Source organism: Lepus europaeus, chromosome 10, assembly GCF_033115175.1.
Source record: "Lepus europaeus isolate LE1 chromosome 10, mLepTim1.pri, whole genome shotgun sequence".
Classification (NCBI taxonomy): domain Eukaryota; kingdom Metazoa; phylum Chordata; class Mammalia; order Lagomorpha; family Leporidae; genus Lepus; species Lepus europaeus.
In genome coordinates this window covers 111885773-111946720 of record NC_084836.1, presented here as the reverse complement: position 1 = coordinate 111946720, position 60948 = coordinate 111885773, and the positions used below count along the sequence as shown (strand labels likewise).

At 54.4% G+C, this 60948-nt stretch overlaps 2 protein-coding genes and 1 pseudogene across 2 annotated transcripts; 1 reads left to right on the top strand and 2 right to left on the bottom strand.

Annotated features, from left to right (window-relative positions):
* The first annotated feature begins 1542 nt into the window (after positions 1 to 1542).
* LOC133768192 (WAP four-disulfide core domain protein 8-like) lies at positions 1543 to 25454 on the top strand. The gene is made up of 8 exons (XM_062202565.1): positions 1543 to 1633; positions 3422 to 3553; positions 5819 to 5986; positions 9754 to 9885; positions 11831 to 11998; positions 24136 to 24273; positions 25113 to 25139; positions 25399 to 25454. The coding sequence occupies exons 1-8, from the start codon at positions 1543 to 1545 to the stop codon at positions 25452 to 25454; spliced, it is 912 nt and encodes a 303-aa protein (XP_062058549.1).
* Positions 23982 to 29291, bottom strand: WFDC2 (WAP four-disulfide core domain 2). The gene is made up of 4 exons (XM_062202380.1): positions 29197 to 29291; positions 28522 to 28665; positions 26053 to 26199; positions 23982 to 24152 (listed from the first exon to the last, which is right to left on the bottom strand). Exons 1-3 carry the CDS (start codon positions 29276 to 29278, stop codon positions 26054 to 26056), a joined length of 372 nt encoding a protein of 123 aa, XP_062058364.1. The 5' UTR covers positions 29279 to 29291; the 3' UTR covers positions 23982 to 24152; position 26053.
* Positions 29292 to 59714: 30423 nt separating this feature from the next.
* Positions 59715 to 60948, bottom strand: part of LOC133768191 (ras-related protein Rab-9A-like) — a 12114-nt pseudogene continuing 10880 nt past the window's right edge.

Below are 60948 nucleotides of genomic sequence, written 5' to 3'. Positions count from 1 at the left end.
AAATTCGATTTCCTAGGGCCTTAGTGGGAGCTCCTTTCAATGAGTCTGTGAAGTCAGTGGGATGGGGTTCTCAAGGGGGCCCTGTGTGTAATCCTAAGTGTTTGACCATGCGGTCATTCATTAATAAAAAGGCCGTCATGTAATGAATGAACATGTGGATAACAGAACTCTACACCGAACTAGAGAAGAAAATGTGAACCCTTCAGACAACATTTACTCTTTGTATTTATTTATTTATGTATTTATGTATTTATTTATCTGAGAAGCAGAGTTACAGAACAGAGATAGGAAGAGACAGAGAGAGAGGTCTTCCATCCTCTGGTTCACTCCCCAATCGGCCACCATGGCCAGAGCTGGGCTGATCCAAAGCCAGGGGCCAGGGGCTTCTTCATGGTCTCCCATGTGATTGGAGAGGCCCAAAGACCTGGGCCAACTTCTGCTGCTTTCCCAGGCCATAGGAAGAGAGCTGGATCGGAACAGGAGCAGCCGGGACAGGAACTGGCGCCCATATGGGATGCCGGTGGTGCAGGTGGAGGCTTAGCCCACAATGCCACAGCACCGGCCCCAACATTCACTCTGAAGAGCATCTCTCCTGGTGCCAGGACTGATGGAGCGGCTGGTGGTGAGGAAGCTCCCCGTGGTCTCCAGGGCGCTACTTCCTGTGGCCTCTCCAGCAGTCCTGCTAGAATCCAGCGGTGTTACTGTGGACTAATAAAGCCGGGGTACTGAGCTGTATTTAATCGGAGCCCCTCAGCAGGTGCCTTCCTTTCCGAGTTTCCAAGGCCCGGAGGAGTCAGCATCAGCCGGTGGACGCCCCCTGCGAGCTGTTGCCTTCTCTCCCGTTCTCAAAGTCACACGACCTTGGCAAAGACTCTCCAGAGTCTGCTATCAGCCTGATTCTTCCTCCGCGTTCCTCTGTGGCAACACCGTTGCCTTAGTGGCTTGGCCTTAGTGGAAGGGCATAACTGCACCCAAGGGAAGATACAAGGAAGAAAGAGGGGAGGAAACTGTGGGAGAGGAGGCAAGAAATCCAGAGACCACGGGAGGCCCACAGGGAGAAGGACAAGGTCAGACACAGCAGAGAGAGGCACGGGGGAGAGAGAGAGACAGAACCACAGTGTCAGACACACCACCGGTGTGTTAGCTGCTGCGCATGGAAACTTGAGAGCTCTCCAAGTTGTCAACGCAAAGACCTGAGATGGTGCCTTCTCCTCCTCAAGTAGCCTGGAAAGTGAGAGGCAAGGTTGGCACACACACACCCCCCCCCCCCCCGGTGGACCAGAGGGCCGGGGCCATGCAGCCAAGGGGTTAAAGATCAGGAGCCGTCCGCTTGGAGGTCCTTGCCCCAGAGCTGTGGGCTGTGAACGTCCATTCATCCCATTTGTGACCTCGGGAACTTGGCGTTCCAGGGAAGAAGGGGGTGGCTGGCTTGTCTCCAGGTCTCATATCCAAAGTATTGGCTGCTGAAGAGATAGGCCCGGGCCAAGGCGAGCAGGCAACTCCAGGTTTTGGAACCAGCAGACGGGACAGCCCCTCTTCAGGATGAACGCTCCCGGACTGCTGGGCACCCTGCTGCTCTTCTTCCTCTTGGTGACTGTCCAGGGACCACGGCTGAGCGACTGGTTCTTTCCCAGTAAGTACTGGGGCTCCCCCTTACCCTGGACAGTGGGAAGCTTGCTGGGAGGAAGGAACAAGAAATAATTCCCCAGATCTCGGTTGTGTGCTGCCATAGTAGCCTGAGCCCTGGGCTGGGAGAAGCGGGAGGCAGTGGGTGAGTCCTCTGTGGGAGATCCTTTCTGGGAACGCAGGAATCCAGAGCTAGGAATTCTCTGATCTCATCGCCTTTGAAGTGGGGAATCTTAGGTGCTGGGGTGGGAGGGGAGTCACAGCATCTAAAATTTTTTTTTAAGATTTTTTAATTTATTTGAAAGTCAGAAATACACAGAGAAAGAGAGGCAGAAAGAGAGAGAGAGAGGTCTTCCATCCACTGGTTCACTCCCCAACTGACCGCAACAGCCAGAGCTACACCGATCCGAAGCCAGGAGCCAGGAGCTTCTTCTGGGTCTTCCACGTGGGTGCAGGGGCCCAAGGACTTGGGCCATCTTCTGCTGCTGTCCCAGGCCACAGCAGAGAGCTGGATTGGACATGGATCAGCTGGATCTTGAACCGGAGCCCATATGGGATGCCGGTGCTTCAGGCCAGGGCATTAACCCGCTATGCCACCAGCGCTGGCCACAGGATCTAAAATTTAAGAGTTATAGAAAAAAATAGTTACAGAAATCTGGGAAGCCTAAAAGAACGTGTATCCCACAAGAAAACAGATTCCATTCCTGAGCCCTCATCTCCATCGTCTCCTGGATTTTCCAGATATATAAAGTGTTCCTTGACTTTGGGATAAAAGACAGTGTCTAAAGTCCCTTTCAACGTAAGACAATAACACTTCATGACTACATGGTGACAATAATGGTAATGATTAATAAAAAATTATCTAAATACTCAGGAAATAGGAATTTCTGTGACCAGATCTCCTAAAATTTAAAAAACAAAACAAAACAAAACAAAAAAAAAAAACAACAAAACTGCAGAAAGGGACCTGGATTCAGAATTAGTGGGTTCGAATCCTGATAACCATGTAACCTCAGGCAAGTTGCTTAAACTCCATGTGCTTGTTTTCTTATTAGATATTATTAGAATTGGCCTCCAAGGGCTGTTTGGGGGATTAAATGAGATAATACATTTAAAATGCCGAGTCACCAGTGTGTAGCAAATGTTAGTTCCTATTACTTAACTCATAGTGCATCAGTTACTACGATTACAGCTTTACACACTTGGTCTCTTCTCTGCCTCACAACTCCGTAAGGTCAAAACAGTTTTACAAATGAAGACATCAAGGGTTCGGGGAGGACAGATGGCAGACCAAGAGCTGTGGGACATCGCCCCCTAGAGGGCTTTCCCAAACGCTGACTCTTCAGCAAAGCCGAAACAGATCAACTGAAACCCAGGGCTCCGGGTAGGGTGGGGACATTGGCGATGGCTGGAGACGTCTCTGCTTGTTAGGACTGGGCAGTGCGGTGGTATCTAATGGGTACAGGGCAAGAATGCTACTAAGGACAGCACCCACGCCCCCAAAAAGAGTCATGCTGCCCAAATGTCACTAGGGGTTGAGAAATTCTGCCCAAGGTGGCTGGCTCTGGGGAGGGACGAAGGACCAGGCTAGGGAGGTAGAGAATGTAGACTGGTCAGGAGGGAGGGTGGTGTGGGCAGGGCTGGGACTACTTGAAGACGCACCCTGGAGAGAAGGCACCCTGGGAATAAGCGCAGAGAGGGCAAACGTTCCTGAGCCCCCAGAATTGCCGTGGGTCTGGAGAAGGGTGGGCATCGTACCCTCCCCGGCTCGTGGCTAAGACTTCTCCTTCCCTAGGTAAATGCCCCCGTGTCAGAGAGAACTGCGAATTCCGAGAGAGGGACCTGTGTACGAAGGTCAAACCATGCCCGAGCAACAAGAAGTGTTGTGTCTTCAGCTGTGGGAAAAAATGCATAGACCCTCAACAAGGTAACAGTCAAGCTCCGCCTTCTTTTTTTTTTTTTTTAAGATTTATTTATTTATTTGCAAGTTAGAGTTACACAGAGAGAGAAGGAGAGGCAGCGACAGAGAGAGGTCTTCCTTCCTCTGGTTCACTCCCCAGTTGGCCATAACAGCTAGAGCTGCGCTGATCCGAAGCCAGGAGCCTCCTCCAGGTCTCCCACGTGGGTGCAGGGGCCCAAGGACTGGGGCCATCTTCCACTGCTTTCCCAGCCATAGTAGAGAGCTGGATTGGAAATGGAGCAACCGGGACTTGAACCGGCGCCCACATGGGATGTGGGCACTGAAGGCAGCAGCCTTACCTGCTATGCCACAGCGCTGGTCCCCAAAGCCTCACCTTCTGTCCCCCTGGGCTGGCATGGTCCCCTGGCTCACTGAGGACTGGTCTTGGCCAAGACTGCTGGACTTGGGAGTTTCGTTTCATCATTGACCCTCACGTGCTATGTGTCACCAGTCATGTCCTTATCCTATCAGCAACGTCTGGGCTCAGTCTACCCAAGCCAATGATGGGTGCAAGAGAGGGATGGAATCAGATTGCTTTTTGCTTGCTTGATTTCTTCGACGCTTAGATTTTCTGGATGATGCTGCCCATTGCTATCCTAGCATCTACATCTACCAACATTGTTTCTGCAAGTGATGTCATGCAATTTTTTTAGCTTTTTTTTAGTTTTTTTTTAAGCTTTTTGCTCCAAACTCACTGCCTTTCTAACTGTGCAGATCTGACTTTGCACCAGGAATCCTCACTTGGCCCCTATCAGCCAGCAGGGTTTCCTTGTCTGCTACAATCTTCAACCCATCCTCATGTCCTTGGCCGCCCCTCCCCCAAAAAAACCCATCAACGACTCCCCTGGCCATCCATTTAACACAGACTTCCTGAGTGCCTGTGAGACCCACAATAGGGTTGGATCTGCTCACTGTAGTCAGGAGATTGGAAAAACCCTTCTCCAAGGAAGCAAGCCTGGAGCCCCCGAGTGATGGTCACGTTTTAGGCAAAAAGTAGGTGGACGCTCTCCAGGCACAGGGAGTACCGGGCCCAAAGGCTCGGTGATGGGGCCAAGGGAGGTCAGCCAGGAGATGGGGTGGGTGAGCATGGGTGTGGAGGAGGAAGATCCCAGTAGGTAAGGAACCAACAATCTAGATCCAGACTTCTGGGTTCCAGTCTTAACTTCAGGACAACGCTTCTGTCGGGAAGGTGAGTAACTTTCCCTCCTGGTGCCTCCGTTTCTCCAGATGAAGCCGTCGGTGTTCATGGTTATTTTGCAGGTCAAACCCAGTGACACACATGAAGTTCTTAGAGCAACATGACAGCGTGTGGCGGCTCCCTGACACGTATCAGCTGCAATCACTTGTCATTCTTTACTGGGAGGTGCTGCATAGCAGAGAATAGGCCTTTTCTTTGTCCCTTAAGTGTTCGGCGCATAGCAGGTGCTCCAAGAAGGATTATCAGCTCAGGCCAATATGGACTTCAGTGTACCCTCAACACTCTGTGTTATGCTGTACCGCATCCAGCCTCCTGCTGGGAATTGGAACATCAAGACGAAATTCTACGCAATATCTGCTCACTAGGAACTCACCAGCTCGGGCTCGAGACGATGGGAACAACTGACCCGTGTGCACCCAGGGTTCAGAAGCAAGGTAGAGACGTGCAGGACTAACACAGGCTCCTGTGGTGCTCCAGGTGGCTGAAGAGGGCCAGGAGAAACATCACAGAGGAGGCGATACCCGAGAAGGGTTTTGAAGGATGAATAGGAGTGTTCCTAAGGAGTAGCAAGCGGTAGGCAGCAAAGGTGTGGAGTTGGGGGATAGCACAGGGAATCGGCTGTTGCTGGGACGTGGTACTCCCAGGAGGTCCGGGGTGGGGGAGGAGGTCAAAGCCACTGGTGAGGAAGGCCTTGTGGGGACTTGGTCAGGAAGTCCGGGACTTCTCTCGGGAGCAAAGAGATCAGCCTGGTTTCAGATCCATCACGTCCTGCTCTTTGGGAGGTAGCACTAAGCGTCACTAGCAGGGCGCAGACCACAGGCGGGGGGCTCATTCTGGCCTCATCTCAGCAGCCCGGGCTTCAGTGAAAGCAGCCGGCGTCTCCTTGCAAAGTGCGCCGGAGCTTAGCTCCCCGGGCGCGGTAAGGGAGAAGGACTCTGCTTCGTGTTCACCAATGGCGGCCACCAGGGGGAGACAACAGCAGCTACTGGTTTCTTGTTGAGGGGGGCACTCTGAGGTCTCAACTCTCTCTGCAGACATATGCAAACTCCCAAAAGATTCCGGCCCCTGCATGGCTTACTTTATTCGGTGGTGGTACAGTAAGGAAAACAACACCTGCTACAGCTTCGTCTATGGAGGCTGCCTGGGGAACAACAACAACTTCCAGACCCAGGCCATCTGCCAGAACGCCTGCCAGAAATCCCGTGAGTCTCGGGGCCCAGTGTCGCACCCCCGGCTGGGCCATGTGGGGAGGGCTGCGCGCTGGCTCACCTGCTTTGTCCTTGGCAAACCTGGGGCTGCAGATCCAGCTCCAGGCGGGAGGTAAGAAAGCGCCTTGCCGAGGGGTAGACGGGGTGGCTTTCTGGTGAGTGAGGATGGGCAGGAAGGTGGAGGTGGAGCAAAGCTGGCCAGGGGCAGTGGCAGGGGGGCAGGGTCGAGGCGGTGGAATCTCAGAGAACACCTGCAGAAGGGGCTCAGCCGACCCTGGACACACTGACCCGCCAATGGGTCCCAGCCGTCCGTGCCCTCAACACAGCCCTTTGCCAGTGACCCCCTCCCATTCTCTTGAAGAGAGACCCATAGCTCCCGGGAGCAAGCCCGCTTTTAATCTCCTCCCAGGAGAGCATGCGTGAATGTACCTCCCAGCTGTGAAGAGAGGCTGGTAAGAGAAAGATGCTCGGCGACATCTTGACCACAGCATTGTCCACAGGCTCCTAACTCCTGCACGGACACGGATACGTGGGAGCAGCCACCAGGATCTGACCCACGCACCAGGCTCTGCTGTGAAACTGACCGATGCAACAGGTTGACTTCCTGGGCTCCACTCTCCGCGGTCCAAGGCCTTCGCTCTTCCCAAAACCAAACCCCAGGCTCCTCCTCCCTCTGCCATAGCTGCCTCTTTTCACCCACAATGCCCTTCCAGTCGGATTCCATGCACTTCATCCCCTTATCTCCTGAACCCCGCCCACTGTCTCTCTGTATAGCCCAATTTCCCCCAATAAAGTTCTCCGCTTAGTCCTACGCCTCGGGGGCTGAGTGATTCTCGGCTGGTTGGCCTGAATTACACTTCCTGGAGAGTAAAGTGTCATTGAGGCCTCTGGTGACCCCATTCAGGGGAGGAAGGACAAAGCTGGAGAGGCGCGTGCTCCAGGGATGGTGGCTTCCTCCTTTGTCTCTGCAAAAATGGGCAAGACCCTTGAAAGGCAAGGCCATAGCCTCAGTGTGAAACCCCCCCCCCCCCCCCACACACACACAGAAGCTGGCCCGGGGACAAGGGCCTGGGAACAGGCAGTTTTTTGGGAGATGTCCCAGGAAGCCCGAGGTAGGGAGGGAGCGCGTAAGTCAGGAAAGAGAGGAATCCTTATGAGTGGTTACCACCATGGGAGATGGCAGCTCCGTCCCACTGGGGGCTTCTAAGGAAGGAATACAACACACATCCAAACTTTCTTCAGTGATGCGAAAGCTGAGGTCTTCGTCCACTGATTCCTGTACCCCGTGGGACACCTGTCTCTTCCAGGCTGATCTGCGTGCAAACTGAGCGCGCCCTCAGAGAGCCCAGGGGAACCCACCTACAGAGGTCAGCCCCACCTTGTACCCTAGGGACCAGACTAAAACATGGCGCTAAGGGAAAGAAGCCAGAGTGAAAGGTTCCAGGCCGTAGGGTTCCACCTGCAGCCAACAACAGAAGCCGGTCATCTGCAGAGGTGGAGAACGGTCGTCAGGGCTCGGAGTCGGTTGGGGGAAAGTGGTGGCTGCTAATGGTACAGGGCTTCCATCTGGAGCAATAAACGTGTTCTGGAACTATCAGAGGTAGTGGTCGCACAAATTTGTGGACCCGCTTAAAAAGGTACTGAATTGTTCGCCTTCAAACTACGATTTTATAGGCTGTGACTTCTGTCTTATTTTTAAAAGTAGATGACTACAAAACTGTCCAATGGAACTGGATCTTGCAGCGGCAGGGGCCGTAGGAGGTGGGCTGAGAATATACGGGGAGGGGCATCGGCAACCCGTACTTTCCACTGCCCGTGGCCCACATGGAGTTCACTTTCCCATACAGAGGCTTCCAGACCTGAACTGGTGAGCTCTTGAGGTGCCATGGCTGGAGCTGGTTTATCATTTCGGTCCTGCGTCACCCGTTCTAAATTGTGCCTGATGACAGAACCTCTCTCTCCGCTTTAATGTTCGCCCCTGCTCACAAAGCCCTGTTACCCTACGGGCAGTCTCTGGAATTGGAGTGTGGAGGGAGAAAGAGATTCAGAAAGAGAGGACTCGATTAGGAGTCCCTTGCACCTGACTCTCAGCAGCGTCTTCTCTCTCTGGCAGCGCCTATAGAAAAGGAGTGAAGTGAGGAGAACAGACGGGAAAGAAACAGGCCCAGAAACTCACTAGAAAAAAAAAATATGAGCACAGGGTGACCGACGTACAAGACTGGACTGGAGCATCCTCTTCTGCCGAGTCTGCGAAGCCCCAGACAAGACGGGGCCCTTCTTCCTGGTAGACCAGAGAGCCGGAGAGCCTCAGATTGGAGCTTTAGGAGCTGCCCACCACTGGGGTGGGTGCTGCAGGTGCCACCGATGGGCCTCAGGGCCTGGGTGTTCCCCACAGAGCGAGAGTGGCTGGCTGGTCTCCAGGGCTGTGTCCTGGAGTGTTAGGTTGCATCAGGGCATCCGACGCTCAGAGGCAGGAGCTACTGAGTGACAATTCCTAGTTTCGGGGACACCAGCAAGGCCGGCACCTCCTAAAATGCGACTTTCCGGACTGCTGCCAATCCTGCTACCACTCCTCCTCCTGGGAGGCATCCAGGAGGCTGGACTGGCTGAGGGATTCTTTATCAGTAAGTAGCAGGCTCGGCCCTTGCGATGGAGAAGGGGGACTTGCTGGGGAGGAAGGGACCAAGAACAATGTCAGAGGTGCTTCCCCCAATGCGGCCAGGAAAGAGGGGAGGTATTTAGTCATTCCTTCAGCCTCCTTCCTCCTGTAAGATGCGCTTGGCAAATGCAGGAGCCTTTGTCTGAACCACCACCAGCCCAAGGAGCTCTTCCTGGAGCTGCCTAGGCTTAGTGATCATGAAATGGACTCTGTGGGAAAAGGGGAGCCTAGGGGACTTCCCCCGAAGGAGGACGGTTCGCCTGCCCCCGCACCACCCTTGTTCACTCCAACCCTTCCTGTTGGGGGCCGCACAGGTTTCCCCCCAGCTGCTCCCGCTCCCAGAGGGTCCTCGCCTTTGGGGGCAGAGTGGTCCCCAGAAGTCTCTGGGGTGCTGATCTACGAAGAGCCCAGGACGAGGAGCCCAAATACGCTGGGCACTCTGATAGCAGTGTGGAAAGTGGGTCTCGGGAGCTGGGAGCTGCACACTCAGAGCCAAACCTGGCTCCCTCCTCAGCAGCCGTGGGACCCTGGGCAAAGGCACGTGGCCGCCCTCTGTTCAGGTTCAGAGTCCTTTGCTTACAATTGTGACGAGCGATGGGACTCATCCATAGCGTCACACTGAGGACTGAGGATAAATGGCCCAGTGTATAGCAAGTGTTTCATCAATGCTAGTCATTATTTTGTCCCAACAACTTGACCGTGACTTTCAAACTTTGCTGCTTAGAGTTAAAAGTAGCGTTATGTGCAAATGAAGAAAACCAAGTTCAGAGAGGGCGCCTGCTGTACCTAGGGTTGCACAGAATTTAAAAACTCAGCTATCTGCCACCAGGGGTGGAGATCTTAATCACAGAGTGTTACAGCGCCTCCCAGGGGAACACCCAAGCACAGTAAGGCCACGTGACCTGGCTTCTCCCTGGAATCCCTGGAATCCTGGAATCTTATTGGTGGTGGTGGTGGTGGTGGAGGGTGGTGGTTAGGAATGAGAAGGGGATGAGTGGGAGGTGAAAGTAAGCCCCTCTGACTCTGCGGCGGGGCCCTGGTCCGGGAGGGAGAGCACTAACGCTCTCGAGGCCTCAAGGGAGTGTGTCATCCCCTTCCTTAGAGACGTGTCCCAAAATCAGAGTGAAATGTGAAGTGGAAGAAAGGAGCGAATGCACGAGGCACAGGCATTGCCCGGACAAGATGAAGTGCTGCTTGTTCAACTGCGGGAAGAAATGCTTAGACCTCAGGAAAGGTACCGCAGGTGCCCCGAGCTGTGCGACGGCCTCACCTCCTGCCCCAACCTGCGCCGATCCCCTCCCCTTGCTCTCTGCCCTAGAGTCTCCCTGCATTTTCCACCTGACACAAATCCAATCCGTGCTGGGCTTTGAGAGATGTGGCTTTTATTTGACTTACTGACTCCTGTCCTTGTGCGATACGTGTGTGATGTAGTTCCCCTTTTCTGAGCCATTGTCTCTTTTTCCATGACATAGATGTGAAACCCATGAGCTCTTGGCTAGTCGCCAGTGACCCTCCGAGACCCCGAGTAGCCACCGAAGTTCTGTGAGATGTCGACGTCACGTCGGGTCCTAGGAGAGCAGGGAGACAGGCACAGGCTCTGTTCTTCCTGCCTTGTTCCTCTAGGTCTCTGTATAAATGCAGGATCCTTTCCCCGATCGCCTGCCACCTGCTACGCTCTTCCCCCCTCTGTCCGTATCACTAGGCTCTAATTAAGACCGTCAAGGACTACACATACGGCAAACTTTATGGTGCCCCTGACATGCATGGGAGCTTCCGCTTACTGACCTTTCCCAGGATGTCAGAGAAGGTGTTACAGGCTAAGGGACCCGTGACCCAGCACGTGAAAGATGGGGAGAACCCAGGCAAAAGCAGCAGGGAATGGCTTTCCAGGCACAGGTTAACCTTATGTGGAAGGGGCCTGTGGGAGGAGGCAGCAGGCTCAGGCCTAAAGAGGCCAGGAGCAGAGGTGAGAGAGCCAGAGCTGGAGTAGTTCGTGTGTGTCTCTGTGTGTGTGAGTGTGTTAAGGAGTCCGCCCTGAACCCTCAGAGCAGTGGGTCATCTGTGTTCAGCTCCCTTAGCATCTATGCGACCTCAGGAAACTGACTTTGCCTTCCAAGCCTCGGTTTCTTCCCCAGAGTCGTGAGAACTGGCACACGTGGTGACGTGTTAACATGCGTCGCGCACTAAGAACAGGGCCCGGCACCCAGAGAAATGCGCTCGGGGTTGCTTTGTTGGGCCGCAGATGAGAAGGTTCTGAAGAACCCCGCTGGCCCCTCATAGCGCAGCGAGCCAAACATTTGCTTAGTTAATGCCTCCTTAGTTCAGGGTGCATTCGGCTTTTCTTTAAAACTGTGAACAGTCCTGAAGCACCCTCCCTGTGCCAAGTTCCCTGCCAGGAACAGCTGTACCAAGATGCCCTAAGACACAATGTCCACCCTCAAATCCCCACATTCCCCTGGGGGGGTCCAAAATTCGGAACAAATAATTATACAGAAGTGATCAATGCGTGTGCAAGATCAAGGAGCAAGAAAGAACAGCAGAGGAGTAAAGAGTGGATCCAGGAAAGACATCCTAGGAGAGCTGGGTTCTGGGAGGGCTGTGCAGGGTGAACAGGCCTGCACCTGCTTAGCAAGCCAAGGGTGAGCACTCCAGGCACGAGCAAAGGCACGGAAGCAAAAACGTGGCATTGTTAGAGCATGCGGCAGGAGACCAGGAGCAGGAAGTGGATTCTAAAGTCCTTCTGGGTTCTGGTAGGAGCTCGGTGGATCATCCTGGAACCAGCGTGGAGCAGACTGGAGAAGTGTTGGAGCTCAGTCGGTAGCCTTCCATGACATCCTGGCTAAAGATAAAGATACTGGAATCCTGGGAGTGGCAGGGAGGACATGAAGGAGAGCTATCTAAGAGGCAAACTTAGCAGGAGTTAGCTGTCCAGACTTGGGGTGGGGGACGCAGTTAGGGCATTGCTGTGCCATCTGGAGTAGGCAGGGTGCAATGTTACACTCTTATCGTATAGGTGGGGAGAGCCAGGGAGCACAGGGTCAGAGTGGTCACAGACACCATTGCACTGGGAGCAGAGCCCCCCATCCAGGGTGCCTGTCGGTGGAGTCCAGAAGAGCAGGGGCCAGAGGAAGGGGAGGTGACGGGCACCCAAGCAGGTCTGCCCTGTGGCCTCCCCGCAGACGTGTGCAGTATGCCAAAGGAAACCGGCCCCTGCCTGGCCTTCATTCCCCGCTGGTGGTACGATAAAGAGAGAGAGATCTGCACCGAATTCATCTACGGCGGCTGCAACGGGAACAATAACAACTTCCAGACGGAAGCCATCTGCCTGGTCATCTGTCAGGACCGGGGTGAGTCCGAGGGGCCGCGGTCCCCCAGGCCCACAGCGACCACACAGAGACAGGCGTCTTGGTGTTGGCTTGTCGCTTCCTAACCTCGCTGGGACTGGGGCTGACAAGACCAGCTCCCATGAGGGGGTGAGAGTGAACTTGCAGAGGTGTAACTGGGGGAAGAGGGGTGAGAAGGCCGGCCAAGGGAAACTGCAAATAAGGGGTGAGCAGCGGCTGCAGGGAGGAGATGGACGTGATGAACAGCCCCACGTGCTGTGGGAAGGAGGCCCCGGGACCCCAGCCCGGGGCTAGGCACCGCCCACCAGCCGTCCATCACAGGCCCTTCCCTCTCCCAGAACCTGTCACCACTCCACTTCACTTTTAAAGGGCAACACAGTACTTTATCGGCCAAGTCAAGACATTTTGAGAGTGGAGGGGGGGGGTGCCATTAATTGCTGTCCTGTGACAACAGCACAACCCGCAGCTCCACTGGACAGAGCAGGACACGTGATCGCGCCGTGAGCCCCTCACTCCCCTCGCCTCTGTTTTTTTCTTCTTTCCAAAGGACGCAAAAGCAATCTCACCGTCCCCCATTAACTGCAAGACTTTGTTCCTAAGGTGACCTGGGGCCGTGCATCTCACGCTTTGTCCTGCTGTCTCCTAGAGTCGTCTCAATGGATAGGATAAGGAGGAGCTGCAGCAGCCCCCAGGACGCGGCTCACCACCAGGGCTTTCTCCAAGTGTGTCTGACGGATGCCACCATGCAGGCTGCCACTGGCCAAATTCCAGCCCCCAAGCCGTTGGCTGCTCCAAAACGGAGCTCCAGGATCTGCCTGTGCCCCTTCCTCCAGCCCAGCCCGTGTTCCCTTCGAACACAACGCCCTTCACCCCTTCCCTGTGAAGCCCTCTCCCTCCATCTCTCAGGGCTCTCACCGACTCCTCTCCAGACACCAGTTCTCTGTAATAAAGCGCTCCGTGAGTCTGACGCCCGACTGAGAGACGCCCGTCTGTGACAGGAGAGAGCCACGCGCACTCACTCCCCATTTGTAGCTTTCAGAGGACAAGAAGCGGCAGAGAGAGAGGGAGAATGAGACTATGACAGTCCTGAACATGGACGCCCTGGGGACGCTGTCACTCTGTGACATTGTCACAAGACGCTTAGAATGAAGTCAGAGCATACGCAGGTCCTGTGTGATCCGGTAAGTCAGAGGCTGATAAATTAGGGGCTCCTTTAAAAAGTGAATATCAGTAAAACACAAAAGAGAATATTATCTCCAATGAGAAACCACATTGCAACCAATGGCAGATTCTAGAAAACTAACAAATAGCACAAACTGCACTACGTTGCCCAGCGCATGGAGGGACAATGGTTCACAGGACACACTACACATTTTACGAAGAGCCAGAGAGGAGCTTGAAGGCTTAAATATAAAGAAACACCAGGAGGCTGACGCTGTGGCATAGCGGGTAAAGATGCTGCCTGTGGTGCCAGTATGGGCATCGGTTCGAGACCCAGCTGTTCCACTTCTGATCCAGCTCTCTGCTGTGGCCCAGGATAGCAGTGGAGGATGGCCCAGGTCCTTGGGCTCCTGCACCTCCATGGGAGACCCAGAGGAAGCTCTTGGCTCCTAGCTTTGGATTGGTTCAGCTTCAGCCATTGCGGCCAATTAGGGAGTGAACCAACAGATGGAAGACCTCTCTCTCTGCCTCTCCTCTCTCTGTGTGACTCTGACTTTCAAATAGATAAATAAATCTTAAAAAAAAAAAAAAAAGAAAGATACAATAAGAAAATGCAAATACTGGTTACCTTGATTTGATCAGTATATGTTACATATATGTGTTGAAATATCACACTGTACCCGGTAAATATTCATAGCTATTGTATGTTAATAAAAATTTTAAAATAAAAAAATTATTAATTAAGGACAAGCATTTGGTACAGCAATTAAAACTCCGCTTACTACGTACCCGTCCAATATTGGAGTCCCTGGGTTTGAGTCCCAGCTCTGCTTCTGGTCCCGTTTCCTGCTAACGCGCCCTAAGAGACAGCAGATGATAGCTCTCAAGTGCTTGGGTCCCTGTCTCCCACAAGAGAGACATGGATTGAGTTCCCGACTCCTGGCTTCAGGCCGGCCCAACTCTGGCTATTGAGGGCTGCTTTGACCAAGAGAATGGAGCAAGACCCGTCCCCTGTGACTTCTGGCGTGAGGCTGTAAGAAGCGAAGCTCCCACTTGGTCCTCTTGTTCAGGGGTCAGGGAGCAGACACCATGTTAGGGTCCAAGCAGAGCCGTGCTGGAGGGACAATGTGAGTTCTCTGATCAACACCCCAGAGCCAGCTTCAACTTCCAGCCATACTGAGTGAGCTGTGGTCCACAGATACTCAGACGACCAGAGCCCCTAGCAGACTCTGACTGCAGCCTGTGAAAGACACCGTGCGACAACCACCAAGCTGATTCCCTTCTGAATTCCTGACCCACAAACCCATGAGCAAAGAATAATGGTTGCAGTAAGCTGCCGGGTGTGGAGGAAATGTGTTCACAGTGATGGGCGACCCAAGACAGGAAGGCAGTGGAAGGAAGGGATGAGGGAAGCAGGGGACGGGGGAGGCGTGGCGCAGGCCGTGGGGCAGGTGAAGGGATGCCCGAGAGATGAGGAGGACGCCAGGGTCAGGAAGGGAGGCCGGTGAGTGTAGCACACCCACATTTGACACGTCAGTTCACAGTGGAGTAGGACTCCAGTCGGAGGCCGAGAGACTGGGGTCCACTTGCTCTTACTATCCCTCGATTTCTCTCTCTTTATAAAAGCCTTGCTTAAACTGATCACTGTCTGTAAGGCTCTTGGCAAATACCTGTTATCCTAGCGTCTCCTGGGAAGAGGGAATGTGTTTAAAAGTTGGGTTCTCCAGGTCTAGTAAACAGCATTCTACGGATCCAGACCCGTAGCCAACAAGGCATCCACGTGTCTTCATCCTGTGGGAAGGGCACCCATCTAGGCATAGAGACCCAAATCTGCCTCTGGATTTTAGCCCTTGGGAAGCGGGCCCTGGCTGGGACAGGCTAGGATGGAGGGAGGCTCCTCGCGGGGTCTATTTCCCACACGCAAGCTGCAGATGACAGACTCATGACCCCGAAGAGCTCTCCTAACCCTGAGAACGTCAGGCAGCTCAGGAACCTGCGCGATCTGATGGGTGCTTGCTCGTCTCGTTGGTGTGTCTCAGCTCTCGACTGGGTTTGACATACTCCAGTGACTGGAACAGAATCATTGTGTCCTGAGGGCCCCAGGGACAAACAGGCTCTTGAAAATGGACACCATGTACCCTGCAGCTGACAGTGTCTGCTCACCTGTTCTGCTCAGGAGTGAATCAGTGACCTTGGGGCTCAACACAAGGATCCCTTGCCTTGAAGGACCTCCGTGGAGCTGGAGGGTGCTGGGTCTCTTTATCCCTGACTCTTTCCTTGTTACTCAGCCCATTAGATCTCTTCTCGGTGCTGCCCTGGGGGGCTTGGATGGTTTGGAAACTCAGGGAATGTCTGAGCTGAGGGACCTAGAGAAGTGCCCCAGCCCCAAGCCCTCTCCTTTCGAAATACTACGTGCACACACAGGGAAGCTCTCAACAGGAACTAGTCTTGTTCAAGACCTCCCAGCAAGCTAGTAGCAAAAACAGAGCTAAACTCCAGGTCTGAAGAGTGACAAGGGGCAATTGGAGAAGAGCAAAGACAAGGTCTTCCTCACATACTCACCTGTGGCCCTTCCTTGCCTCTCATACCCCCACCCCAACGACGTTCATAAGATAGAGTGGCGGCGGCCATGGGAACTGGGGGGAAGTGTCCTGGGCAGAAAGATAGGAGACCCCGGTGGGACACACTGTGGACCACACACCTCTCAGGAAGACCTGGAGCTCCAAGCCCTTGCCCACATCTGACCCTGGTCAGGCCAGCTACAGAAAAGGAGCGCCAAGCCCATGCCTGCGCAACTCACTGGGACCTGGACTTTGTGTTTGGAGGGAAGTTTCCATTCTCATTCATGAGATGTACATTTCGGAGTCAAGTGCTGCTGTACGAGCTGTTCTAATATACAACTCGGAGACAGGGTACAGTGTCAGCAGATTTGTGAAGATGGACATCCACTTCAGTACTTGTAAAACCTGTTGTCTAGGGTTGGCATACCAAGGATGCTTTCTTAAAGACTGATTTATTTATTTGAAAGAGTGATAGGAAGAGGGAGAAAGGGAGTGAGAGAGGAAGAAAGAGAGAGAGAGACTTCCATCTGCTGGTTCACTCAGGGCCAGGCCAAAGCCAGGAGCCTGGAGCTTCATCCAGGTCTCCCATGTGGATGGCAGAGATCCAGGCACTTGGGGCATCTGCTGCTACTTTCCCAGGTGCATGAGCAGGGAGCTGGATCAGAAATGGAGCAGCCGAGACTTGAACCAACACTCTGCTCTGGGATGCTGGTGCCGCAGGCAACTTACTCTGCTGGACCACAATGCTGTAGCCCACCAAGGCCAAATCTTGTAAGGCAGTGGCTCACCAACATTAGCATAACAAGAACTCAGGGAGTCTAGAGTCTTCAAAGAACTGAAATAAATACAAATAAATAAATAAAGCCCCCAAGGTAATTCTGATGCATTGTAAGTTTGGGAATGGTTGATCTAATTCTCTTCTGATTTGCTATCACATTCCTATGAAACGCTATCAAAAGTTTGTGCCACCTTCGGGACTGTGGTGGGTTGTAAGCTTGGATAATGGTGATGGTCATGAGAATTCAAAGGAAAGAATGAGAATTTAAGGAAGAAGTACTTCACTTTATCAACATTTTTGGAGGTTCACCGAAAGAGAGAAGTCTCGGTTGCTGGTGAGCGTTTTCCTTCCCCTTCCTTCTTCCCTGATTCTTGCTCACAGGTGAAACTCGGGGTTCAAACACCCAAGCGCTTTCAGGTCACCGAGACTGGATTCTGAGAGCTGCTGTGTTGGAAAAGTCGCTTAAGCAGAAAGACAAATATAAGCCCAGGAAACTGTCCCAGAGGCCATGGGGGCCAGATGGTTACACCGGCCCTGGAGGGAACCATCCCGATATAGCCTTGAGGTGTCATTAAATTTCTCAATCTTGCTAAAGGAGAATCTTCCAAATTCCCCCAGAGGTAGTAGCAAGTCCTTTAAATTGTTTTTCTGGAAAGAATGAAGCAAATACCCGGGATATTTAGAGAATGAGTTAGAATCATCCATTAATCAGATGTGTAGCCTGCTTTCACCGGTGAACCGCCTTAGGTGGAGATTCTCCTACATCATTAAACACGCTAGTTTTCCTTGTATGGGTAGCTCGTCATTTAAACACGCTTCTGCGGTTACATCCCAAGGTTGCTTACATTTTCTCAATATAATAAGGTTGTGAAGATGATACATCACTGTGGTTATTTCTGGTGTTTACATGTGATAGATTGTATGAAGTGATTTCTGGGTCAGGGTGGACATGCATTTTAAAAGCTTCTGATACTTAATACTCCCCTGTAAAACCTTAATAACTACCCCTTGGGAACACATGGTATGTCAGGTGCTTGACCCACATTATCTCCTTTGATATTCCCAACAGCCTAGAGAGCAAGAGTATCAATATCTGGATCCTACAGATGAGGAAGTTTAAGGTCAAAAAGATAAATTACTTTCCCAAAATACCAAATTTTCAAGGAACAAAGCTAGTGTTTGAATAAAAGTTTAATTCTAGGCTCCCTGCTCTTAACTGGTGTGCTGGCATGAAAGTCCAGCTCTTCTAGGAGCAGCCCGGTTCCTGTTTTTACCTCTCCACCCCAGAGAGCTCCCGGACTTCTCCATGGGGAATGCAGAGGCATTCCCGGCCTGTCTGCTTTGACGCTGCAGGTTTATTCTTTGGGGTCCTGGGGAGCAGTTGCTTTGCCTTGCACATTTCTCCTCTACCTTGAGCCAAGCAAAATGACATCCACAGAATAAATATTCAACAAACACTTGCTGATTCATGTCATGGGTGTTAGACTACGAAAGAAGGGACCTGGGATTTATTTGCTAGAGTTCAGGTGTTAATCTCTGAGCCCGAGCCATGATGCTTGTCATCTCTGAATTACGGAATGAGGAAAGGAAGGAAAGAGGGAGAGAAGAGAGGAAAGATGGGTGGAAATGGGAAGGCTAAGGGGAGCCCTTCTCGCAGGTAAGATACCCCGGTAACTAGGCGGGGTACCACCCGGCATAAGACATCTAATCAAATTTCAGATGAGAGTCCAGAACCCACAGCCTCCCCTGCTGCATCCACAGAGAGAACACAACACACAACCCTTACACTGTAGCTAAGGAGGGCAAGCCAAAAAAAGGGGTCAAGGTCAGAATGAGAGAATCATCATTTAACTGTCATTAAAACACCATTTGGGACCGGCGCTGTGGTGTAGTGGGTAAAGCCGCTGCCTGTAGTGCCAGCATCCCATACAGGCGCCGGTTCGAGTCCCGGCTGCTCCACTTCTGATCCAGCTCTCTGCTATGGCCTGGGAAAGCAGTGGAAGACGGCCCAAGTCCTTGGGCCCCTGCACCCGTGTGGAGACCCAGAAGAAGCTCCTGGCTCCTGGCTTCTGATCAGCATAGCTCCGGCCGTTGTGGCCAACTGGGGAGTGAACCATCGGATGAAAGACCTCCCTCTCTCTCTCTGCTTCTCCTTCTCTCACTGTGTAACTCTGACTTTCAAATAAATAAATAAATCTTTAAAAAAAACACCATTGATGCAGGCAAGAATCATGGGTAGTTTCTAAAACCAGCAAGTAACATTTTGAGGATTTTTATGTAGTCCTAAGTATCTTCCCACAGATACTAATTCATTACAAAGGGGGAATGGAGGAATTCTGTAATGGGGACGCGGGCAGACACCAGTGCTCAGGTTCTCAAGTGATCAAAGGTAACATCGCTAGTTACAAAATACATCAACGCCACATGCCACTTGGTGTGACCTACCCCAAAGAGCACAATGTCTTCCCTGGGGTGTTTCTGCCCAAAATGCATAACATGAATTTAATTACAAGGAAATAGCAGATAAGTGCAATTGAGTGACACTCTATAAATAAGTAGCCTATATAAAATGTCAGTGTTGTAAAAGACCAAAGATTTCCAGATGAAAGAGGATGGAAGAGTTGTGGCCGTTGAATGCAATGCAAGATCAGAGTTCCTTTTGCTACAAAGAACATCCACAGTTGGTGGCATCTGAATAAGATCGGAGACAGTCTTCACAGCTTGCAGCCAAGTCACACAGGGCCGTGCTCTCAGGAAGACTCCGCGCCCAGGGTGTGAATCTCCGTGGTCATTGTCTTAAACTTCACAATTACTTGAAATGGTGTTGTGTGTGATGATTGATGGAACAGTGTGGCACATTCTGGGGGCCAGGGGCCTTGGCTCCAGAGCAAGCCCAGTGTTGCTGCCCCTCTGGGATGGGTTCTCGTGCAGCCTACTTTCGGCCACCTGGCACTCTGGCTCTGCCCAGCCTGCCCCTTGCCACATTCAACCCCTGACTGCTACCACTGGGTGGCAGTCAAGTTGCAGCATTAGGGAGGAGGCGGTCCTTGTTCCATTGTCAACCACACCTGGTGGGGGCTTGCCTGTGGGAGCAGGAAGGGTCAGAGCTGGGCATGCACACCTCGTGGCGTCTCATGGAAGGCCGTGGCCACCAGTGTTCCTGTCCTGGGCCTGCAGTGACAAGGTGCATTCTGAAGGTGACCCTGCCCCAGGCCCCAGCATTTCTGCACAGAGGTTCCAGTCTCTCGGGGTTCTTCATCCGTGGTTTGCAGCGACGGGCCTGCGGAAAGGGAAGATTGGCTTCCCTCCCCCTGCTGGGAAACACAGTTTCCTTCTGGAAGCTGGCGGGAGGAGGGACCAAGAGCAGACCTCACCACCAAGTAGCAGACGGGGACTCCAGGGGCTGTGGAGGCCCTGCACTGCTTCACAAGTCTTCCCACACCTGGGGGACAATGGCACTGAACAGCCAATAAACAGCACCGCGGCAGGTCTAGAGACTTTTTTTTTTTTTTTTTACGGGCAGAGTTAGACAGTGAGAGAGAGAGACAGAGAGAAAGGTCTTCCTTTTCCATTGGTTCACCCCCAAAATGGCCACTAAGGCCGGCACTGCGCTGATCCGAAGCCAGGAGCCAGGTGCTTCCTCCTGGTCTCCCATGTGAGTGCAGGGCCCAAGCACTTGGGCCATCCTCCACTGTACCCCCAGGGCCACAGCAGAGAGCTGGACTGGAAGAGGAGCAACCGGGACAGAATCTGGTGCCCTGACCGGGACTAGAACCCGGGGCACCGGCGCCGCAGGCAGAGGATTAGCCTAGTGAGCCTCGGCGCCAGCCTAGAGAAAGAGAGGGGAACGCACTGTACGTGAGCACCTGGGATGGCACATGTTCCCTGCTGCCTGAACAAGGGGCTCCACATTTCCAATTCATTTCATATAGCTGATCTCGTCCATAGATTACAGTACTGGATCAATGTTAATGGTTATTGTACTGTGGTTATTTTTTAAAGATTTATTTTGGGGGCCAGCACTGTGGTGAAGCGGTTTAAAGCCCTGGCCTGAAGTGCTGGCATCCCATATGGGCACCGGTTCTAGTCCCAGTTGCTCCTCTTCTGATCCAGCTCTCTGCTAGGCCTGGGATAGCAACAGCAGATGGCCCAAATGCTTGGGCCCCTGCACCCACATGGGAGACCTGGAAGAAGCTTCTGCCTCATGGCTTCAGATCAGCGCAACTTCGGCTGTTGCGGCCATCTGGGGAGTAGAGCAGCGGATGGAAGACCTCTCTCTCTGTCTCCACCTCTCTTATAACTCTTTCAAATAAATCAAATAAATCTTTTTAAAAAAGGATTTATTTGATTTATTTGAAAGACTTACAGAGCCAGAGAGAGAGAGAGAGAGAGAGAGAGATCTTCTGTCCAATGGTCCACTGCCCAAGTGGCCACAAAGGCCAGAGCTGGGTCAGGTCAAAACCAGGAGCCTGGAACTCCATAAGGGGCTCCCATGTGGGCGGCAGGAGTCCAAGTACTTGGGCCATCCTCTGTTGCTTGTTCTCCCCCAGGCACATTAGCAGGGGCCTGGATCAGAAGAGGAGCAGCTGGGACATGAACCAGAGCTATTATGGGATGCCAGCATCGCAGGACACAGATTAACCTGCTACACCACAATGTTGCCCCCTGTACTATGGTTACTTAAAAGAATTTCTTATTTTAGGAAGTTCACTGAAGTATTTAAGATATCTGCAACTTACTCCTACATATTAGAGAAAAGCATAATATAGGGTGTGTGTGTGCATGTGTGTGTGCACATGTGGAGACAGAATTAAAGGACATGTGATAAAATATTAGCATTTGAGAGATGTGGATGAAGAGTATACAGGACATTTCGACACTATTGTTGCAACTTTTCTTTATGTCTGAAATTGCATTAAAAATAAAAAAATTGAATGAAAAAAGACAATAAAAAAAAAAGTGTAGGTGAAATCACCCCCACCCATAGCAGAGCTGCTAGCAGGGTGCTATATAGTGTTCTATGGAGCCATAGCAAAAGTGCACAAAGACAGGGCCCCTGGCCTGCGCCATGGCTCAATAAGTTAATCCTCCTCCTGCGGCACTGGCACCCCAGGTTCTAGTCCCAGTTGGGGTGCCAGATTCTGTCCGGTTGCTCCTCTTCCAGTCCAGCTCTCTGCTATGGCCTGGGAGTACAGTGGAGGATGGCCCAAGTGCTTGGGCCCTGCACCCGCATAGGAGGCCAGAGGAGGTACCTGGCTCCTGGCTTTGGATCAGCGCGGTGCGCCGGCCGCAGCGTGCTCCTGTAGTGGCCATTTTAGGGGTGAACCAACGGCAAAGGAAGACCTTTCTCTCTGTCTCTCTCTCTCACTGCCCACTCTGCCTGTCAAAAAAAAAAAAAAAAGACAGGGCCCCCTGCCAATGTCCCATTGTGAGTGGAGTCCCCAAGACAGATGGAGAACTGGAACTCATATATTTAGATGCTGAGAGGTGCTTTACTGCCAACGGGGCAGGTGCCAGTGTCACAAGCGGCATTAACCCGCCTCAGCATGGTGGCAGCCCCACAGCTGGGCTTTCAGGAGTGCAGGGCTGGGCTGATGGTGGGGCACCGCCCAGCAGGAGATCAGACTTCGGTGGGTAGGCCTGCATCTTTCAGGACGCCGTCTGCACGTGCTCCAGACCAGTGAGCAGCATTTGAAACCTCATTATTAAACATAATGACCGGCCAATGAATACTGGCCCATTGTCTTAACACCTTCCCATAGCCACGCTCCGGGACTCGGAATTCCTTCTACTACAGTGTCTTTCTCCTCCTTTCTTAGGGCTTGGCACAGAGACTTGTTCTAGCCAAAGATCCGTTAACCGAAATGATGAAAGCAGAGGCTTGGAATGTGTTCGTCCTCTGTCACCACAATGAGAACACACTTCAGGCAGCCTGCTGGTGCAGGAGGTGAGCCCACCCCCACCGCCGAACCCTACAGAGGTGGCAGTGGGAACAGAGGATTCGTGCTTTAGCTGCTGAATTATTTAAGATTTATTTTTGTTTATGTGAAACGCAGAGTGACAGAGAGAGAGAGGGAGAAGTGGAGATTTTCCATCCGCTGGTTCACTCCCCAAAGGGCTGCAAAAGCCAGGGTGGGCCAGGCTGAAGCTGGGGGCCCAGAACTCCATCCTGGTCTCCCACGTGGGTGGCAGGGGCCCAAGCTGCCTTCCCAGGCACATTAGCAGGGAGCTGGCTCTGAAGTGGAGCAGCTGGGACTGGAACCAATGCTCCAACATGGGAGGCTGGTGTCTCAAGTGGCTGCGACAGAGAGCCAGCCCCTGGCCTCTGGACTCCAAGCTGGCTGGTTAACACAGTATAACCAACACAGAGACCTTCTCACACGCGTGTGCTGCTCACTCAGGGTCTTGGGGCTCTACAAGATTAGGGTTTTAAAGGAAGCCAGGAATTCCACTTGGCAGTTCGGGGGCCAGCCCTCTTTTTCCTGCTGGGTTTCAATACCCCCACTGCTCTTTGGTTCTGCATCAACCAAGCAGCCAGAAGTATCCTTTTGAACCCTAAGTTGGGGCAGGCCATCCCTCTGCTCCCGATCCATTCAGAATGAAAGGCAAAGTCCACGCAGGAGCCCACAGGGCTACCTCCTCTCGGGCCCCCCACCCCGCCCCTTCACTCCAGCCACATTTGAGCGCCCACACACACTCTGACCTCAGGCCCTTTGTCCTGAAGTTGTCTGTCTGGGTTGCTCTCCCCATGGACCGGCCCCTGCCCCTACCCTTCTCCACTCAGTTCTCTCCCTGAGTGACGCCCCAACTTCCCTCTATGAAAACCACCCCTCCTTTCCCATGCTCTGGAGCGCCATCCCTTACCCAACTTCATATTTCTCTACGCCTTATCCACCAGGCATTTGACATGTTACATACGTGTGGGATCGCTCATCCATTGACTATTCCCCTGCCCCCCCCACACCACCTCCTTCATGTGAAATCTCCAACACACTGACTGAGCGAGCGAGGGCTCCCGGTGATGCTGTTCCTTTGGCAACGCTATCCCCTCCCTGACTGGCCCATCGGTAGAACTCGGTGGTCTAAGTTCCGGCTGGCTCACATAACTCCTTCCCCTTCCCCTTCCCCTAATGCAAACCTGCACTTCCCTGCGAGCAGGTGCCTGTTTCCCCGTGGGCCCTTTGCACTGCAGGTGGGCATCAGAGGCGCCAGCAGTGAGGCAGGCGAGTGCAGCGAGCAGCCCTGCCCTGAGTTCCGGCGGGGCAGCGGGGCGAGGGCTCTGGGCACAGAGGGTCCTGGGGTGCCGGTCACGGGCTGATGTGGGGCCTGGAAGGGCAGACACACGTGAGCCCTGAGCGCACGCCCGCTGTTTCAGAACTGATGCCTCTGCGGGCTCTGGATGACCTGGTCGCTCCCACCCCCCACCCACCTCCACCCAGCTCAGGGGAGACCAGGAAGAATGAGAAGAACAGGTGCTGCGGTCACCCCAGTGCTGAAAGCAGTGTTTTATTCATTGGAGAGGGGAGAAGCTGTGGTCAGCCCCGGAGGGGATGCGGAGTCCAGAAAGGGGGTGGGGGGGCGCTGTGCTGGAGCCAGACCCGGGGCCAGGCAGAAACTGCTGTCTGCTCCCCATTCCTCAGGCTGGCGATGGCTGGGGCTGGAGGAAGAGAATCGTAGTAAGACCACCGACGTACTAGACGCCTGGACCCCGCCCCCCACCCCACCCCAGTCCCACACACAGCAGCGCCTCGTCTCCGTGCGGCTCTGCTTGTTCCACTGTGGGCTCGAGAGTCCTCACTTCTGCTGCAAACTGTCCCCAGGACACGCTTGGGAATCTCAGGGACCCAACTGGCCAGCGTGCCCTCCCGAGGAGCAGCCACAGTCACTTGTCTCCTTACAGATCCCCCTCCCATCAGGCCTTCCTGTGCACAGCCCCCTTGTGGCCTGCACTCCTGGAGGCATCACTGGAGACCCTGGCCACGCCCCCTCTTCAGGCATCACTTGTCTCCTCCGGGCACCGTGGCTTCAGGGTCCTTTGCTGAGGTCTTGTTCAGGGCAGCACGTGACCACCTCCAGGCTCTCGCCCGTTCTGGTCCCCTCTCCGAAACAGCTGCCCACTGCCCTTGGCCACCTGCCTCCTTTTCTCATCTTTTAGGACTGGCTCAGGCTCAGCCCCCGGGACACCTGCCCCATCCTCCCCCACCTCCGTGTGGGTGACGTCTGCTCCTGTTTCCCACAGTCCTGGCTGCTTGAGTGTTGTCCATCCACACCCCTTGGTCATCACACCAGAGCCCTGGGCAGGGCGGGGGTCACCCACATGTCCCAGCACCTGGCTCAGAGCCGGCAGCTCGGTGCCACATCACCCAGTGGGCTGACCAAGCATTTGCTTCATTTGTCTTTTCCTTGACTCCCTTGTATTTGCTTTGTGACTAAGCCCTGTATTATTTTTAAATGTGCGTATAGGAGGAAGGGAGGCTTCGCAATCCTCTCCTCTGAGGGCCAGAGCCACCAGAAGTGGCAGAAGTTGGCCCTGGTCCTGGTCCATCACAAAGCAAGTGCCCCACGCCCTCAAACACGCAGCTGACGGACTCCACTGACATCACCTTGTCCTGTACAGCCAAGGAGTTCTCTGGCGAAAGCAAAGGTGAGCTCTTCTGCCGCCTAGTGGCCGTGAGCAAACTCCTCCCGGCTCCCAGCCCTCCAGCCCCAGGACACAGCTGCTTGCGGTGTTTGCCGCACAGCCCAGCCCAGCTGCTCAGCACACACTGCCCCAACCGCCCTCTTCACACCCAGGCCCAGCCACTGCTCTCCCCGCTCCCTCCTGGCCCAGCTCAGCTCGCACCTGGCCGGTCGCAGGCACCTCGCCTGCTCCGCTCTGCCCTGGTCCGTCTGTTCCCACGCAGCAGGTGGAGCGGAGCAGTCAGAGCGCGTCCCTTTGGGAGGGCCCATCTCCGGGTGAGCCCAAGGCCCTTCCTACGGCCCCCAAGGCCCTGAAGGAAGGGCCCCTCCCCCCCCAACTCGTGCTCCCTCTTCCTGAGACTCCCCCCTGCCACTCACCTCAGCCTCTGGCTCTCCCTGCTTCATACCTGCTGCTCCCACGGCCCACACCCCTCCCTGGATGGCCCCGCAGTGCGGTCCCGAGTTCCCCAGCTCCCCAGCTCCGTGCTGCGGCCTGTGCTGGCTTTCCCCAGTAAGCACGCACCAACGCTCCCTGTCCCCTGCACTCTTTCGATCCCTCCTGCCTTCTTTGGCTCGTAACACCTGCCGCCCCGTGACCGGCTACAGAATCTGCTGGCTGCTGCACTTGGCTTGTCGCCCACTGGACCATAAACCCCATGAGAGAGGCCTCTGTGTCCGCTCCCTCCATCCACGGAGCATCTCCAGCTCCTAGAGTGGTGCACACTGGGTGCTCGGTGAACATCTGTAGAGCGAATGCATGGGGATAAACGGACAGGTGCACAGCAACGTGTTCACCGGGTCACCCTGCTCAGGGCGCCTTGCCGCAGGCACCGCCGCACAGGGCACCAAGCCCCTCTACCCCTCCCCAGCCCACCTACCTCAGAAGTTGGGCGTGACGCAGGACACCTTCCCGCAGCCATTGAGGCAGCATTTCTTCTTGCCGGGACACTGGCTGTCCACCTGACACAGGTCCTGGCAGATGCCGAGCTGGGGGAAGTCTATGCTGGGGCAAGAACCCTCCTTTTCTGGACAGGAGAAAGGCAAGGGCAGGTGAGCAGAGGGGACGCAGGCAGGTGAACGCTGTCCACATGGGACCCACCTCTGCCCCGCCTGAGCCAACCTTGGGGGTGGGGGCGAGAGGCTGGGGTGGTCCATGAAGACCACCTGCGCACCCCCTCCTCCCCTCCACTGCCTTCCCGGGCCACAGCAGAGAACTGGACTGGAAGAGGAGCAACCGGGACAGAATCCGGCGCCCTGACCAGTACTAGAACCCAGGGTGCCAGCACCGCAGGCGGAAGATTAGCCTAGTGAGCCACGGCGCCGGCTGCTCTGCCATTTTCTAACTCTGGGGTCCGGGGCAGAAAGCTCCCAGGGCCTGGCGGCTTTAGCTGTTGTAGGAAATCAGTGCTACCCATGCAGTGAGGTTGCCACCAACGCAGTGGAAGCAAACACACGATCTCTTCCTGGAAACTCCAAGTCTTCGCAGTAACGATGAGTAATCACACCGCTGACCATGGAATTCGCTCCTACTACGCCCAGGCATTGTTCTAAGCCCCGGACACCCATGCACTCATGTAATTCTCCCAATAACCCTGAAAGAAGGGGAAGGCCTGGGGGTAGCCCCTCAAGTCACAGAGGGGAAACTGAGGCATGAAGCACCGTGTCATTAGCCTAAGGTCACCCAGGATGGAGGCAAGGTTTGAACTCCAGCAAATCTGGCTCCGGAGTCAGTGTTTGGCCACCATGCACGCCGCTGCCACTGCTCCTGGGTGAACTGTGAGGCACCGTGCACATGGGCGGGGCTGCACGCTCACCCATCTTCCCTTCTCTCACTCCCAGTTACAATCACTCAGCCCCAGAGCCCTCCACACATCCCTCCACTAGTGCGCACGCGCACACACACACACACACACACCAGGCTCCCCTGGGTCTGGCAGAGGGAAGCCAGCCCCAGTCAAATGCCAAACTCAGGCGCAGAACTGGAGACAGTGACCCACAAAGTCCTGCCTCCCTAGCACGAAGAAATCCATTCCTCCGAAAACAGCAGCTCAACACTGGGACAAAAGAGAGGGAACTGGGACTGGTGTAGGAGCAAAGCAAGCCGCCGCGGACAGCGCATCCTCTCGCGGATACGACGCCTTGTTCTGTTGTTGCTGGTTCCCGGGGCTCTCACGTCAATCCCACGAAGTGTGAGATTACCACTCCCATTTTGAGATGAGAATGTAGAGGCTCAGAGAGGTAAAGCGACTTGTTCAGGGCCACACTAGCAAGCAACAGCAGAGCTAGGACTACGTTCCAGACTCCCTCCTGGCTGACAGGCTACCTGGCCTGTCTCAGTCTGTCCATCTGAGACAAGGGAGCAAGTCTTCACCCACCTGACCACAAAGCTCTGCCCGCCCAACCCGGCCCTCACCCTCCACTGTGCTCATCTGTCCGTCTGCCTCTTGGCCTCTCACCCAGCAGCCATCTCTCCTCTGGTCCTCTCCTCAGGTCCCAGCGAGCAGCTGCCCCTGGTGAGCGAGCCCTCGCTCCATTCGCCACCTCCCTGCCTCTCAACCACACGCCTTCCCAGCCTCTGCTGGGGGAAATACCAGGCTGGGACGATCAGAGAGGCTGACCTTGGGACCAAAGACCGGGATGGCAGGCCTAGGTCATATCCCTGCCTCTCAGCCTCCATTCTTCCCTCTGAGAAATGGGAAGCTTCGGTTCCACCCGGCCGCCCAATCAGAGCCCGCGCCAGTTGGGAGCTGCCTGAGCACCCGCGGGCACCTCTGGTGGGACACCCAAGACCTCTCCCTCGGCTCTGAGCGCAAGCCAGAAAGACAGAAGCTGACCTCGCTACACCTGCGGCCAGGGATGTTGGTGTGACCTTGGGCAAAGACCTTGCTCCCTCTGAGGCTTCCTTCCACATGTTTAAAATACTCTGGGCAACTTCCTACATCTGCGAAGTCCGCCCCCTCCCCGCCCGCCCCAAGGTGCTTCCCGGGTCTGCCCCCCTCCCCCCAGCGACGGAGGCCCCAGAGGAGAGGGCTAAGCACCCCAGGGCCTCCGCAGCCAGCGCCCACTCCCGCCCAGCCTTTCCCGCAGGCTCCAGCCGGCCCGGGGAGGAAGCTGCGGCCCCAGGCTGCCAGGAGCAACGTCTGGGCAGTGCATGCCCGGAAGCCCGTCTTGCACCTGAGGCTCGAGTCCTGCAGGGGGTGGGGGCCGCCCTCCCTCCGGCCTGCGCTTCTGCGACGCCTTTGTTTCCCCGGGGGCCGTGCGAGGGGCAGCACGGCCGGCTCCGGCTCCCAGGGGCGCCGGGGTGGGGGCCCGCCCCGTTCGCGTGGCGCGGGTCGCCCCGGGGTTACCATTCGGAATGGAGCAGATGGCGGAGCAGCCGGCTAGGCAGCACTTGAGGTTTTCCGGGCAGTCTTGGTCGGCGCTGCACTCCTGCGTGCAGTTCAGGTCGGCCGGGAGCTGGGGGCACACGCCTGGCTTGTCGGCTCTGGCGCCTGGGCAGGGGTCGGGGCTGTCAGAGGCAGGGGGCGGCGGATGCCCGCCTCCCGCACCGAGGGCCCGGGGCCTCTCCTTGGAGGCGGTCTCACTCTCTGGCTCCCAGAGAACCCCACCTCCCGGCCAGCACCCCCATACCCGACGCCTGCGAGCACAGGTTCCCCCCGTCCTTGGATCAGAACCCCCAAAGCTCAGGCCCTCGGGGACGGCGCACCTCGGTGCGCTGGGTGCTTCCGACGCCCGAGCCGCGCCACCCGAGTCTCCGCCTTCAGCCCTGAGAGCCTTCCCACCCCCTACTCAAACTCCGGTGGTCTCCCTACCTCCAGCACACGGGACCCCGCATCCCAACTGTCAGGCGTCTCCACCTTTAGGCCCCACGGGCACCCACATTTCAGTCCTCACCGAGCTCCCCACTTCCGCCCCGGGAATCCCCACCTCCCCGGCCCCCGGAGGCTACGCCTCTGCCTGGCTCCGTCCCGGCTCGCCTGGCTCGGCCCCTCCGGGCGCCGGCCTCTCCCCGCCCCACTCACCTGTGACCGGAGGGAGTTCCAGCAGCAGCAGGAGCCCGAGGAGCAGGACCGCGGCGAGCGCGCCGAGGCGAGAGGCAGGCATGGTGTTGCGCCGGACCGGGGTGCGGGCGTGGGCCAGGCCGGTGGGGGGCATATAACCCCGCGCGCGGCGGGGGCGGGGGGCAGGGGCGGGGCCGGCGCGGGGTGGCGGGAGGGGGGCCTGGGCCGAGCGGGCACCTCGGGCGGGCTGCCACTTCAGGCCATTTCACAATCCCCAGGGATCAGGTGTCACTCTTGGCCCCGGTGGGAACCAGGAACCTAAACGGCTTCAGGCCGCCAGCAGCTCGACCAGCTGCAGCCGGACCCTCGTCCGCTCCTCCCTCCCTTCCTCCCGCCTGGGGCCGCAGCGCAGGGCAGCGTGGGGCGGAAGCCGGGGCCGGGGCCGGGGCTCCGGGCTGCCCATTTGAAGACTCTGAGGTCCCGGGGAACGCCCGCGGGAGGGAGTGGAGTGCAAGGCCCCTGTAGGGTTCGTGGTGGAGCCGGCAGTGGGGGCTCCAGAAACAGTGGTTGCGACGGATGGGGGGGAATAGCAGAGGAGAGGAGGGTGGGGTGGTGGGTGGGCAGGGTGCTTCGTATAGCTGTGTTCCTGTACACGTGAAATACACGAAATTTGTATCCCTTAAATAAACTTTTTTAAAAATAGCAGTGGTGACTAATAAGTGGCCGCCCTGGACAAGCAGGAGGCCCTGCAGGTGCAGACTCCAGCCATGCGGGCTGAGGGTCTCTCACTGCCTCTCCTTTTCATTCCAGCACTGACCAAGGCTGACAGGTGCCAGGCCCTGTGCCCTTTGTCTGGGGGAATCTTCCCAGCAAGCCTTTGGCCAGTGAGTGCCCGTTATTAATTTCACGGTGAGCTGTGATAACAAATGAACTGGAGGTTTAAAGGCATAGGACCCCCACCACCACCCACCACCCACCAGGGTTCTGCACAAAGTTGCACAGAGAGGGTTTGGAACCCAGGTCTTTTCCTGGTTTATTTCCATTCTATCATAAACAGTGGCTGGGTGCCTGCCATGTGCCAGGGCCAGACATGTGGTGTAGAGAAAAGTCCTCGAAGGTAAGCACAGGTCTGGGTGGAGGTGGGTTTGACTCGCGTCTCTGTCATCTCCCTCCCGAAGGACTCTGATGGCCTTCCCTGTCCTGACCTGCCGTGTGCCAGCTGTAAAAACGATGGCTGTAACAGCCTCCAATGAGAGCGTGAAGGTCAGGACCCTGCTGTGGACAGTCAGGTGCTCACGGCGAGCAGGCCCACACCGAGTGAGGTGGGAAACCCAGGCCGAGCACCTGCTAGGTACTAGACAAACAGCTGGGCGTGCCCAGGAAATGACAGGTGTCTACTGGAGACGAATAAACAGTCACCCCTCACTCCTGTGGGTTTACCATACACGGATTCAACCTACTGAGGATGGAAACCATGGCGGGGGGGGGGGGGTCACATCAGTGCTGAACAGGTACAGACTTTTCCTCGTCACTTTCCCTAAGCAATGCAATTTCACAACTATTTCATAGCACTTACATTGTATTACATATTATAAGTGATCTGGAGATAATTTAAAGGATGCATGCGTCCCAGGCACGTAGGAGACCATTGAAAGGAGGCATTGAGCAGCCACAGCCTTTGCTGTCTGCAGGGGCCTGGAACCAAGCCCCGCGAATACCGAGGGTACAGAGCAAGCTGTAGACTCCCGGGTGACCAGGGCCAAGACAAGGCACCGAGAGTCAGACCAGCAGTCCCTGGGCACCTGCTCCCTGCTCCAGTGAGCTGAGGCTCTAGAAAGGGAAGGCTTTGCTGCTGGAGCTTAGGGAGGGCTGGGGAGGAGAACTGGGCAGAAGTCACTGATGTGAGGTCGCCCAGCCACTGCCCCTCCCCCCCCCCCATGCATGCTGGCAACAGAGGCGGGGAGTGTCCTCCTCATAGCTTCCCTCTCTGGGCCTGGGGATGGAGATGCGCCATTGTGGGGAGGGGCCAGGGCGGTTTCCTCTGAGCTCAAAGGGGGGTCCACAGCATTGAGGGGGAGAGCCAGGTGGGGGCACAGCGCTGGGCCGGCTCCTGAAATCCAGTCCAGCGCAGCCAGGTGCAGCCTGGACACTGGACCCTGGGTGCTGGCGCCCACGGCTTTCTTCCAGGACCTACGCAGCTCCCTGCCAGCAGGGGAAATGGCCTAGCCTTGCCCCTCCCAGGCCCTCGTGGGCTCCCCTGCTGATTGGCTGCCTCCTGCAGGAATGTGGATGGGTGTGAGGCCGAGGGAGGGTGCTGGAGTGGAGGAGGGTGGAGGATGGAGAACGCTTCCTGGGTCAGTGGCACCGCAGGTTTAGCTTTTGTGGCTCCAGGCTCTGTGTTAGGTGCGGTCACTTACTTTCCCTTCTGCATTGCTAAAGAGGTCAGAGGCTTAGAGCAGGAGGCATCCAGGTCCGAGGAGGGGGTTCGCCACTTGCTGGCCTTGTGACTTCGGGCAGCACCCACTTTCGGACCTGCATCTTCTCCGTGAGAGACATCATCGAACTCTCCTGCAGGATGTCTGTCTGTGAGGACTAAGGGGAACAGGCGTAAGCCGGAAGTTGCAAGTCCAGCTAGAACACGTGGGTTATTCACCCTCACAGCAATGTGTAACATTTTCAATTACTTGCCAGGCTGTAAAAGTGGAGAATTTCACATCAAAATAAGTCTCTAGATTCTGTTGGAAAAAGGGAAAGATCTGGCAACACAGTCGCCCAGTCATAGAGTAACCATCAGTGAGTCTCAAGATGGAGTGTCCATCAGAATCGCTTAGAGGGCTGGTCAGGGTGAGCGGGGGGCGGGGGGCAGTGCTGCTTGGCCAGCAGGTCAGAGGCCTGCGTCCCATGTCAGAGCACTGCACCTGCTACTTGGCTCCGGCTCCTGATTCCAGCTTCCTGCTAATGCAGATGCTGGGAGGTGGTGGTGATGGCTCAACTGACTGGGTTCCTGTCACTCAAATGGGAGACCTGGATTGAGATTCCTGTACTGGGCCACTGCTGGCATTTGGGGAGTGAACCTCAGATAGGATCTCTCTCTCTCTCTCTATCTCTGTCTCCCTCCCTCCCTAATTAATTAATTTTTGAAACAGCACAGATCCAAATCTGGCCAAGGGCCAGCATTGTGACATAGGGGGGTTAAGCTGCTGTCTACAATGCCAGCATTCCATATGGGGCCGGTCCAGCCCCCTGCTGATAGACTTGGGACCCTGAACTCATGTGGGAGACCCAGAAGGAGCTTCAGGCTCTTGGCTTCCGCCTGGGATAGTCCTGGCCGTTGTAGCCATTTGCGGAGTGAACCAGCAGGTGGAAGATCTGTCTCCCCTTCTCTCTCTGTAACTCTGCCTTTCAAATAAAATAAAAACAAATCTGAACAAACAGCACAGATCTGGAGATCCCCACCCTCAGAGCGTCAGTGCAGGAGGTCTCGGGTGGCACCTGAGAACGTGCCTTCCTTACAGGTTTCCGGGTGATGCTGTATTGCTGGCCGGGGGACCACACACTGAGAACCGTGAGCTGGCGCTAAGTAGAGCTGCCATCTTTTTACAAAGAAACCATTCGCTCTTATTGCCCATAAGCCCCAGTGAGTGTCTCGCTGCCGCCCCACTACTTCTGTCCAGAGCACTCGCCTGGCCCTGGAGGGCATTGCCTCTTGTGTGCCTCGGCTGGGACTGATGGTCGAGTGTTCCGTAAAAGTCCCCTGTGCTCATCCACGCAGTAACCTCTGGGTTAGGTATCGCTGCTCCCATTTCCCAGGTAAGGAAGCTGACATTCAGCTGCGCCAGGTGACTTGCCGGAGGAAACACGATCGAGGAAGACACTTGCCAAAACCTCTACTCACGTGGCCCCCGTTATGTCAGCATCACACTAACACTCACGCTCACACTGCTTCACACCAATCAAGCCAAGGCCGACCCAGATGATGCGTCCACAACGTCATGAGTGTGAAATCGTATTTATCAAGGAAGAAAGGAGAGAAAAGGGAGGGTTTATATTGGGAGGTGATATCTGTCAGCTGTGGGCATGCCCATTGTAAGATTCATTGTAAACAGTGAAGACCTGAGAAATTTCCAGGAGCAAACAGGTATCTTTAACCTCACAATGGGGCCTTGTCCTCCTGGACTGTTGGACCCAGTTAAACTTCCCTTTATTTTCATTCTCTCTCTCTCTCTTCCCCCCGCCCCTGTTCTCTCTGTCTTGCCTATCTTGTTTTGTCGTCTACCATGAATTTGTCTTTTTTTTGGGGGGGGGGGGGGATAAAGTATCACTATTTTGGTTTAGGGGAATGACTCTCCCTCCACCAGGACTTCTGGGACTGGAGGAAGTGTCAATCAAAGTACCTGCCCTACCCCCAGACTGAGAGGGGCCAATCAAATGCTGTCCCTGGAATTTTATTTATTTTTATTTTTATTTTATTTTTGGACAGGCAGAGTGGACAGTGAGAGAGAGAGACAGAGAGAAAGGTCTTCCTTTTCCGTTGGTTCACCCTCCAATGGCCGCTGCAGCCGGCACACTGTGGCCGTCGCACCGCGCTGATCCGAAGGCAGGAGCCAGGTGCTTCTCCTGGTCTCCCATGGGGTGCAGGGCCCAAGCACTTGGGCCATCTTCCACTGCACTCCCTGGCCACAGCAGAGAGCTGACCTGGAAGAGGGGCAACCAGGACAGAATCCGGTGCCCCGACCGGGACTAGAACCCAGTGTGCCGGCGCCGCAAGGTGGAGGATTAGCCTATTGAGCCGTGGCGCCGGCCTTTATTTTATTTTTTAGTTGAGCTGCAGAGAGATAGCAGAGCTTCTATCACTGGTTCACTCCCCAAATGTCTGCAGCAGCCTAGGCTGGATCAGGCTGAAGCTGTGAGCAGGGAAGGCAATCCAGGTCTCCCACATGGGCGGCAGAGACCCAACTACTTGAGCCATTACCTGCTGCTACCCAGGGTCATGTCAGCAGGAAGATGGAATCAAGTGTCAAACTAGGTCCTTCCATGTGGGATGCTGGCATCTTAACCGCTAACTAAATGCCCACCCCATCCCTGGAATTTTATTCTTGAGCAATAGAGACCTGGAGATGTATGGACTGCGTTCAAGGTCATCCCGGGAAGGTCTGTTCTGCCTTGGTTACCACCCTTTCAAGCCTTGCTTTTTTAGTCTTTCTTTCAGTTCTGTGAGTTAAACTGAACCAGTGAAGCTCTTGGTTTTAAACAATAGAATTTAGCCCTGGCTAATTTATGGGAATGCTTAGGAAGGGAGAATGGATCCCCACTACATCTGCACACCATTTTCACAAATTCCCTGTCAATCAATCCAAACTCAGATGCTGCAGAAGTAAAACAGACTTTATCTGGGGGTCTTAGGCATACGCCTGACCACTCCTTTGCTCATACCCTGCAGTGGCTCCCGTCCCACTCACGGTAAGGCCATACAGTGGCCTGCAAAGTCCCATCCAACCGCCCACTGCCCATCTCGGACCTCTGCTGCTGCCATCTCTCCTTGGAACACCATCCCAGCCCCCCGCAGCCTGTGCTGCCGGAATTCCACCGAGCACGCTCTTGCCTTGGCACTTGTGTGGTTGCTGCCGCCCCTCTGCCCGCCACGCTCCCGTGGCATCCTGCCTGGAAGCTGCCCTGGTGGACCCCTGTGCAGCCTTGCTGGAGCCTCCTCCTCAGAGAAGCCCTCTGGATTCCCTCCACCCCACACTCTGTTTCCTTTCCACGCTCAATTTTTCCCCTTCGCATCTCTTACCGTCCAATGTAGCATGTCTTTCTTTGCCCATCTGTCTGTTTGGCTGTATCTGGCTGCAGGGCAGGGGTGTGTTTGGTTTTGTTCCGCTCACGGCTGTATCCCAGGACCTTGAGAAGAGCAGAGCTCAGCACACAGGGACTGGACAGAAAAAATAAACGCTCTGCCAACGAGACCACGGCAGTAAGCATCTGACGGCTTGTTCCCTTCATTCTCGCTTCCTGGGATCTATTCCCCACCGGGTAGCTGGAGGCTGCTCTCAGATGATGTTACTTCCCAGCTCAAATCCCCAGGCAGCAAACCCCAGCTCATCAGGCTTCTGACTTCCTGTCTGGCTTCGCCCACCCGCTTCAGCCCCGCAGCTCTCCGCACTCTTCTTCCACATTCCAGGCATCAGCGCCACAGGACCTTTGGATGTGCTGTTCCTTCTGCCTGCCTGGAATCGTCTTCTACCAAGGGACCACCAAGCTTCCCCCTCACTCATGAAGGCCTCTGCCGAGACAGCCTTTCCTCAGGGGGCCTGAGCCGGCCACGGTGCACAGAACAGCCGCCCCTGCCCCTGCCTGCTCCACCTCCCTCCAGAGCTTACTGCCCGCTGCCACGCCATCTGTGGGCTTTTGGGTGAGCTGACGCCTCTCCCTTCTTAGCTCCTTGTCAGCAAGAGTGTTCTTTAGTTTCCCTGCTGTGTCCCTAGGACCGAACTGGGTCAGGCGCATCCTGGTCGGGAGCACTCGGTAAATATTTGTTGACGAATGAATGAATGCACTAGCCAGTCTAATAATAGCTCCCATTTTACCAAGTTCCTCCTCTGACCTGACACGCGACACAGATTACCTCTCCTAATCCCAAGGCCAACTCTGGCAGGAGCTTTTCTTATCAGCCTCAGAGAATTTGCAGCCCTTGCCCTGCTCAGCTGACCTGAAAGTGACAGGGTGGGGTTGGAAACCCAGCGCTGTGCTCGTGGGATTGGGGGAAGGATCGCCTTCCGGAACATGGTCTCCTCCATGCTGCGTCCTGACCACGGACTCCACGGGCTCCCCGTGGCTGCAGGATAGACTCCATCTCCTGGCTGCTCAGCAGATTCCAGCTGTTACTGCCAATTGCACCCTCACCTATGCTACACAAACCTTCCCATCCAACACCCTCTGGTCAATCCCTCCTGGTCTCTCCCTGCAGCCCTCGCTGGCCAGTTGGTAGATGCCCACAGTCAGATTCCCACAGGATGCACAGGAAATTGCCATTTTAGAGCAGAACTTCTGCAAGATGCAACAGTTCTGTTGCATTTCTTACTGTCTAACCCTGAGGGCTAGGATTCGGACAAAAAAAAGCACAACAGCTTCCACATAGGTAGTAGGAGTTTCCCTTGGCAGGAGTTTTTTTTTTTTTCCTTGCTGTTTAATTAATTCATTAAACAAATTATTGTGTCCCACAGGACAGCTGACGCTGGTCAGCGTGCTGGCGCTGTAGCGTGGCTGAATGGATTTTCTAATGACCGTGGCAAGGACACCTCCCGCCCCACGACCCAGCCACTCCGGCATCAAGAGGTGGGGCTTGCTTCTCCACTCACCTGAGTCCGGCCAGGTCTTCTGGCAGAGACCATGCTGTGCCGGTCCCGGGGTGGGTGGCCTTACCTGGCCTGCAGCTTCCATTTTCACGCCTCTTGGGATGCTTGTCTTTGGACCATTCCCTCTCAGAAGCCAGTCTTCATGCTGTGAGAAGCCCGAGCCGTATGGATGCTCCTGTCGACAGCCCCACGTGAGCTGCCAGGCAAAGCCCAGCATTGAACGCTGATTTTGTGAGGGAGCCGTGGTAGACGTCTTGCCCAAGCAGGTCTTCATGTGACAGCTGCCCGGCCACCACGTGATTGCAAGAGCTGTCCAGCGGATCCAAGTCAACCCACAGGACCGTGAGAGACAATCCCGTCTCCTCCTCCCCCTCCTCCTCCTCCTTCTCCGCATGTCTATCCCTGAGGGCTCCGGCTAAGCTATCGGTGCTGTGGTCTCCACCTGCCGCCGTCAGGATTGTGTGCCAACATCTAGGCATGGTGAGGCGCTCTGTGACTTTTACGAGATCCAGGGGCTGGCCGAGGGGCTGTGCCTAGAGGTGGAGGGGAGCTTGGTCGTTGGTGCAAATGGCAACGAAGATACCAACAGCACAGTAATCCCTGCGGGGATGTTGGCGTGAGTCATCAGTCTTGGGAAGTCAGCTTCACAGGAGAAGGCTAGAAGACGTACATCAAAGATTACGTGAAATCAGCCAAGGGCAAACCTGAAGATTCATTTGGAGTAGAGATCTTAGTTTTTTTTGTTGTTGTTGTTGTTTTTTACTTTTTTTTTTTTGAGATCTTGGTTTTTTAATCTAAAAACAAATCATGCATGTTGTCAAAAATAAAATACATTTAAAATCATTCTAGACAGTACCTCCTAGTTTAATACACACTTAAGCTAAATCCATCCTATGATGTTCCTGGAGGGGCCAGAGCCCAGCTGTATAGCACTTCCACAAAGCAGAAAGCCAGGGCCAGCATTGTGGCTCAGCGGGTTAAGCGGCTGCTTGTGATGCCAGCATCCAGTATCAGCGCTCCAGTTCAAGTCCCGCTGCTCTGCTTCTCTCCCTCTCAAATAAATAAAATAAAAATGAAGTATTTCTTTAAAAAGAAAAGATTTTTAGATTTTATTTTATTTATTTGAAAGGTATAGAGACAGGCAGGCAGAGAGAGAGGTCTCCCATCCACTGTTTTACTCCCCAAAAGGCCGCAACAGCAGGGGCTGAGCCAGGCTGAAGCCAGGAGCCAGGAGTTTCTTCCAGGGCTCCCATGCGGGTGCAGGGGCCCAAGGACTTGGGCCATCCTCCACTGCTTTCCCAGGCCAGAGCAGAGAGCTGGATCGGAAGTGGAGCAGCTGGGACTTAGAACCAGCGCCCATATGGGATGCCGGCACTGCAGGCGATGGCTTTATCTACTGCACCATGGCGCTGGCCCCCAAGAAAATTATTTTTAAAATTAAAAATGTAAGAATGGCTTCAGGCAACTTCACAGTGAAAATCACTTCCGAGATTGGAATATAAAAAACAAGAACCAAAGTTGTGCCTCTGAGTTGCGTTGAAGGGAAGTTGTGTGCTCATAGCAGCGCCAGCATCTGAAGGAGAGCCCCAAACGTTCCACCACCCACAACGGAAGTGATAACACTGGAAGAGGCTAGCAAAAGAATAAAACGAGATTCATTTCATTGGGAAAAATAGTAATTTGCTGTTGTTTGCTTTGTTTTTAAAGATTTATTTATCTATTGGAAAGTCAAAGTGACAGAGAGTGAGAGAGACTGAGAGATATCTTTCATCCACTAGTTCACTCCCCAGATTCCCATAACAGCCTGGTCCAGGCCAGGCCAAAGCCTGGAGCCATCCCGGTCTCCCACATGGATGGGAGGAAACCACCAAGTACTCGGACCATCATCTGCTGCTTCTCAGGCGCATTAGAAGGGAGCGAGAGCAGAAGCACAGAGCAGCCAGAAGCTGAATTAGGCACTCCGATTAAACCGTTGTTTTAAACCACCAAGTTGGGGTGATTCATTGCACAGTAATAGTGAGCCAGAACAATGAAAAATCAAATGATTAAGATATCTACTAGGCCGGTGCCGCGGCTCACTTGGCTAACCCTCCGCCTGCAGCGCCAGCACCCAGGGTTCTAGTCCCATTTGGGGCACTGGATTCTGTCCCGGTTACTCCTCTTCCAGTCCAGCTCTCTGCTGTGGCCCAGGAAGGCAGTGGAGGATGGCCCAAGTGCTTGGGCCCTTCATCCACATGGGAGACCAGGAGGAAGCACCTGGCTCCTGGCTTCGGATCGGCGCAGCGCCAGCCATGGCGGCCATTTGGGGGGGTGAACCAACAAAAGGAAGACCTTTCTCTCTGTCTCTCTCTCTCACTGTCTAACTCTGCTGTCAAAAAGAAAAAAAAAAAAAGATATCTACTGTCATGTACTGTCATGGACCATACTATCTCATGAAGATAATATGCAAATGCCTTAGTAAAAGGTACAACTCATTGCACATATGGATAAATTGGATAAATGCTATAGAGAGAATAAAGCAAGGTCACGTTGTTGTAAGTTGGGGCTGAGGGGAGCAAGAAAGATCTCCCTGAATAGGTAGCATGTGAGCCGAGACCTAACTTCTAGCCATTGCAATCCTTTGGGAACTGAGTGTTGCAGAAAAAGAGTAAAGCAAGCAAGGCATCAAGGTAGGAGCCTGATGAGTGCCAAGAACAGGAATAAAGAATGCGTGTAGCTGGAACAGAGTGAGAGGACGTTAAATCAAAGAGCTAGGAAGGTCAAGGTGAGGGAGGGCCCTGAAGGCTATGACAACCGATGTGGAATGTCTCCCAGGTGCAATGGGAAGTCACAGGCTAGTTTCAGCGGGAGGTTGGATAAAAAAATCATCTGACTGATCATTTTGAATCTTACTTGGACAGCTCTGAAGAATGGATTACAGGAGGGCAGCTAGCTGCGGGCTGTGGGAACTGGAATAGCAGTCAGGGTATTTTTGCAGTTGTCTTTGCAAAGGATTGATGTCAATGGCTCCTTTTATCACACCAAGGATCAAGAATCACATGGCACTGGTCAGATCTGAATTATTAGATTTGCCACCAAAGATAAAGTCACAGGGAGAGGCTGTGTGGTTAATGAGTCATCTGTTAGCAGACTGCCAACCCTGCGGTTCTGGCCCCTTGCTAGAAAGGGCCTCACATAACTGCCCTGGGAGCCAGGGCCATCTCAAAGGGAAGTGTGCTGGGGGCCAGGCACGGCACACTTCAACCATGGCAGGTTTCAACCATGCCCGCAAGTTTTCTGATACTCCTCCTATTGAGCAGTGAGGCCTAGGTCCACTTCCCTTGAAGCTGGACATGTTTTTGGTTGGGGATGCCCTGCGACTCCCGAGAGTAGGTCCTACAAGATCCTGCAGCTTCTCCCCTTCTCGCTGGAACACTGGCTCTTGGAGCTAGGCTGCCATGGAAGAAGCCTGACTGTCCCAAGGCTGCACTGCTATCAGGAAGCCCAGGCTCAGGGGGAGGCCCAGGTCCATAAGCCCAGCTGAGCCCAGTCTTGCAGTTGTCCTAGCCCAGGTGATGGTCACAGTCCAGCTGATTGGGTCGCCTGAGGTATTGTGGCACAGAAGCAAACCTTTCTCACTGTTCCCTCTGCAACCTGCTGGCCCGTGGACTCCAGGAGCATAAGAAAATCATTGTTATTTTACACCAGTTTCAGGATGGAAAATATGGACAGGGCTTTTTGTCATCCTATTGGACCTGAGTGGAGTATATAGAATTAGAGCAGAGTGTCTAAGTTCAGAGGCTAATCTGCGGGAATTCTGCTGCAACAGAGGTGGAGAAGAAACATCACCCAGCGAGCAGTTTGCCAGATTTCCCCTGCTCCCTGCCCTATAAGAGTAGTTAAGAGCCCTTTGGATTCAAGAAGACCTACCTGGCTTACGCCCCAACTCTGCCACTTCCTATCCCTGCGTCCCTAGGCAAGTTTACCTTCCCTGAGCCTCAGTTGCCTTTTTATAACCTGAAAATAATACTTGCAGCCTTGTAAAGTCAATAGACATTGAAAGACTAATTTTGCAAAGCAATCAAGACAACACCCAGCACTAGACCAATAGCTGTTGTTAAAATGTCCTGGGCTCTCACTGCCCAGCCCTACTTCATCCCACTGGGCTCCAGTGAGGTCATCTACTTTCAGTCCCAGACAGCGGCCTCAGTCTTGGGTCCAAGACATCGTGTACACTTACTCCCCCCCAGCTCACGGTGCTGGAAAATATCTTGTCTGTCTTGTAACATTGGGTGTGGCGTTGTCGGTGCCTGGCTTCCACGGGAGAGAGGGTGCAGCAGACACTTCCACACATCTACCCCATAACTTTTCCTCTTCCTCCCTCCCTCCTTGCCATGATTTAAATTCATGTGTTGGAACCTTACTTTCCAATGCGACAAATGGCGCTGAGGTGCAAGGCGTTTAGAAGGTGATTGGACCACTCAGAGGGGTCAATGCCTTTCTCCCAGGAGTGGGTTCTCACTCTTGCTGGACTGGAGGAGATACCATGGAAGTAGCTTGTTATAAACGGAGGCTGCACCCTGCGTGCTGTCTCTTGGCCACGCACCCACTTCATTTCCATTTTTCCACCGTGACGAAGCAGCACATGGCCCTCACCCGATGGGACCACCTGTTCTTGGAATGTCCAGCTTCCAGAACTGTGGCCCAAAGAAACTTCCTTTCATTATAAACTACCCAGACTCAGATTTCCTATTATAAGAACAGAAAATGTACTAAGACATTCATTTAAAAAGAACGCTCAATTTTGTGTGTGGCAGCAACTATCCTGCTAAAAATAGAAACTCTCATAGCCTCCCACGCAGCTCAGAATGGTCACGTGACACAGCTGTAACCAATGGGTTGCAGGCTGAAGTTCCTGATCAAAACCTCTATTTCCAATAAAAAGATAAAGACTCAAAGGAAGGAAGTTTTGAACTCTTTCTTGTTTTACCAAGAATGGGGACATGGTGCCTACCGGAACTGCAGCCATCTTGTGAGCCTGAGGGAACAGGCAGGTGGATAGAGGCCTCGTATCAGTGAGGCAAAGCCAGAGGTAGACCCCTCCCCCCAGACTGCTTCTTCCATGAGACAATTAGACTCTTGTTTAACCCAGTTGGTTTCCCACTGTTCACAACCACACACTTTTCTAAGTCATATAGGGACTGTTTTAGTTCCCTGGGGACGGTATTACAAAATACCACAAACTGGGTGCCCTGAAAAAGAGGAATTTATTCTCTCATGGTTCTAGAAGTCAGAGGCCCCAGATCCAGTGCCAGAATCCCTTCTGGGCCCTGATTCAAGTCTGGCTGCTCCACTTCCAATCTGGCTCCCTGCTGGTGGCCTGGGAAGGTATTGGAGGATGGCCCAAGTGCTTGGCCCCTGCACCCATGAGGGAGACCCGGAAGAAGCTCCTGGATCCTGGTTTTGGTTTGGCCTGGCTCCAGCCATTGTAGCCATCTGGAGAGTAAACCAGTGGATGGACAAACTCTCTCTGTAGATCTGCCCTTCAAATAAACAAATAAATCTCAAAAAGAAAAAGGAAAGAAAGGAAAACCTCAGATCAAGACGTCAGCAGCGCTGGTTCTGTGTGGACATGGGTGTCTTCCAATCTTTTCCAGGCCCTGGTCTCACACAAACATCAGATTTCTAAGTGCAGACATGCACGATTCGCACCAAGTAACAACAAGGTTTATTCAAAGGTGAGAAAATGAACACACATACACGCGTGAGTGTGGCTTGCCCCACATGGAGAAACATCCATTATGAGGGGCCAGAGTGCTGCCCACAGGGAGGGAGGGGGCAGCACCTCCAGCCATGGCCCACGGTGAAAGGGAGCTCTCCCGGTGTTGGTTTCTTTTACGAGGTAGGAGGTGGTGCCTCCACACACGTGAAGCCGCCCATAAATTCCACTTGGAGCTTGATATCCATATTTTCATGGCATTTCCCCCCTTTAGGTCTCGGATAAAGCAGGTGCATCCCGGGAGAGAGCGTGTTTGATTGACAAGTAGGGGAACAGCCTGGTGTTAGGGGCTCGCTCTAACCTGATCTGGCTACCTTGTCACAGCACAGGAGTTCCCACGAAGGACAGCGCGGAGTGTGCTCCCTCCCAGCTCCTGGAGCTCTGCCAGCGCATCGCCCCATCCTGCCCTGGCCTCCCACGGCTACCCTCCCTTTACACCCGTCTGCAGCCACATTTTCTCTGCTGATGAGACACTGCAGTCCCCTGGCAATAAGGAAGCCCCTCGTTAAAGTCCTCAGCAATGAGGAAGTCTCCGGTGATGGAGAAGTCTCTGGCCAGTGGCAATCTCCCTCAGATGCGTATCTCCCTGACGACAGCCCGCACTGCAGCCGCCAGCCCCCACCTGACCTACTCACCTGCTACCCCCAGCTCTGCTCTGGGGAGTTCTCACTGCCCCCAGCACCAGCCGCAACTGGTCTGTTCCCAGGCTATTTTGGCGACCCTTAGAATCTTCTCAGACTGCAGGGAGCCAACCTCCCACGTGTGGCCGCTCATCCACGCCAACCCCGCCCTCTGTGGGTCTCCTGCCCTCCGGCAGCCCTTCCTTCTCTGGTCCGTGGAGAAGGGTTTGGCAGTGTGGGGCCACCTGGACAGGGTCACTCTCCGGTGGAACTGAGAGGCCCCTGTTCTCAGAAGCCTCCTAACTGCTGTCCACAGGGCTGTGCACCTGCTTCTCCGTGTTCTCTCTCTGGTCCTCGGAGATCAGCTGGGCTCTGCTGAGACAACTGACGACTCCCGGCCAGGGTGACTCTGGAGGAACTGGCAGGTCCCCACGCGTGCGTGCTCAGTTCCTGCCGCCCTCCATCCCATCTTAGGGGGTCCCCTTTGTCCCCCGCGGAGGTCAAAAGGCTCCTCCCCCTTCTCAGCTGACCTTGACGCTTCCGGATTGCGATTGCCTCCCAGGGTCAGAGACCCTCCCTCCGAAAGGAGACACATCAGGCCTTCTCAGCCGAAAGAAGCACCAAGCGGCCCTTCGGGGCTGGGCCGCCCCCAGGGACACGGGCACCCATTTAGGTTGAGTGTCCCCTTCCCCTGGTGGGAGGCCCCGGGCAGGGTCTGCACTGCTCACCTCGCGGTCGAGCCGCGTTTTCACCCTCAGCTGGGCCATTTGCTTGTTGGTTTTCCTCTCACTTGGGCCACTTTGTAGACCCGGATGATTGGGATTAATCTGTTCCCCCAGACCCCTCTAAAATAGAGAGAAGTGGTTACCCCAGTATACACTTCCACAACAGACGGCCCACCCAGCGCAGTCTCTGTTCCAGCCCCGGGGTCTGCTCCTGTATTCCGACTGCTCAGAACATCTGAGTCTTGGAAGAGTTAAGATTGAGATCTTAAAAACGGCCCACCGGGCCGGCGCCGTGGCTCAACAGGCTAATCCTCCACCTGCGGCACCGGCACACCGGGTTCTAGTCCCGGTCGGGGCGCCAGATTCTGTCCCGGTTGCCCCTCTTCCAGGCCAGCTCTCTGCTATGGCCAGGGAGTGCAGTGGAGGATGGCCCAAGTCCTTGGGCCCTGCACCCGCATGGGAGACCAGGAGAAGCACCTGGCTCCTGGCTTCAGATCAGCGCGGTGCGCCGGCCGCGGTGGCCATTGGGTGGTGAACCAATGGAAAAGGAAGACCTTTCTCTCTGTCTCTCTCTCTCACTGTCCTCTCTGCCTGTCAAAAAAAAAAAAAAAAAAAACCGGCCCAGGGCTGCTGGGTCCTGGATTTCCCATCTCCAGGGCCAAACCTGGGGTCACGCTGGCTACGGCAAATACATAAAGGAGTTCTTGGTAACTAGTAAATGGAAATCAAACGAGAGTTACTGGGCCAGCACGTGGCACAGCGGCCGAAGCCGCTGCCTGAAATGCTGGAATCCCATTGGACCCCAGTTTGAGTCCCAGCTGCTCCACTTCTGATCCAGCTCCCTGCTGATGTGCCTGGGAAGACAGCAGAAGATGGCCTGAGTGCTTGGGCCCCTGCACCCACGTGGGAGACCCAGAGGGAGCTCCTAGCTCCTGGCTTCAGCCTGGCCCAGTCATTATGGCCATTTGGGGAGAGAACCAGTGGATGGAAGACCTCTCTCTCTCTCTCTCTCCTTCTCTCTTTCTCTTACTCTTCCTTTCAAATAAATAATCTTTTTTTCTAAAAAAGAATTACTTATTTCTGCATCATAAACAGACCTTTTCTATCTTATTTAATTCCTCTAATATGAAGGATTTTTGATTTTTTTTTTATGGCAGTGTGATTGTTTGCATGAGTTAGGTAAGAATCTGTTCTCATAACAGGAGATAGTTGGAAATATTGCCACATGTAAAAATTACACACACAATGCCTGGCGTCAAGGGTTCCCAGCCTTGCCATGTCATTTCTTAAAAGGCCCTAAAATGTCAAAAGATTAGGCACTATAATTAAAAAAAAAAACTTGTGGATTCAAAAGGCTTCCATAGCCTTGGCAGCTCATGACAAGAGCCTCAGGTGGTCACTGATGTCATAAATAAGGGTGACAGTTGTTAAATCAACAACAGGAGTCACTGTGCACTTGCTCCCCATGTAGGATCTCTGACCTTAATGTGTTGTACTACGAGAATTAACAGTAAAACTTGTCTTTAAACAGTACTTTATACTTTGTGTTTCTGTGTGGGTGCAAACTGTGGAAATCTTTACTTAGTAAAGAGTTGATCTTCTGTATGTAAAGATAATTAAAAATGAATCTTAATGAAGAATGGGATGGGAGAGGGAGTAGGAGGTGGGATGGACGGGTATGGAGGGAAGAACTGCTATAATACAAAAGTTTTACTTATGAAACTTATATTTATTAAATAAAAGCTTTCTATAAAGAATTTTTAAAAACTAAGTGTGCCCTAAACTTGTTTCTTTAAGAGTTTTCCAAATCTAAGATTATTATATGGTAAAGCAACTTTGTTATTATAGTTCATTCAAATAGTCAATCAACAAACCAAGATACACCTGCTGTTAAGTATCACTCTGTTCATTGTTTTTAGGCTTGCTAAATTTAATGTCCTCGCTGATTTTGTGATATAGTTTGCTTTTGGGCTTTGTGCCTATTGCCTGCGAGAATTTTACAGCAGTAAAACTCCCAGGAAGATAATGTTGGTGGGGCTGGCGCTGTGGCGTAACAGGTAAAGCCACACCGGCATTCCATATGGGCGCCAGTTCTTATCCCGGCTGCTCCACTTCCGATCCAGCCCTCTGCTTATGGCCTGGGAAAAGCAGCAGAAGACGGCCCAAGTGTTTGAGCCCCTGCCACCCAGGCGGGAGACCTGAATGAAGCTCCTGGCTCCTGGCTTCGGCCTGGCCCAGCCCTGGCCGTTGTGACCATCGTGGGAGTGAACCTGCAGATGGAAGATGTCTCTCTCTCTCTCTCTCGCCCTCTCTCTCTCTCCCCGTCTTTCCCCCTCTCTCTCTGTAACTCTGACTTTCAAATAAATAAACCAATCTTTAAAAAAAAAATAAAGACAATGCTGGCCTGTCACTTGGGATGACGACTGCTGCCTACAGAAGAGTTGGAGGTAAGTTTAACAATGGACTCCAGGTAAAGTTGGCCTGGGGACCACCCCTTCTAAAACCCGTTTGTTGCTCAAATGTGGCTGAAAGTGCTTCTGACACTGACTCCTGATCTTGAAATAGTCTTCTGCCAACATGGAAACGGACCAACAACCAGATCAAATCCAACCTGGCGACAAGGGACGGACAGAACCTGGTTACAGGACGACCGGACAGCGGTGTGCTCAGAGAAAGATCGTAATCACAAAGATGGAATCAAACCAAGATGGAGTCACAGGTGCGAAACTTAAAATCTCAAGCCCAGAGGTTATAAAGGAAGTGTTCTTACACGTGGCTGCCTGCTAGTAGAAGACTCTGCTACAACCACAGCCCCCAGAGGGTCCCCACAGGTAGAGGCGTCAGCTCCAGAGGATGCTTGCTCTTCTCAAACGTAGCGCTAACACCTGCACAGAGCACTCAGGGCGAGGTGCCGAGGAAGCGCTTCGACCTTTTTTGCACCCAAGAAGGATTAGGACTGGGGCAGTGACCCCAAGTTCAGAAGCTACAGAACGACTGATGGTGGACATCTCGAAAGCCCAGACGTTGTCCCCAAGGCTGGCTGATGTGTCTGACGGTGACAGCCCCTTTGGACCCCAGAAGACAGACGAGTTGACTTCGGGACAGATAACCCCAGCGTGTCCATGTCGCTGGGGGCTGCCGTTTCTGGCCAGAGAACTGTCCTTGTTGAAGCGGTTCCCCCAAGTGGAATGGCTCCGTCCGTCCTCACAGCTGCCCCAGGGGAACTTGTGTCCTCACTGGAACAAAGCCCCTTGCGTACCTCCCTGGCAATTCTGCAGACATGGCCCTAGCTCAGCAAGACAGTCACATCCAGGCGAGCGCTGTGTCTGCTCTCCGCGGAGGCTCCGTCCACAGCCTTGCTGCTGGTCTGCCTGGTGGCACAAGCTGCGAACCTTTCCGGTTTCGCGATAAGCGTGGAAAGCAGCAGCGTTGCCGTCGGGTCTCTCAGCCCAGGAGGCTGAACGCGAAGCCCTGCCCTGCCGCACGTCTCCAGGAGCGGAGGAATGCTGGCCTACCGGTGCCGCTGCGCCGGAATGCTGATGTACCTGCAAGATAAAACTGTGCACCGTTTAACTGGGCTGAACCCATGGAGCCTCTTCAGTTGAGCCAGGAACATGGAGTTCTTTTTTTAAAGACAACGTTTATAGCCTCCTCTTCCTCCAATCCTGATGCCCCACATGTCACCACCTTAATAGCGGAAAATACCCAAAGTGATTGGCACGCCCACTCCCGCAGGACTGAGGACTGACAAGGGTTAGGGGCCAGGGGGGTTGAAACAGCTCTAATCAGTGACTTGGGTGCTGCAAACCATCAGGCCCCGTCTCCTCCCTCCCTCCCTAAAGCGTCCTTGCCCTGTCTTTTGCTAGCACCAAAATTAGCTCCCCGGATGGAGAGGGGCACAGCTGGCTTTACGAGGTTCTCACCACAGCACTCGGGGGGCCCTTGGCCTCGCCAGCGGATCACACAGTGATGGGCACTTCATCTCACAGGGCCTCCCTGCAGGGGCGTCTCCGGCCCGGGGCAGAACACGGCCCCCCCACCCCCCAGACTGAAGTGCACTTGGCCATCGCAAAATTCCCTAAAGAGCGGGGTGTCGGTGGTTTCACTATTCCCTGAGACTGAATGAAAAATGGCCATGGCACTGCTTTCCAGCCAGAGCTGTCTTAAGTTCCATTTTCACGTTGTTAATTCAAAGTCAGCCGATACAGAATAAACAGAATAGACCTAAAAGAATGGTTCAGAAAAAAAAAATATATAATCCACTTGCCTGATGGCTCACTTAACTGTAGTAACTCTGATGGATAAGTTGGGGGGCAGTTAAAGACTTTTTAAAATTTGCTAACATGCATTTGTGCCTGGTTTGCTGGCCAGGAAAACAAATACTCCAAATAAAGGCACTTATTGTGTTCTGTGAATGTGTCCTCCTACTAAAAATGTTTTGTCTTAATTTAGAGATTCTTAAAGGATTATTTCAAAATGTAAATTAAAGGAACAAGAATGTATGAGAGAAATAGAAAGGAAGCAGTAAGCATTAGAATGTATTTTTGGTAAGGAGGGTTAAGAAGAGAAAATTTTTTGGATTAAGAAAGGCATTGCAGGGGCCAGTGCTGTGGCATAGCGGGTAAAGCCTCTGCCTGTAGCACTGGCATCCCATATGGGCACTGGTTTGCATCCCAGCTGCTCCACTTCTGATCCAGCTCCCTGCTGATGTCCTGGGAAAGCAGTGGAAGATGGCCCAAGTCCTTGGGCCCCTGCACCCACATGAGAGACCTGGAAGAAGCTCCTGGCTCCTGGCTTCTGGCTTCGGATGGGTCCAACCCTGGCCATTGCAGCCATCTGGGGAGTGAACCAGCAGATGGAGGACCTCTCTCTGTCTCTGTAACTATGCCTCTCAAATAAATAAATCTTAAAAGGAAAAAAAAAAAGGCTATTGTAGAAGGTTTGTGGAAGTTGAACGTTGTGTGAGATTAGGCTGACTTACATTAGAAGACAATTAGAGACGCTAAGCTTGGGTCCTCGACTCCCAGCCCTGGCGATCCTCTAATCCCTCTCCTCCTCGTCCTAAGTCCTGGGTCTGCTCCTTTGAACAAATTAATTCAGTTTCCCTCTTCCAGAATACAAAAGTCGTCTCCACACGGTAACGCAACGCTTTCAACATCACATCACATTCCTCCGGATGCGGCCACCTAAGTTCCCTGGGTAACAGACACACAGTGACGTTTCTGGAACAGATGAGCCCCTCTTCCCCAGGGCTCCGCCACCTGCTGGAGTCCTACAGCTGGGAGCCCCCTGATGGATCGACCCTGGCCAGTGCCACGCCCCCGTCCAGCATGAAGCAGTTACAGAAGATCTTAGCCAAAATACCAACAACTGGTCCTTGTGGATCTCTCAGGGGCCAACGCGGAGGCCACCAGGGCGCTTGGCAACAAGGAAGCCCCAGGCAAAACTTCCCAGCAATGAGGAAGTCGCTTGTGATGGCAAGGGCCTTGGGCGGCGGCGATCTGCCTCCGATGTGTATCTCCCAGATTATAACCCACACTGCGCAGGGGTCCGCTTCCAGCCGGCCGTCTCAGCCGCTGTAGCCTCGCCGTGCATTCTCACACATGTACTTCTGCTCGCTCTCTGCTCTGGTGACTTCTCACTGCCTGCGACACCAGCTTCAGTCAGTGGTTTCCCGCAACGCCAGTCATCTCGGATGAGGCCCGCCCTATGGACTCTGCTGATTCGGTTCCCACTGTAAAGCCCCTGCCTCTGGGTGTCTGGCGCTGTGGCATAGCAGGTAAGGCTGCCACCTGCAGGGCTGGCGTCCCATATGGGCACCGATTCGAACCCCGGCTGCTCTACTTCTGGTCCAGCTCTCTGCTGTGGCCTGGGAAGGCAATGGAAGATGGCCCAAGTCCTTGGGCCCCTGCACCCTCATGGGAGACCTGGAAGAAGCTCCTGGCTCCTGGCTTTGGATCAGCACAGCTCCAGCCATTGCAGCCATTTGGGGAGTGAACCAGCGGAAGGAACACTTCTCTGTCTATAACTCTGCCTGTCAAATAAATAAATAAAATCTTAAAAAAAAAAAAAAAAAGGAAAAAAGAAAGAAAGAGAAAAGACGCTGTCTCTGAATAAGGCCCCACAGTAAGCAGTCCGGGAGGCCTTCAGAACAGGAATTTGGGCCAAGGCAGGGAGAACACAGTCCAGCTCACAAAGGAGATCATCACTCCGTGCTCTGAGCTTAACTCCACAGGTCCTTCAGCGGCTCCAGTGCCCGGAGCTGACCCAGCCTCTGGGCTCCGCTCCTGGCAGCAGTCTTGAGCCTTCCCCATGGCCCGAGGGAGAGGAGGCTGCCCAGGGCCCAGTCCTTCCAGCCACTCACCTGCAGCGCGTGGGCCTCCCTGCGAGCTCTCTGCCTCTTCCCAGGCGACTTACCCCACAGGGCCACTCACCGCACACACAGTTAGGGGTCTGTGCCTGTCCGGCTGAGCCCAGCTTCCGCCCTGGGTTTCCGCACCCAGGCTCTCCAAGCTGACTCTGGCTTGTCCAAGCTGGCAGGCCTCCAGCCGGCATTGTGAGCACCTGCAGCTGCCAAGCACGAGGGCCACCCTCCAGGGGTCTCTCGTGAAGACAGAGGTAAACACGTGACAGTGACGTCCTTGGGCTTTGCGTAGAAAAGGGAGAGATGGCACAGAACCAGGGCTTATCAACAACAGAAGGCGAGGCAGGCTGTCCACAGCTGAGCTGCGTCCAGTCCGTCCGAGCAAGAGCTGGGGGCCGGGGTGGGGGTGGGTACCAACCAGAGGAAGAGTGCAAGCAAAGACTGGCAGGACAGCTATTATTATTTTATTTTTATTTTAAAGATTTATTTATTTATTTGAAAGAATTACACAGAGCAAGGAGAGGCAAAGAGAGAAAGGTCTTCCATCTGCTGGTTTACTCCCCAGATGGCTGCAACGGCCAGTGCTGAGCTGATCTGAAGCCAGGAGCCAGGAGCTTCTTCCATGTCTTCCATGCAGGTACAGGGGCCCAAGGACTTGGGCCATCTTCTACTACTTTCCCAGGCCATAGCAGAGAGCTGGATAGGAAGTGGACCAGCTGGGTCTCAAACCGGTGCCCATATGGGACACTGGCGCTTCAGGCCAGGGCATTAACCCACTGTGCCACAGCACTGGATCCTGTTACTATTATTTTAAATTTGAAAAAAATTTATTTGAAAGACAGAGACCGATCTCCCATCTGCTGGTCCAGTCCCCAAGTGCTTACAATAGTTAAGACTGGGCCAGGCCAAAGCCAGGTGCTGGAACTCCATCCAGATGTTTCACATAGGTGGTAGGGACCCAAGTCCTCGAGCCACTGCCTGCTTCCTCCCAGTGTGTGGAGTAGAAGGCGGCCGGAATCGGGAGGGGAGCTGAGACTCCAACCCGGGCACCCTGCTCTGGGGTGTGGGTGTCCCACGCAGTGCGATTTGACTGCTGCACCCAGCACCCCCCAGAGGGGACTTGAAGGCTATGGAGATACCTCTGGGCGGCTGGGAAAAGTGCCAGGGAGGAAGAGGTGAGGCCCGAGGGCCGGCTGTGGGGGGAGGTGATGGCTGCGGGCCCCTGCCTCGGGTGGGTTTCTCTGGCAGGTGCTGGGATGGAAGTTGGCAGGGAGGCCTGGGCGGTGGGACCGAGAAAGAGAGATGACCTTGAGCATGCGCAGGAGTAAAGAGGCCTTCTCTACCATCGTCCTTTCTGTGGGTCCTCGGGATGACATCTCCCAGGGTGCTTTGTGCCTGATGCCACAGCGCGGGCCAGCGAAGGAGACCTCAGGGTGCTCTACGGCCTGGGGGCTAAAGAAACGCCTGCAGTTTATTTCGGTGATTCAGCAGGTTGGGATGCACCCTGCGAGCACGTACCGATTCCCGCACAGGGCAAGGCCCTGGGTACACGGTGATGATTAATCAGAGGCCTCGCCCCTGAGGTCTGACGGCTCAGCGTGGGAGAGAGAAGGGGAAACAGGCAGTGCTGGTGAGAGAATGGTTTGAAAACGACACCCGCGAAAGGGGCCAGCGGTTGTGGCACACCGTTGCTCGGATGCCAGCATCCCATGCTGGGGCGCTGGTTTGAGTCCCGGCTGCTCTGCTTCCGATCCAGCTCCCTGCTAATGCACCTGGGAAGGCAGTGGAGGATGGCCCACGTGCTTGGGCCCCTGCTACTCACCTGGGAGACCCAGATGGAGTTCTGGTTTTGGTGTGGCCCAGGTTTGTCTGTTGCAAACAACTGGGGAGTGAACTGGCGGATAGATCCCGCTCTCGCTCTCGCTCTCGCCCTCGCTCTCGCTCTCGCCCTCGCTCTCGCCCTCACTCTCCTCTCTCTGTGTAACTCTGCCTTTCAAAGAAAGAAAGAAACCCTAGACAACAGCAACAGTGCCCAGGCTTCGCAGCGAAGATTCATTCCCTTTGCCCAAGGAGACTGAAGAAGGCGGCAACTCTTGGTTTGACAGGAACGTGTTGGGGAGATGCTCTCCAGGCAGCCGAGATGGGGGAAGGAGAGGGTGCCCGTGTCACCAACCTGAAAACCCCGTGGCTGGCTGGACTCACCCACACAGCAGCCAGAAGGAAGCAGCCTCCAGCGACACTGTCAGAGCCGGCGTGAGGCTGTAGCCCGGAAGCTAACCTGTGAGCTATGTCGAGGACCATGAAACACGTGGGGATGGTGGGGGCAGCGGGGGTGGGAGCACTGGCCGGAGCACGGTCATCCTCGCGGAGGCCTTCCCTGGGCCTCTCATGTCGCTCCCCTTTCCTCCCCCCACGGATGGAATTGAACTTGAGCTTTGTGTGCGTTAGTTCCGCTTTGCTCAACAGCTCAACCACACGTGGGGACACGTATTTGCGTGCTCATTGACATTCTTGTTTTTCTGTCCTTTGTATGATCCTCCTAAAAGTCTGTCTTTGTGGGCTTCGTTCCTGCCTGTCACTTGGGCTGGCTCTAGCTCATATACCTCTTGGATTGCACAATGTGTGACTGTGACCTCGGCTTCCTTGGAGCTTTGTCTGTGGGAATTTGTGAGACGGAACAGGAAGACTCCTTCGGAGAACCTTTCTGGAGACAGGGCTAACCCAGGGCCTCTTTAAATCGAGTTGGCAGTCTGTGGTTTTTTGGGTGGTGTACACAGCGTGCATTGGGGCTCAAACCCCATGGGAGAGCAAGTGAGGGGCGTGGGAAACAGCACCCTGACTTGGAGGCTGTGTCTCTACCCTGTGTGTCCTGTGAGGCCAGGAAGCTGGAGCACTCCCACCCCCACCTGCAGAAAGGGTTTCTGGGCCATAGTGGGGGCTGTGAACACCACTTCTGCTCTTGCCCAGACCCGCAGGAGGGATCCTGCCCCGCTCTTAGTGCTGTGTGAGCTCAGCACATGGCTGAGCCACTCAGAAGGCCTGGTTTTCCTCTGCTGTGGGGGAGTGGGTTGGAAGAAGAAATGAGGCGGAGGCTCGTGCCGATGGAGTGGTCTCTCAATAAACTCCCCTGCGGGAGGCGGGCAGAACATAAGAGCTGATTTCAGTGTACCATGGCTTAGCAGGTAAAGCCTGCGGCACCGGCATCCCATGTGGGCGCCCATTTGAGTCCTGGCTGCTCCACTTCCAATCCAGCTCTCTACCTATGGCCTGGGAGAGGAGCAGAATACAGCCCAAGTGCGTGGGTCCCTGCACCCATGTTGCAGCCATCTGGGGAGTGAACCCGTGGATGGAAGGTCTTTCTCTCTTCTCGTAACTCTTTCAAATAAATGAAGAAAGAAAGAAAGAAAGAAAGAAAGAAAGAAAGAAAGAAAGAAAGAAAGAAAGAAAGAAAGAAAGAAAGAAAGAGGGAGGGAGGAAAGAAGGAAGGAAGGAAGGAAGGAAGGAAGGAAGGAAGGAAGGAAGGAAGGAAGGAAGGAAGGAAGGAAGGAAGGGCCGGTACCGTGGCGCAGTAGGTTAACCCTCTGCCTGCAGCGCCGGCATCCCATATGGGCGCTGGTTCTAATCCTGGCTGCTCCTCTTCCAATCCAGCTCTCTGCTGTGTCCTGGGAAGGCAGTGGAGGATGGCCCAAGTCCTTGGGCCCCTGCACCCACATGGGAGACCTGGGAGAAGCTCCTGGCTCCTGGCTTCGGATCAGCGCAGCTCCAGCCGTTGCAGCCATCTGGGGAGTGAACCAGAGGATGGAAGACCTCTCTCTCTGTCTGTAACTCCACCTCTCAAATAAATAAATAAAATCTTTTTTAAAAAATGAGGAAAGAAAGAAAGGAACTTGCAACAACTCATGGACCCTCACGCCTCTTTAAAGATGAAGGAAGCAGGGTTCTCAGAGAGAAAGCAATTTTGCTCCCGAGCCAGCAAAGCGGTCCTTCTGACACGGATGCCTGTGCCTGTAGTGACTCCACTGCAGACAGCCAGGGCTGGGCCAGGCCAAAGCCAGAAGCCAGGAATTCCATCTTGGTTTCCCACATGGGTATTTGTACCACCACCTCCTGCCTCCCAGGGTGCACATGCGCAGGAAGTCTGGACCCAACCCGGGATGTGGGTTTCCCAAGCAGCGGCGTAAGCACCATGCCAAATGCCAGCCCCTGCCCGTGCCACCCGCTGGGTCCTCACTAACAACCAAAGAGGCAGGTGCTGCTCTTCTCACTCCCTTCTCACGGGGGAGTACAAGGGTGGCCCCCACAGCCCGCCAGCTGCCAGAGCCCCGGTCGAATCCACAGAGCCTGGGCCGTGCTCAGCCCGGACAGAATGCCCCTCCTCCGCCCTCCCAGGCCCAGTGAGCAGCGCATCAGCTCTGCCCGGTTGCCCCCTGCTCCAGCAGGGCTGCATCTGCTCCCACCAGGACCACTGCCATGGCCTCACCACTCCAGCCTCCCCAGGCAATGCCCAGGTCCTTCCTCCGGCCTGCAGTCCAGCCCTGCCCTGCACCCTGTGCTGGCTCGACCCACCTCCCTCACACCACAGATCTTCCTCTCTTGCCTCGGCACCTCTCTGGCTTTTCCACCTGTTCAGAACCCTCTCTGGCTCCTTCACCCCAGCCTCTTACTCATGCATCAGACCTTGGCTGGACCGCCGTTCCCCGGGCACCTGCCCCCTCCCAGCAGCCGTCCCTGTTGGGTCTCCTCCCACCCTGCAGCAGTCATGGCCGTGAGTCCCTCGCTCAGCACCTGACAGCCTGTTAACTACAGGATCCCTCCACACCACTCGCTATCTTACTTATTCATAGTAGTATACTAGTAGTCATGAGCTCACTTTCCCTTCCAAACACGAAGAAGGGAATAAAAGTCTAAAAAGAAGCTATGGCAAGAGTTCACTTTTCTGCTGTCACTGGGAGCCGACTTTTGGAGGAAAGCAAGGGGTGCGCTTCCCTCTGGTGCCACCAGGGGGCAGGCAGTGCCTGTCTTCAAGAGTGGGTTTCTGTTTTTAAAGATTCATTTTTTTGTTTGTCTGTTTACTAGGTAGAATTATAGCTAGAGAGAGGGAGAGACAGAGAGAAAGATCTTCCATCACTGGTTCACTCCCCAAATGGCCATAACGGCCAGAGCTGGGCCGATCCAAAGCCAGGAGCTAGGCGTCTCCTCCAGGTCTCCCACACAGGTACAGGGGTCCAAGCACTCGGGCCATCTTCTACTGCTTTCCCCGGTCATAGCAGAGAGCTGGATTGGAAGTGGAGCAGCTGGGATTCGAACCTGTGCCCATATGGGATGCTGGCACTGCAGGTGGGTTTAAATCGCAGCCTACGTGACTTGGGACCACACTTCCAATGGTCGGTGGGCCTGGTGTGTTTGTAAAAGGGATACCAGGGGCAGATTTCTAGGGCAGATGTGTGACTGGAGGTTACAGAAGCAGAGCCTAGGGCTTCTTCCCTCCCCAGACAAGGGAACAGTGGGCAGCTGCTGCTCTAGGTAACTGTGAGCAGCCACTTTTCCAGGTCTGTGTTGGGAGGAGGGGTCTGCTTCTCCGTCTCTGGTTGCGGCCATATTTCCTCTACACTTCAGTGCAATCGGCCATGCATCGAGAAAACAGTCAGGAGCCAAGAGAATTCACAACATACACAGCTGCTTTTAGATCATTGCTTTAGTATTCAAAGGACTTCAGCGCCATAATCAACACAGACCTTGGAACAGCCAAGCCTGTGATTTCTGGGGGCAGATACCACCATTACCCCATTACAGAGTAGAAAGCTGTGGCTCAAAGACACACAGCCGCTCGCCCAAGATCACGCAGGAACCTCAGAGCCACGGAAGCCAAGCTCTCTGCTAAGACAACCTGATCAAGTGTCACTCTCAACAGTGTTTCCAGGAGCTTCATCATTGGAGCTGCCACTCACACTCACCGGGGGGCTGCCCTGCCCGGCACACACACCCAGATATTAACAAATATCCGATCGCTCAATCCCCACGTAATTCTGTGATAGGCATGAGACTGAACACAGCAGCCCTGACCCCGGGAGGGGACCTCCCAGCTGGGTGTGGGCTGTCTCTCGCAGACATCAGAGATCAACTTGGGACAAGACCATTCTGTGCGCACGACAAATCAAAGCCACGTGTGGGCACGGACAGAGCCTGAGCACCCGCCTCTCCCGGCTCACGCGAGTGACGGCTGCTTCCTCACTGGGTGCAGCTTTCACTTCTGTCTCCCTCCTTACAGGAAGCATCTATGAGGCTCCCAGTGGTACACCTGCCCCACCTCCTGGCAGCGTTCCATCCAGAGCAAAGCCGGCTTCCTCAACCCCTCCCCCGCCGCTCACAGCCCAGGTCCTCCGAGGGCCTCCTGCCCCTCTCACTGAGCGGCTGGGGTCCCCCTCCCGACCAGGTGCACATTCTCCCTCCTGGTTCACCAGTTGCTTCCTGTTCACCGGGAGGCGGGGCGCCCTGGTGGTCTCTGGCGGGAGACAGTGACAGGTTTCATCCATATTTTAATAAATAAGGAAACTGAAGCTCCGAGGGGCTGAGAACTTTGCCCAGGGCCACAAGACGGCGTCAGAAGGAGCCCCGCCTTAGCGCGCAGACCAGACCGTGTCCTGCCTGTTTAGACGCCTGCTGTTTGAGCCTGTTTCCCCCTTAGTGAGGCAGTGGACTCTGCCCTCCAAAGCTGCCACCTCCTGAGAGGCAGGGGTGCAAATGCGCTGTCAAAGGGACCTGATTTGAGAGAGTGGGGAGGTCCCCCATTGGCTGGGGACCCCCCATTGGCTGGGGACCCCTGGGTTCTGAACAGGTCTCTCCCATAATGCTTGGCAGCTGGGACGCTCTCATGATGAACTAGAAGCACCCCTTGAGGCACCTGGACCCCTCCCCCACCCACGTCCCCCCCTCCTCTCAGCTGTGCTACTGTCCCTGCCCCTGCTCTCCCTCCACCCCCATCGAGGATCACCCCTGCACCAACTGCTGGGAGCTGGGAAAGAGAGACTCCCTGCTCTCAAGCTTCCAAAGGAGACCTGCGCACGAACCTAGCAGACACCTTGTGGTGGGCGGGGCTACCTCCTTGACTGGCAGCTCTCAGTCTGGACAGAACCACCTTAGGACACAGAGAGCAGACCCGGCTGGGTTTCTCGGGAGCAGAGCCAGGGCCAGTGTGGAAACGCAGGGCTGGGGCAGAGGGGACACATCGTGGTCCAATGGGGACAAAAGGTGCCGTGTCTCTGAGCGCTGCCGACTGGAACCTGCTGCCCGGGTGGCAGCGAGCGCCCGGCAGGGGAGGTATCGAAGCCACGGCCGACTGCTACGCAGTTCCAGGTTTTGACCACTCAGTAGCCTTCCCCAACTTTGCTTTCAGCATGAAAGTCCTCCCTCTTCTCGACCTGCACGCGTCTACAAGGGCGCTGCGAAGCATTCACGCGGTCGGCGCAGTGGCGCAGTGGGTTAATCCTCCACCTGCGGCATCGCATATGGATGGGATGAGCCTGCGCCTGAGAGAGAGGAGAGGCTGCTGGCTTCCTCCCCCGACGAGCTGGGCCACGCAGAGGGAGGCAGGACACGCAAGCACTGGGGAGAAGCCAGTGGGCTCTCTGGCAGGTGCAGCGGCTTCCCCGCCTTCCCCATGCAGCTCTGTTTCCTCCGCGAGGCACCAGGGCCACGCCCAGCTTCGTCCGCATTCAGGGTTGGGTGGACTTGGAGGAACAAGCCAGCGTCTCCTCGTGATGCCGAAAGCCACTTGGAAAACCGACGCAATCTACAGGGAGTGGATGGACACGTTCCACCTTCTCGACAGCGTGACACCTGCACGGCATTCAGTAGACAGCGAACTTCGAGGCTTGAATTCAGACCTTTGGCGGGGCTGGGAGATGCGGGAGGATCCTCTCTCCCACGGCCGGGCCGCGGCAGCAGGTGCAGCTGCCCGGCGGCCACACGGCGGGAAAGACCGGTAACCAGACGGTGCTGCCCGCTAAATGCGCTTTTGCGTCGCGCACGTGCGCTAGCGCCCACCTGTGCCTGCTGCTCCTGGCGTGTTGCGCCGCAGTCTTGACTCCAGTATTTGCAGCTTACTGCGGATTTCCCAGAGGCGACCCCACAGGACATCGGGGGATGTACTCCACCGCCTGGCGGAGAACTGGGAGACAGATGGCGTTGGAGTCTTTTTCTCTGCATCTTTGCCATATGCAAGAGCTCCTGTTCCCCTTGCTTTGTGCCTGACAGAATCCAACTCACACGCCAAATCCGATCCGAACACGGCCTCCTGGGGGAAGCCGGCCTTGTGCTCTGCAGGCGAGAGTGAGGCACTGCACCTGGGTCCCACAGCACTTGGCTGAGACCCGGGGCCTCTGCCCTGACCCAGCTGACTCCTAAGTGCGGAGCCCTGGGGTACAGGAAGAAAACGTTTAGGACCATCTGCTTTGTTTCCAGCTAACACTTTATTAAAACTTCTATAATCAGGGTGGGTGCGTGGCACAGCGGTTAAGATACCTCTTGGGCCGCCCACGCTTGTATCTGGATGCGTGGTTGAGTCCAGTTCTGCCTCTGTTTGGGTCCCAGCTGCCTGCTAAAGGTTGCCCTGGGAGGCAGCAGGTGACGGCCCAAGGACCTGAGTCCCTGCCACCCACACGGAATCCCAGATTGAGTTTCAGGCTCTTGGCTTTGGCCTGGCCCTGTCCTGCCCTGGCTGTTGTAGGCATCTGGGGAGTGAACCAGCAGATGGAGGATCTCTCTGTCTCTGTCTTTCTCTCTCTCTCTAACAAATAAAAATAAAAATTTCAAATGTATACTATTGAATATGCATAATGTACATAATTTATTAGTAAAATATTATGCACTCAGTTACAAATAATTAGTACTATATACAAATAATTATAAATTTTGAAACCATGCAATCAGAAACTTTTTACTGACATGGAGTGATCAGATAAATCTGAAGACTAGGCGCCTATCACCAAACAGCGCTTAATCCACGAAAGAGTGAATGAATGAATGAATGAATGATGTTAGCTGGGTGTCCTCTATTCTAATTATTAGATGCTGGATGACATCTTGCAAGATAACCTCCCTTTCTTAGGGAATTCCTTATCTGTGTCCTTCCCAAATGATTCTGCTGTGTTCAAGGGATGTGCAAGTTGCCCATTTTCCAGTAGGGGGCAGTGTAATATAGTCAACAGCACTTGACTTACAATACTCAAATTTTAAGGCTGGCATTGTGGGATAGTGGGTAAAGCCTCTGTTTGTTGTGGCCAGCTGTTGTGGCCATTTTTTTTTAAAGATTTGTTTATTTATTTGAGAGGCAGAGTTACAGAGAAGCAAGAGGGAGAAAGAGAGAGAGAGGTCTTCCAACCGCTGGTTCACTCCCCAGATAGCCGAAACTGCCAGAGCTGCACCAATCCAAAGCCAGGAGCCAGGAGCTTCTTCCGGGCCTCCCATGTGGGTGCAGGGGCCCAAGGACTTGGGCCGCCCTCTACTGCTCTCCCAGGCCTTAGCAGGGAGCTGGATCAGAAGTGGAGCAACCAGGACTAGAACCGGCACCCATATGGGATGCTGGCACTGCAGACAGCGGCTTTACCCGCGACACCACAGTGCTGGTAGATGACTCACTGTTGCAGAGGCTAATTCTCTTGTCCACCCTTGTGTTTACGCTGAGTGCGTGCATGCGTGGGTTAGAAGGCACTGACAATCTCCTTAACGCTCAACAGCAAGACGGCTAGGCTTGGGCTTTGCATGGAGACCGAGCGTGTCTGGCTGATCCGAGCGATCTGACCTGTCCTCTGTAGCAGAATCCCGGAACTGCGCCCTCAAAGGCTGCTGTGGCACTGGGAGCATCTTTTGCACTTGTTTCTTTTTTTTTTTTTTTTTTTCTTTTTCTTTTCTTTTCTTTTTTTTTTTAATTTTTGACAGGCAGAGTGGACAGTAGAGGGAGACAGAGAGAAAGGTCTTCCTTTGCTGTTGGTTCACCCTCCAATGGCCGCCGTAGTAGGCGCGCTGCGGCCGGCGCACCGCGCTGTTCCGATGGCAGGAGCCAGGTGCTTCTCCTGGTCTCCCATGGGGTGCAGGGCCCAAGCACTTGGGCCATCCTCCACTGCACTCCCGGGCCACAGCAGAGAGCTGGCCTGGAAGAGGGGCGACCGGGATAGAATCCGGCGCCCCAACCAGGACTAGAACCCGGTGTGCCAGCGCCGCAATGCACTTGTTTCAAAGTAAAGGTCATTGCCGTCGTCCCTGCACCAGGCACGGGCTTCTTCTGTAGGCACCTGTCATCCACTTACGTGGATCTTGTTGCCTGAAATCACACAAGGAAAGCTTTCAGGCTCTTTCACGTCGGCGTTATGTAGGAATGTGAATTCTTCTTCCAGCTACTCGAGTTCTGGAAGCCTTGTGCCCCATCGACACTGAAGTAAGCAGGCAGCCGTCAGAGCCCCTGCGAACCGGCGCCCCCGGGCTTCGGACCTGACCGGCTGAGTCCCACAGCTGCATGGTAACAAGATGTCCATCCGCCCCCAGATCTTTATTTTAAAAAATTGCACCCCTCTTGTACGGAAGAGTTGGGCATCACACTTATTAGTTACGTGTCTGTTCATGAGAGAGCTCCTCCCACCTCCACCATCTCCTAGGGGAGTCTTTTAAAAAGCTATCACTCTCAGGAACTTGGACTTCAGAACCGTCCATTTCCAGTACAAGCACCGTTAGCTCCTGGCGTTACTGGGAAGTCACTCGGCCCTCAGGGAAAAGCGTTGCATCACAGTGCAAGTTCCTCACGGCAACACGGAGAGCACCCTGGCGGCTCTGGCAGGCCCGCCCGGGGGCAAGGAGCGCACAAGGCCCAGGACCAGCACGCAGGAGGCAGCTCGGCTCCTACTGCTCCAGGTGAGAGCAGAGGGAACAACATGGCCACCACAGCCAATGCTGTTTAAAGATG

Excerpts from the sequence above, each read along its gene's own strand:
- LOC133768192 (XM_062202565.1), top strand. The coding sequence starts at position 1,543 with ATGAACGCTCCCGGACTGCTGGGCACCCTGCTGCTCTTCTTCCTCTTG. Across the intron at positions 9,886-11,830 it reads ATGCTTAGACCTCAGGAAAG|ACGTGTGCAGTATGCCAAAG; the intron begins GTACCGCAGGTG and ends GCCTCCCCGCAG. Across the intron at positions 25,140-25,398 it reads GTTCTCTGGCGAAAGCAAAG|CAGGTGGAGCGGAGCAGTCA; the intron begins GTGAGCTCTTCT and ends GTTCCCACGCAG.
- WFDC2 (XM_062202380.1), bottom strand. The coding sequence starts at position 29,278 with ATGCCTGCCTCTCGCCTCGGCGCGCTCGCCGCGGTCCTGCTCCTCGGG. Across the intron at positions 28,666-29,196 it reads GGAACTCCCTCCGGTCACAG|GCGCCAGAGCCGACAAGCCA; the intron begins GTGAGTGGGGCG and ends ACCCCTGCCCAG. Across the intron at positions 26,200-28,521 it reads CATCTGCTCCATTCCGAATG|AAAAGGAGGGTTCTTGCCCC; the intron begins GTAACCCCGGGG and ends TCTCCTGTCCAG.